This window comes from Sycon ciliatum, chromosome 1 (assembly GCF_964019385.1).
Source record: "Sycon ciliatum chromosome 1, ocSycCili1.1, whole genome shotgun sequence".
Lineage (NCBI taxonomy): Eukaryota > Metazoa > Porifera > Calcarea > Leucosolenida > Sycettidae > Sycon > Sycon ciliatum.
In genome coordinates this window covers 39734938-39801212 of record NC_088643.1, presented here as the reverse complement: position 1 = coordinate 39801212, position 66275 = coordinate 39734938, and the positions used below count along the sequence as shown (strand labels likewise).

At 46.6% G+C, this 66275-nt stretch overlaps 3 protein-coding genes and 1 long non-coding RNA gene across 5 annotated transcripts in view; 2 read left to right on the top strand and 2 right to left on the bottom strand.

Annotated features, from left to right (window-relative positions):
• Nucleotides 1–3304, bottom strand: part of LOC135825236 (uncharacterized) — an 18023-nt gene extending 14719 nt beyond the window's left edge. The window contains exons 1-2 of the mRNA XM_065337976.1: nucleotides 3115–3304; nucleotides 234–330 (exon numbers count right to left, since the gene is read on the bottom strand). Of these exons, the coding sequence (XP_065194048.1) occupies nucleotides 234–322 (89 nt within the window). The 5' untranslated portion in view covers nucleotides 323–330; nucleotides 3115–3304. The remainder of the gene's footprint in view (nucleotides 1–233; nucleotides 331–3114) is intronic.
• A 14362-nt stretch (nucleotides 3305–17666) lies between these two features.
• LOC135825220 (crossover junction endonuclease EME1-like) lies at nucleotides 17667–37677 on the top strand. Of its 2 annotated transcripts, XM_065337966.1 has the most exons (17): nucleotides 17667–17948; nucleotides 18751–18838; nucleotides 20469–20958; nucleotides 21521–22034; nucleotides 22259–22449; nucleotides 22730–22825; nucleotides 23664–23711; nucleotides 25422–25542; nucleotides 26268–26422; nucleotides 26908–26994; nucleotides 27604–27710; nucleotides 32245–32407; nucleotides 33250–33377; nucleotides 33919–33979; nucleotides 36106–36231; nucleotides 36553–36609; nucleotides 36858–37677. In XM_065337966.1, exons 3-17 carry the CDS (start codon nucleotides 20683–20685, stop codon nucleotides 36987–36989), a joined length of 2262 nt encoding a protein of 753 aa, XP_065194038.1. In that variant the 5' UTR covers nucleotides 17667–17948; nucleotides 18751–18838; nucleotides 20469–20682; the 3' UTR covers nucleotides 36990–37677. The 2 variants fall into 2 exon arrangements, with proteins under 2 accessions (XP_065194038.1, XP_065194034.1); XM_065337962.1 differs by lacking the exon at nucleotides 18751–18838.
• Nucleotides 37678–47917: 10240 nt separating this feature from the next.
• Nucleotides 47918–53921, bottom strand: LOC135825213 (testis-specific serine/threonine-protein kinase 1-like). Its single transcript, XM_065337951.1, has 7 exons — nucleotides 53479–53921; nucleotides 53153–53257; nucleotides 52686–52870; nucleotides 50464–50765; nucleotides 49880–50032; nucleotides 49402–49654; nucleotides 47918–49138 (listed from the first exon to the last, which is right to left on the bottom strand). The coding sequence occupies exons 1-7, from the start codon at nucleotides 53668–53670 to the stop codon at nucleotides 48766–48768; spliced, it is 1563 nt and encodes a 520-aa protein (XP_065194023.1). The 5' UTR covers nucleotides 53671–53921; the 3' UTR covers nucleotides 47918–48765.
• A 1670-nt stretch (nucleotides 53922–55591) lies between these two features.
• On the top strand, nucleotides 55592–58833 carry LOC135806992 (uncharacterized). Its single transcript, XR_010551405.1, has 2 exons — nucleotides 55592–56086; nucleotides 58108–58833. It is a non-coding gene; the product is annotated as an uncharacterized LOC135806992 (long non-coding RNA).
• The last annotated feature ends 7442 nt before the right edge of the window (nucleotides 58834–66275 follow it).

Here is a 66275-nt window from a genome sequence, read left to right as displayed (position 1 = left end):
GAGAGAGAGAGAGAGAGAGAGAGAGAGAGAGGTTTATAACTTTTTATAAGACACCAGCTGAATGTATCTTATTAGTGATTGTCAGATTCATACCAGTGTAGTTATAGTATGAGTACATGGACATGTAGGTACAATCCGAGTACATAACCCCCGGGGGGGGGGGGGGGGCTATTTACTCTTGGCACAATGTATGCGGAACAACAGCAAATGACAAAAGACCCTGAGTCACTTACGAGCTGGAGACCAGTTGGGTGACATTGGCTATGCCGCAACAGCACAGCATCAGCAGCAGTGAGCATTGTCTACCCATATTATTGGCCATGCCCGGGTCTACAGCGTGGAGAGCAACACACAATCAGTTCAACAACAACATAACCTGCACGCTTTAGAGGCACTAAAACATCGATTTTCGGCGAATTCAGTCGGCGCTATTATCGGCTATTTCTTCACAGCCATTGATTTCGTCGTCTTTTCCTGCTGGCCGATTTCGGAAATGCCTAAAGTCGCAGTCCCCTTTCGCAGTATAATGGCTACAGAGACTGTATTTGCATGCCGTTGAGGCACAAAACACATCGATTTTCGGCGAATTCAGTGCGAAAATTGCATATTCGGCGAAAAGATTGGTGATTTCGTCAAAACCACAGTTTTCGACGAATTTTCCGGCCGGCCGATTTGGGAAATGCCATGATTGTAGTGATATGAGGAGGGGGTACAGTGGTGGGGATTTGATCCAATGTGTCTTCAGTACGATGTACAACAACGCGAAAGATAACTGTTACTAAACAAGTTGTTTCACACGACGTACGTTTCGCCGTATGGTTCGTGACGGCTCATCAGGTGTGCAATTTGAAACTCGGATGTTGAGCCATAAATACTTTCTGACTGTATATAGTATCATGTTACAGTGATGGAGAGTTACTCTTAACTCGTATCCATATAACTGTTACTGTAAATCATATTTTAACGACCCGCAAACTTTTACGGTTAACGATTTTCTGATTTTCGAAGGTTAACGGTTTGAAAAGTCAACGATTTTCTCAGACAGATGCTCGTCAATGACATTCATTGTTGTCTATCACAGGAATAGTATACCTCGATGTCAGGAGAATAAAGGAAATGAAATTTATCCAGCGTAAGAGCGTAAAAAATTCAAATTATTCGATCTCCTGCCGCTTCGTCAAAATTCATCAGAGAGACTTCGGAGTTGTTCGAGCCGACTGCTGAGCGTCTCGGCTATCATCTAGATCTTTCGATTGTTGAATTCCGTTGAGAATTGACCGAGTTACGATGCGTTGAACACGCGCTGCATGCCATAATGTGAAATGATCGATTTCAATCGTGCGAGGCCCGAATCATACGACTTCTGCTAACGAATTTTAAAATAACGACAAATCTTTGCTCGTTAACTCGTTAGATTTAATTGTTCGTTACATATATTTATGATTTACAGTACTTTGAGTTTGACCGATGATTGTCGATTATTAATTTTTTGATTGACATTCTTTTGTCTCCAAAGCCTTGGCAAAGGCCAATGATTGCATGCCCTTGAACACGCACGACACATTTCACGTAAATGTACGGGTACATGTTACATACGTAACATGTACCAGAAAAAGTACCTTTTTGTTGAATTTTCTGAAGGCATTATCCGCCAAGCAGCAAGGGCTACGCTCAGTAGTCGACACTTCTCGTGATCGATAAGAAAATCAACTGACCAGATCAGAGTGACCGCCACTCGGCGCCAGTACGAGTACTGATCGGCCATATCCAGATGATCTCGGGGACAGATGGAAGAGGCGGCAAATGAATGCTTCAAAGTGCAATGTGCAACGGCACTGTACGGTGCATACACGTGTATCTCGTGCCCTCAGATCATGCACCCTCTTATTACCGTACTGGCAAATCTGTGTATCCCTGACCCAACCTTTCAACTTTCATCAAGAGTGCATGGACTCTTGCTTTTATCTATGCAATTATCAGATTTATGTTTAATACTACAAAAGTATTCGAAATGAGATGAACCAACTTCTTTTACTATCCATCATTGTCTGAGAGAATTGTGATGTGAATGGTCCGCACTTTGTGGTTTTGGCTGGTCCGGTAGTACAGGAAGCCCCTGACAGTCTTGGGTTTGCATCATTCTTGCACTCTATCGGTCTTTTTTCTGATGGTTCTATTTTCTTCTTTGGGGTTCCTGCGAAGCCTTGTGGGCCTAGCCAATTGGTACACTAGTGTAGGCAGCCTGCTTTACAAATACAGTATAGTACAATTTCCCATCCTTCAGGACTACCTATGAAGGGTACTGGGTACATGTTACATTACTTGGGTGTTCCGCATCAAACCAGCAATGTAGAGTGTCCTATTCAGGTCAAAACTCCCTTCAGTCTGTTCAGAGAAGGAACGAACCATGGAAGAATCTAGTGATTTCCCGGAGCCTGGCGTAGTTGTTATGCAAAATACAACATTGACCTTTGAAGTTTTGAGATTGGTTTGAATAACACGTACAACTTCCTTGGCCTACGTACACCACAACTCTGTTCTCTTTGTCACATCATCATAGTCACTTATAATAAAGGATTCTTGTGAGGAACACGTGCATCAGCGACATAACAATTATAGAGTAAGCTTCTCTAAGTGTTAGTCTTCCCGGCCTGGAGCATTCCAATTAGAGTACCGTTTTAATTACAGTGTATGCATGCACTCAGATCTCCAAACAGCTGGCTGTTTCGACCTTGTTACCGTTCCTCAGTTAGGTCTCATCAGAGTATGTACATGTATGTATTTACTTCCATCACCATTCTGGTCTTGGGGGCGCCTCCTGCATGCGTTACTAGACACCATACCAGTAGGCAGGGAGATACAAAACGAAGCTACATGTATATTAGAGGGGTAGACTCTAAATGACTTGTTGAATAGTAACGTGTCAGGTCTAGACTCAAGGAAGAGCCAGCAAATTAAAGCCTGCCCAAACATGGCACTGACTGTACTTTAATAGTCAGTTCCTAGTTATACGAGTGCACTCTCGCGTTTACGACTTCATGTGTGACACTAACTGACAGCGAATAGCGGTCGAAACTAATCCTGTTGATTGCCAACATGATGCAAAGTGCTCACCTTTCCGACCACAAAGGACGTGTGCTAAGCTCAATTGCGTGATCCGTCCAGCTGCGCATGCACATATGCCAGTTCCCGTCTCGCCAAGTCTAACACTATTCCAAGCATCCAATTAGAAATAGAGTTGCTTTACTTGACACAATTCTTTGCTTACAAATACCGATGTATGTTTCCGAAATGAAGTCTCTTTCCGTTCTGGTCTGTTTGCAGAGTGAGCTAAAATACTCCGAATGGGGTTGCATGCACCACATTCGTACCAAAAGAGTTCATGTTTGATTGTCTTGAGAGTACTAACTGGGTGGTGCATGTGGTTTGTACCGAAGAAACCCATCGTGCGCGTGCTGGTGTACAAAAGCTTGCAAGCTAGACCCACCTTGCACCTGTACGTGCACCGCGTGTGTTGTAGATCTACATGACTGGCGTGGTGTGATGTGTGCGCGCGCGCGATTTTATGTGCTAAAACTCAGCACTTGTCCGATTTACCGTATACTCTAATTTCAGAAATTTTCGGTGCTCAATATTTTCGGTATGAGGGCAACAGGCTAGGTTAGGTGAACAGAAATTTTCGGTACAGAGAAGCAGTTCCCTATTGGATTATGTGTGTTAGTGTTTGTTCGGTGTATTGAAATTTTAGGTATGAAACAGACGCACCGAAAGTACCGAAAATAAAAGTACACCGAAAATTTGTGAAATTACACTAAATGGAGTGTGCGATCAGGGATCAGGGATCTAGATCAGGGAGTCGTCAAATATTTGACGACTCCCTGGTCTAGATGCATGTCTACAGTCTGCAGATCTGCTGTGGTATTACCGTAAAGTACCACCAGAGCGCCCCGTCTCGCGAGAGCGCCCCGCCTTGATTTTACAGCCAGAGAAAGGAAAATAAAAAAGGCACGCATCCAGTGAACCTGCACAGTGCAGTGATCCTACTGAGTGACAGATTCTGTAAATACTGTATCTGATGATTCGTTTTATGTGTTGATTCTTCACAAAATGTGTTATTTTGCCCGTACAAGAGGCTCAAAGAGTGAAAAACAAAAAAAAACAAAAAAAAGAGAAAGGAAAATCGTATGGCAGAGTGCAACGAAGTGTGTACGATGTGAGAATCTTAGTGTACTAAGGTCACACTTGGCAGGTTTTTGGGTGGAGCTTGTAATTGTGTCCTCTTGAAGGTACGGATTGACTGCAAAACGTGCAATATGTGTACAAGGTTGTTGTTGTTGTTGTGTTTATTTTAATTCGCAAACCAAACGGGCAGATCTGCCCAATGAAAAGGTGGCGAATGCAGATAGAAAGCAGTAATAAATGAAATTGGGGACTGATGTAATTAGGATAGAGGTGGAGAAAAACTAAGCCAGCTGATCATCAAACAGGACGTTTGGTACTCTAGGTACTAAGGCCAGTAAGTGTGTGCGGGATCATGCTGGCGCGGAACTGGCGGAGCGTGGAGATGGCACGTACATGTATATCGCTGGGTAATGTGTTCCACAGCTGGGCGCCCCGGAACGCGAGGCAACCCTTGCCGAACCTGGTGGAAACTGGCGGTTGGCGCAGACCCATGGTGGAGTGCAACCTAGTTGGGCCAGCTGACGAAGGAACTAGGAGGGCTTGCAGTTCAGAACTTGCGTGCTCATTCCGAGACCTCCAGACCAGAACGATGAACTTCTGCCTGAATATCTCGGATACTCTGTAGGTGTCCAATTGCAGCAGGAGAGTACGCGCGGAGGTGTGATGCGAGAGTCCGAAAACCGCCCTTGCCGCCCGATTCTGCATGACTTGTAGCCGATCCAATTGGTTGGCAGTAAGAAGTAGGCCTTGACGGATTATGCTAGCATAATTTTTCGCATAATTCCTACCAAAATCGAATAAGCGCATAATTCGAGGCAAATTGCATACGAATCGCATAAATTGGAATAATCCGCTTGTTCGCATCAAATTCCATACAGTTGTACATGTTCTACAAGTACAGGTACAAGTAGACGCACCAGGAAGTTGTAGGTTTACGGCTGCCTTGATAATATGTCCAGTCCACTACAATCAGTGACGGTCGTAGCTACATGTAGGTCGGACGGTGCGTTGACCCCGTTGAACTTTTCCTACTACAGTGCAACGCCCTCTACAAAAAATTCCCCTGTTATTTTGCACAGAACCATCATATACATTAGCAGCATATGTGAGCACGATGCGGCATAATATGATAACTGTTAGCATAAAAATAGCATAATTCTGCCATTTTTTCAGCAATGCGAAAAGCATAATTTCACGAAAATATTAGCATATTAAATCCGTCAAGGCCTAGTAAGAAGCGGGGAAAACGCATTGGATCCGTACATCAGGTCAGACATGATGATCGCGGTTCATGTCGTATGACCTACAGACAGCAGACCACCTCCACAATACGACCACGAAAGGATGAGATGGTGGGGCGCTCTGGCGGTACTTTACGGTATGTACGGTAGTGTACTGATTGAGGCGGCCATTCACGCCATGCACGACACGTTCCATGAAGAAGACGTTGACGCTGTGCTTATGGCGGATGCATCCAATGCGTTCAATCGCCTTAACAGAGAAGCATGTATGCGCAACGTAGCGCACCTCTGTCCAGCCATCACACCCGCTATCGTAAACTGCTACCGTCAGCCGGCCCGCCTATTCGTGGACGGGGAGTGCCTCCTATCGCGAGAAGGCACAACGCAGGGAGATCCTCTTGCTATGCCGATGTACGCTTTGGGGGTACTCCCCCTGGTGCGCAGAGTGGCAACCCCAGGAACACGCCAGAGCTGGTATGCGGATGACTCGTCCGCGGGTGGCGGGCTCAACCCTCTCCGCCAGTGGTGGGACCGACTCGTCGGGGATGGGCCGGCGTTCGGGTATTTCATTAACCCCAGCAAGTCCGTCCTCGTCGTCAAGCCGGACAAGCTAGAGGCAGCCGAGACCATCTTCGCCGGCACGGGTGTGTCTATCACCACTGACGGGTGCCGTCACCTTGGATCAGCCATCGGAACTGATCAGTTTGTGCAGGAGTTTGTGGCTTCCAAGGTGGCCACCTGGTCGCAGGAGCTGTGCAAGCTGACAGATTTCGCCCGGTCACAGCCTCAAGCAGCTTACTCTGCACTGGTGAACAGCCTCCAACACCGGTGGTCCTTCCTGTGTCGGGTTCTCGATGGTGCTGCAGAACAGCTGGCACCCCTGGAGGACATCATCCACCGCCGCCTAATCCCTGCCATTAGTGGACGGACGGCGCCCAGTGAAGCTGAACGCATTTTGCTCACTTTCCCCTGCCGGCATGGAGGCCTCGGCGTGGCCAACCCTGCCACTTTTGGCTCACAGTACGGCACCTCCAGGCTAATCACCACTGCGCTGTACGACAAGATCATGGCGCAAGAAGAGCACCTCGATGATGCTCTTGCCTGTGTCCGCAGGGCCAAGAGTCAGGCTCGCTCTGAGGCCAGAAAGGCAATGAAGATAGCTGCCGATACGTTCCGCACCGAACACAGCGAACTCGATCTCGCTATCAGTCTGGCAGAGGAGAAGGGAGCATCAAGCTGGCTTACCTGCCGACCCATCGCTCGCCATGGCTTCGCTTTGTCGAAGGGGGAATTCCGGGATGGCCTCTGCCTCCGTTACGGTTGGACGCCTTCTCGCCTGCCCACCACCTGTGTTTGCGAGAAGGCATTCACCACTGCTCACGCCTTGTCCTGTCCTTTCGGTGGGTTCCCCTCGATCCGCCACAACGAGGTGCGCGACATACTGGCAAGCTCATTGAAGGGTGTCGCCCACAACGTCGCAGTGGAGCCACATCTCCAACCCCTGACTGGGGAGCAGTTTCAGCTCCGGTCAGCATCAACCGAGGATCAAGCTCGTTTGGATGTGGTGGCCAGTGGAGTTTGGGGGGGGGGTCGGTTCGAACGCACTTTTATTGATGTACGGGTGTTCAACCCTTATGCGTCTTCGAACCGCACCTCCTCTCTCTCTGGCTGCTACCGGCACCATGAGCAAGAGAAACGGCGTCGATATGATCGGAGAGTCCGAGAAGTGGAGCGATCCACTTTTCTCCCCTTTGTGCTCTCTTCCACCGGAGGATGCGGCAAGGGTGCCGCTGCACTGGTGAGCCGGATTGCACATCTCCAGTCGCTACGTGGGAGGGAGGCGTATTCTGTGCTAATTGCCCACCTCCGCTGCAGGCTGTCTTTCGCCCTGCTGCGTTCGAGTGTCATGTGTCTGCGTGGGGCTCGCCGAGTTTGGCAGCCTCCAATGGATGGCTGTGCCTCCCTGGCTGTCGTGGAGGCTAGGGTGTCCCGTTGAGCCTTGCCCCGTGATTGTGCGAACTATGCTATGCTTCTCTTGCTGTCTGATCACATGCGACGTCATCATTATGATTGTGATTTGTTTTCAATCCTCCGCCATGGCAAATTGTGTTTTGTTCGCCCGTAAAAGAGGCTTTTACTACTGATGACGATTTGGAGCAGTTGGTTGAGACTTTCGTAACCATGGTAACTCTGAGAGCCTCAGACCCAGCGACTTTCGCACTGTACTTGAGCCTTGACTCGAGTCGAGAGAGTTGAGGTAAAGATTTTTTAAGTGGTCCACTTTACACTGGTTTGCTGTGAAATACCCGGCCTTGATTGAAATGTATGGATCCAGAATAAGCGGTGCCAAGCAGGGAGTCGTAAAATATTTTACGACTCCCTGGTGCCAAGCCTCAAGGACCTTCGACTTCGTCCCGAGAAAGAGCGTTTTTTGGTTTTTTTTAATGAAAGTGCACATATGCCTACATAGAATGGAAGAGAAAAACAACAACAACAACATCAAGAGAAAATAGACTACAAAGGGCGTGTAGGTGCTATTGAGCTGTGCCGGTGAGATGAAGTGCGCTCCCCGACCAATGGTCTTGGGATCAAGGCGCACATCACGAACCATGGGGGAAAGGGAGAGAAGAAAGACTGTGTGTGAAGAGCGAGAACCTGAGAGCCAGACAATGATGGAGAGAGAGAGAGAGAGAGAGAGAGAGAGATGGGGGGGGGGGCGGGGGCGGGTGAGTGAGTGCCAGATTAGTTCAGGAAGCTATGGCAATGGACCAACAGCTGCGTTGCTTTTAGTGGGGGGGGGGGTGGCAATACGGAGAAGTTAGATCGGAGCTGCTGCCAGGCAGAGTAGTGTGCAGGCACTGGATCAGCGAGAAAGGGGCCACAAAAAGCAGCAAAAAGGAAAGAAGAGAAGAAATAAACATTAACGCAAAACATTCAGCACTAAGGTGATTCGAGAGCTCTAAGGAGCAAGGTACAGTTCAGTGGGGTGAAGACAAGGTGATCGTTGTGGGACTAGAGAATGGAACCTCGTCAAATTTAGCCATGGAATGCTGTCGCCCACAACCAATCCTGGCGCATCAGGTGCTGACAAATGCGAGACTTGAAGGCCTGCATTCCCTGCGATGCCGGAGGTTCCGGGATGACTTGCTCAGGAATGTCGTTCCATGCCGCAATGAGGGTGTAGGGGAATGACCTCAGTAGGTAGTTCGGTGCTGTCCCGGGCAAGTGGCCATTTCAACTGGAAAGGGTGGCGAGAAGTTAGTTGTCGCCGGGTTCTAGGAGTATAGTAGGTGCAGGCGCCGACGGTGGCGGGAGGAGGGCTGTCAGCTGGGGTGAACGTTGGCGTGTTCAACGGTTCTTACTCCAACGGTCTGCTTGACCAACAGTGCAGTTCCTGTTGCGAAAGTGTTCGCCAATGCCCTCGAAATGTTCAAGCAGAGTGACCGTTATTGGACTGACGGTACCAGGGAGTAGTACAATACCGGTATTGACTGCTTGACTCATCAGAGCCGAGTTCTCTACTTTAAAGCGATCATCATGTCTGACCTGATGTACGGATCCAATGCGTTTTCCCCGCTTCTTACTGCCAACCAATTGGATCGGCTACAAATCATGCAGAATCGGGCGGCAAGGGCGGTTTTCGGACTCTCGCATCACACCTCCGCGCGTACCCTCCTGCTGCAATTGGACACCTACAGAGTATCCGAGATATTCAGGCAGAAGTTCATCGTTCTGGTCTGGAGGTCTCGGAATGGGCACGCAAGTTCTGATCTGCAAGCCCTCCTAGTTCCTTCGTCAGCTGGCCCAACTAGGTTGCATTCCACCATGGGTCTGCGCCAACCGCCAGTTTCCACCAGGTTCGGCAAGGGTTGCCTCGCGTTCCGGGGCGCCCAGCTGTGGAACACTTTACCCAGCGATATACGTGCCATCTCCACGCTCCGCCAGTTCCGCGCCAGCATGATCCCGCACACACTTACTGGCCTTAGTACCTAGAGTACCAAACGTCCTGTTTGATGATCAGCTGGCTTAGTTTTTCTCCACCTCTATCCTAATATTACATCAGTCCCCAATTTCATTTATTACTGCTTTCTATGTGCATTCGCCACCTTTTCATTGGGCAGATCTGCCCGTTTGGTTTGCGAATTAAAATAAACACAACAACAACAACAACAACAACATTGTACTACTCCCTGGACCGACCATGGACGGTACCGTCGAAATGAAATAAATATTTTTGTACTTGTTTTTTTTTCTTCTTCTACAAAATCCACATATTATATATCTCCAGACACTGGGCCTGGGGTGAATAATGGAGTGTGGTGGTGGGGCCCATTAAGCTTGTACTCGTAGATCAGTGTTTTTTTGGTCTGGCACATTCGGGCTCAGTCTCCGCCTTCTCCGTGAAATAATATAAAAAAGGTTCTGCGTTCCGGCTCTCCACCTCCTCCGCGAACAAAAGAAAACTAGAGGGAAACAAACACAAGAAGCAAGAATGACAAGAAAAGCAGAAAATATGAGAACATGTCTTCAACTTCAACATGATGTAAATGAGCACGGCGATCGACGTCAACAGCCGCCTCGGCAACAACAAGAGCAGCTGAGGCCGCGGCAAAGACAGGTGCATAGAGCCGCCTAGCACCCATCAGGAACATCACACTGGATCGGACCAAGGCAAAGCTGATCTGATAGTGACACCGTGGGCCGGATTGAAGCCATCACGGCACCGTATGCCTCTCCAGTCTTGTCGGCGATGAGGGACGAATCCTCTTGCTCGTACAGAGAGGTGGCAGATTTCCCCAATCCTCCCGTGGTGGAGAACAAGGCGGGAACAAAGCTGGAGTGTTCCACTTCCCGGATTCGCTGCTCATAGGCACGGCGCTTGGCTTTTTCGTGACGGGTGTAGCTAGCAGCAAGTGAGTTGAGGCGATTCGAGGACGCAAAAGGGTTAATCACCCGGCCATCAATGTACTTCAAGTAGATGCGCTCGAACCGCCCTCCCCAAATTAGTACCACTACAAGCCACCACGTCAAGGCGGGCTTGGTCGTCGCCTACAGCCGTGCGGTAGCGGAGCTGCTCTCCAGTGAGCAGCTGCAGATGTGGCTCAATAGCCACCTGGTGACCAACACGCCTCACAAGGTCGCGTCCCTCGTTGTGGCGGAGGGTTGGGAAACCGCCTAACGGGCAGGCGTTCGGGGTGCCAGCCATACCGGAGGTGCACGGCATCAAGGAGCTCAGCCTTCGTGAGGGTGAAACTGTGAGTCTTTAGGGGCCGGCAGGTGAGCAAGTTGGAGGAGGAGAGGTTCAGCATTTGGACGAGCAAATCAAGAACCAGCCAGCGCACAACATCCTGAGTAGCACGCACCTGCACTGAACAAGCTTCCATTGCAAGTCAAGTTAAGACAGTCTTCCCAAGTCTTTCACCGAACCCTCCATAGCCAGTGAAGTTTGCCTCATTAACACGAGGGAAAGGTCACAACTTCTCAAGGCAGCATTGCACACGCATGGTGCGGCAGATCCTTCAAGTTGATGGTTACTGCTGGCAGGGTGAGGGGGGTATCATTCAGACACTTGGATTGTGTGACGGTATTGTCTCTGGTGAACAATGGATGGCTAGTTGCTACCATCTATATTGATCCTGCGTCTCTGCATGCATATGACACATGTTTCCACTTTCCAGGATACACAGCTGGGTGTGCGACCCATCGACCTTGGAGAAGCTCTATACCGCATCATGGGGCGGCTCATGGCCGTAGGCTTTCCCCAGATCGACCCGTTTTTCGCCTATTGGGCTTTTCCGAGCCTTTTGGTGTCCCGACATATCACCGAACGACAGTTCACCGACCGACAGCTCACCGAACGACAGCTCACCGAATACCCAGTTCACAGAATGCCCATTTCACCGAATGCACACCTCACAGAATGACAGTTCACCGAGCGGCCAATTCGCCGAACAGACATTTCACCGAAAGAAAGAAAATACAAAGAAGGACGGAGAGAATTTTGGATTTTTAAATATATTTCAAGGATTCCCCAGAGGCCACTAAGCCTATCGAGGCGGTCTCCATTTTGTGTACAGAGGTGAGCAGATCAATGAAGAACAATAGACAAGCAGCGAAAATGTTGCAATCACTCCACAACGTTGAAGAATTTTGAATTTTTGACAATAGAAGGCTGGTTGATATACAGTCAGACCTCGCTACTAGCCCTTTCCCAAAGGTGCTCTTTTAATTCGCACGTAGTGCTTTTCGCGTCCCTCAAAATATGCTGAAAAAGTGCTCTTTTTTCAGTGAAAACAGGCAAAAGTGCTCGTTTTTCAGTGAAGCATAGCCATGTGTCGTGTCCGTGTGTTTCTATCTGTATTGTATTCCGTCTGCTCCTACATACAGAAGCAATACACAGAAGCAATCCCTGCAGGCTGACCAATAGCTTGTTCGAGCGTAGTTGTAACGGCATAACCTATTTTTCTAACACTGCTGTGGCTGAGAGTCTGTGCAAGACTGGCGCATTATGTTTTCTTTGGTTCTTGGGTCGGAAGAGGTTGGTTCCTTCCTTTTGTAGTATCCCTGCCCGACCAATACGGAAGCAGTACGGAACTAATACGGAGCTTTGCCTGATGTATATTTAGTGTATCTCCGTATGTAAGCGTACGGCGTCTGCTGCATAAAAGCGGCTGCGCATTTCTGTTTTGAAGAAGATGAGATTTTGATAATAACGAGCTATTCAACCTCCAGGTGGTCACCGGAGAGAAAGTCAGTTATTTTGCCGTTCCTTCTTTCACTAACGATTATATCTCAGGTGTGTACCTGAAAGTAGAATAAAAGTAATTGTTGTTGAATTCAACCACGCCTACCACCTATTACATTGGTGGCAGCGGTGTAGGTTTAAATAAAACAACGTGATTCGACCCCAGACTCCGATGGCTCAACCCGCTACAGCTCCGTGCGACGAATCAAGATGAGAATCATGTTTCTTGCCTTCCTCGGCCTGGCACTGCTTATTAGCCTGCAGCTCAGTCAGGGTGCTAGCGTGGATCACCCTTCCCTCCGCATGGCGTCCACTGGAGACTCCAATGGCGATTCCAAGCGACCCGCTACCTACATGTTAACTACTGGTGGTGATGGCGAAGCTGATGAGGACGACAACAGGCAGGCTGCTGCCCAAGACAAGGAGGGTATTCCCCAAGACCAGCAGCGTTTGATTTTCGCCAGCACGCAGTCGGAAGCAGGAGTCCACTCTTCACTTGGTACTTCGCCTCCGTGGTTTGATGCAGATTTTCGTCAACACTCTTCCTGGCTAGACCATCACTCTTTACGTCACGCAAAATGATGAGACCAACGCATATGGCCGATTGGTTTGCAGGCTTGCCTGCGAATCATGAGGTCCCGAGTTCGAGACCCGCGCTGGTAGCAGGGAGCGTGTAAAGACTTTTTACGTGAGTAAAGACTTTTTATGTGTGGTGAACTGCGCCGACACCCACGGTCAACTGGGTACTCACAGCTCGGAGTGAGGGTAACAAGGATGCAGTTTACAGGGTTATGGGCCGTTACACGCCCGATTGGTTGAGAGACTCACCTACTCTCCCCTGACTCACTTGTGAGGTCTGCATTCGCCACTAAGGTGTGCAAGGCATAGGCATAGTGGTGGCCTGCGGAAGCGAAGGCTAGTTTGTGTGTTTCTGAACATTCAAGCGATGCCAACGCGAATCCCGCGAATTATTATTATTTAAAGTGATGCTATCGACAATGTGAAGACCACGATTCAAGACGAGGAGCGGGTTGTTGTTGTTGCTGAGCCATACTAATGATACACGAGAACTACGTAATGGATGAGAGGTCAGGAAACAAAGGAAAGGACGGGGACTACGGAATACAGAGAATATAACAAAGCACGTAAGGTACGAAACACTTCTGACACCAATGTAGTGTCTGCCAGCCTGCTCGTGTCTGAGGCACTTTGGGCTTACAACAGAAAGTGATACAGGCTGACAGCACTAGCGGGAGGAAAACAAGCTCTTGGGCTTAGACTCTTCACTTCATAATTCCACACAGAACTGAGAAGAATCAGCGGGTTATATAGGCCAGAGGGACAGAGCAGCTGGGAGTGAGGGCAAAAGATTACTAGGAAGACAACTGTTGAAAGTTCTAAGGAAAAGCCATTTGAATGTGTGTGAGCTAGGGCTGAACAATAACATGGATTCGGGGAAGAAAGCTGTTGGATGCCTAGAATCTCGCAAGGGATCAAGAGGGTCAGTGATGGGGAACAGACTACACAGGAATCAATGTAATGTATTAGTACAGCATGAACGCAATAGGTCATGCGGCCGTACCGGTCTTGCAAGCAGGGCTATCTAGTCCTAAGTGGTTGCGCGTGAGAAGCACTTAGCTAGAATGTTCCTGTAACTACTGGTAGAGACTTGGCTGTGTGATCACTGACAGTCCGGGATACTACACTAGGTACAGTACATGTGTCATCAATATTTTATTCCGTAAAAAGTAGGGGGGTGGGTGGTGGGTACCCCGGGTCCTGGTTACTTTGTAAAATTCACGGATTGAAAAAACTATCGATATTTACGGATGGCCCCTAGAGGAATCAATGTAATGTATTAGTACAGCATGAACGCAATAGGTCATGCCGTACCGGTCTTGCAAGCAGGGCAATCTAGTCCTACATTGTGGTTGCGCGTGAGAAGCACTTACATGTAGATAGAATGTACCTGTGAACTACAATCTAACTACTGGTAGAGATGTGGCTGTGTGATTACTGACAGTTAGGGATACTACACCAGCATTTCAGCCCTGCGAAACTCAGCGCCGGTGAAGTTAGCCTGACTACGAACCAGTCATTACAATTTAGTGAATTTACAGTAGAATTTCGGTGAGCTGTCTTGTCGGTGATATAGCCATTCGGTGAAATGTCTTTCTGTGAAGGGTCTTTCGGTGAATTGTCCAGTCGGTGGATTGTCCATTCGATGATTTGTCTTTCGGTGAAGTGTCTTTCGGTGAATTGTCATTTGGTGAATGGTCGGTAAACCTTTCGCTTAGCTCAAAAATACATCAGATTCGGCTGCAAAATCAGCCGTGATTGTTCGAAAATCGGCTGCAAAATTGGAATGTATTGGAAAGTCGGCTAAAAGATTGTTGGCATATTGGCTTCAACATTGGTGAGATATTGGAAATGCAGCTCTGGTAGATGGAACTGGCCACAACTGTACGTTGTAGTGTAGTATTTTACCAGTAGCGGTCTTCATATTGGCTAGTGTTTGTTTGAGAGGAGGTCAAGGGAAGACGAGTCACACGACCTCAACGCACTAGCACTACAAGCACTGAAGTAGAGAGGTCGAGCGATCATGCTTGCACTTGCAGCAACAATCATTCGTTCCTCACTTCGTAAACGCACTTCAGGGGCGTGCTCGGCCCCCCAACTAGGGGGGTGCACGGGAGCCGAGGGGAGCCCCCCCCGGCAATTTTCTGCAGTTTGTTTGCAACCTTTCTTGAATTTTAGAGCATATTTGCATACATTACAATTGCAATTACCCGGATTGACAATTTTGGGGGGTGCACGTGCCCCCCCCCCCCGTGCCCATCGCCGAGCACGCGCCTGGCACTTTGCAACAACATTTGGTAGATTTTCGGCGAACCCTCCATAATCGGCGAAAAGCTTAGAGATTTTCAGTAAGTCTCATTCTCGGCGAATTTTTCGGCTGGCCGATTTTGGGAAAGCCTACTCGTGCTCATGGGTGATCAGGACCAAAATGCTGCTGGCTGTCTCCAGTTACGTGCTGGACCGGAGAGCGTGGTCGAAGCTGTGATCCATCCTATGCGACAGATGTTCAACAGCAGTGAGTATGAGTGTGTCCTTCCTACCTATGCAACACCAGTCTTCAATAGCATCAACAGGGAGGTGTGTCTCCGCAATGTGCAGCATATCTGCGCAGCGTTAGCCCCAATAGCATCAACAGGGAGGTGTGTCTCCGCAATGTGCAGCATCTCTACGCAGCGTTAGCCCCAATCGCAACCAACGGTTATCTTCACTAGGCCACAGAGTCTATTCGTTGGCGGCGGTGTATCCAGCCGCTCTCCAGCAAGGGTACGACTCAGGGCAATCCATTAGCAATGCCACGCTGTGTGTGTTGCCATACTTCCATGCCGGCAGTGCAAAAGGTCTTGTGAGGGTGCAGACACACAATCATGGTATTATATATGCCAAGTGAGGAATCCGGGCCACTGCACTTTGATCTGATTCACTGTTACATTGCACAATGTCTGGTCATACAGGATCTTAGCTATGCAACAGTTACTGTCAATCATTTCCTCCACATGATTGGGCCAGGGCCAGCCACGGGGAGCATCATTAAATTTTTACTCCACACAGTGACCATGGTGACACAGGCCGCCGCTCTACGAACACTTGAGTCGAAAACGCAACACTCGGCAGCAGAGAACTGAGAAAGTGAGACCCGTCACCGTACACCATGGTACACGTAACACGTCTCATCATAGCTGATAGACCGCAGCTTACCAATACGCCCACGCCGCATTGTGATGTGAAGGGCTCGAAGACGCACGCCCCTTTGGTAAGGCAGGGAGCGGCCCTGTGTAGATGAGCCCTCTAACTGTTACTTGCGTCATTGGCATTCGCTACTCAGAACGTCCTCTTGGCGTCTTGCAGAATACGGACACATCATCCCAAGTGATGTCCTTTATCCAACGATCGTTTCACATTTTCACACTACAGTGGTACACGCATAATCACCTATCAATGTCAGCTTTGCAACCATTCGGCGATCATCAGTGACTAGTGATTCAGTGATTCAACTACCGTACTGTTCCAAGAAGCCCTGTTCCCGTATGTCACGTGATTGTCGCCTTGGAGTTGACCAATGACAGATCAAACAGCGCGGGCTGGAAAGCGCGGTCCTGCCTGCTCAAAGGTGATGGAACTGGATCCACTGCCCGTCGTCAAGTGACGACGGGCAGGAACGGATTCCACTGCCCGTCGTCAAGTGACGACGGGCAGGAACGGATTCCACTGCCCGTCGTCAAGTGACGACGGGCAGGAACGGATTCCACTGCCCGTCGTCACTTGACGACGGACAGGAACGGATTCAACTGGCCGTCGGGCAGTAGCCACTGGCCTGACTCTACTTCAACTTCAAGGTCTTTCATTGGTTACTAATAAAATAACTAAAGCAGAAGAGCGACTGTTTGCAACCACAACTGTCATCATGGCGCTCCAACATTTGATCTGGAACTGGGAGAAAAGAAGCCCCTTTGTTGAACGATATTGATGCGAATGAGCTCCTCCGAAAAGTTGAGGAAGAGACTGAAACTTTTATTGCGGACAATGCGGAGTCGCTCGCGAAGGAGATCTTGGACGAGCCGGATGAGCCTCAACCAAAGCGCGCAATGCTCAGCAACCCGTGCAGGATCCGCGCAATTTGCCGAGGTTTCCGATCAAGACGTGGGAAAAATCCGTAGGAACAGAACAGACAGAATGCCCGATGCCCAGTCGACAATGTCAATGGCACCGCGAGAAAAAAGCACTATGGACTACTACAAAAAAACTGTACCAGAAAACAATCACAAAACACAATGCAGGTGTGTCTGTCATGTATCTCTTTATTTGGCTTGGGTGCACACGGGAAACACGTTCCAGTCACTCATACTCGGCCAGTACCGCTGTTCATCCAGCCCTTGCCGCTATCGCGGCGCGGGCTGGATTCCGCGGTACTGCCCTCATACTCGTGCAGGAACCTGTACATACTTCAACCTCGCGAAAAACAAGGCCCATGCCATGGGCCAATCCAAGGTCGTTATTCGCAAAACTGCCTGCAAAAGTAGTCGCGATTGCGCAGTATAGTCGTACCAAACATTATGAAGAATGGGAGGATCAACACCACGCACGTACCACCCCTTTAGGCTTTATGCAGGTCAACCTGGTCAAGTAATAATAATTAGTTGTCAACGGCCGGCTCCCAGAATAGTAGATCGCTGGGCCTCAGACCGCCCATGCTATGCGCACATGTTCTCCGAACAGCTACATGTAAACGGAATCCGGATTGAGAAAACGAACGCATAATCCACTGCATGATTGTACAGATTTTGTACCATTTTCTCACAATTTTTTTCCCTGGGCGCGGGAATTGGGGAAATGATGAAAACACGAGGGACTCTCAAACAAAACTTCAAAAGACGTACACCATTGAATTATTTGTACACTGGTAGACCTACCTGTGGATTGGTACATGTCGGTGTTATGTTTGGGACAAGTCTGACACTCATTAGCATTGCAGACCAGTATATCGCTATTTGTAATACTATTGGACCACACTTTAGCAGGGTTGGTTAGTACATGTAGTTACTGGTGTAGTGCGCGCAGCTGGTCGCCGGAGAAAGCATCGCAGTGGAAGAGGATTCTGCCGATGTCCACAGGTCTACGCCATCGTCTCCTGGCAAACTGAGCAAACTTGACACCCACTGAGTGTCGTGATCGGTTTCAGCTGGACTAACTTGAGAGATTCGAGAGTACGTCTGTTTCTGTTACCTTATTGCCTGCGAGTATCTACTAGCCAGTGAAAGCATCGTAATTTGTAGATGTGCGTCTTGCTACAACGACGTCATTACAAGAGAACATAAGTACTTTACATGTACCTACTCTGAGCACTCACATAATTATGTCTCATTGCTGCGAAAATCTCTCCATATTGATTCACTAAATTGGCCAATCCTCAGGGTGAGAAACGAAAACAGATTAATATGACGAACAACAAAGAAATCGAGTTGATATGCTGTGCAGTGCAGTAGAAAAGTGATAAGATAAGGGAGTGTGAGAAATGCCAAGTCAAGTGTGAAGATAAATATCTGCTACTTACGACATTGGCACAACCAGCTAGCAGCACACACATACAGGTACATCAAACTTTACTTTGCCATTCTGGCGTGCAACATGCGAAACATCACCGTCAAAGCCCGTTACCACACTAACATGCTGATTGCTCAAGTAGGAAGTGTGTTGTTAGTGTGGTGGTGGACTTTGGCTGTGATGTTGCACATAGTAGCACAATAATGTTTGATTTTTGTGTGTGTGGGCGTGCGTGCTATGCCTAAACGTAGCTCAAGCTCCACAGCATATCTGTTCTATTTCGCACTATTATATTCACACAGACATAACTTCTCTCCCTTCCTTTCTTCGGGCACCTTGTCATCAGTGCTCCTACTCTCCACATATGCACACCAAAGCTAACACATTTCTCACATGCATCGTCAACACTTTTCTACTGCGCACCTCATTGCATGTAAACTTCGTTTCTTTGTTATTCGTCTTTAGTTTTATCGTTTCGCCCTGAGAGTGGGCTATGCCGGGAAATTTGGTGAATCGATGTGGAGAGACTTTTGCAGCAAAGAGACCATCTGATGTGAGTGTTCAGACTAGTAAATTGTTAATGTGTAGATGGCAGCTGCTATGATGTTTACATAATGTAGATCTACATCAAGTATTATTACTCGTTCATGGGACATCTTTGTTTCAGGCATTGTGCAGAATAAAGAATCAGCTTACTAGATTTGTGTAAGCGATGATTAGAGACTATCAGCCATACACAAGTGCAAGAGCGTGAATTCAGTGGATCCTGATGGTGACTAGTGAGGCTGCTATATCTCTACACCATTGTATGGTATCAGGTTTTCTTCAAACAAGAAATTGAAAACAATTTTCAACTCGGCAGTCTCTCCCTGTGAAACTTTCCCGGAAGTTTGACTGCCTCGCTGACTCTCGAACCCAGTCGTTGAAAAGTGGTCCGAAATTCAGAATGCAGAGATCCTTTCTTTTGTTCGAATAGTATTGAAATGGATATGATGTCGTGTTTTGCACCCGAGATCTTCATGATTACACTTGGACACCTCTTATCCGGGCACCTTGGGACCGGGCACTGCCCATATCTCAGATTTGCCCGTATCGCAGGATAACTTATCTACTATGTATCATATCATTCGTTGAAGAAGTTTATTTGGCAACCATTGCACATGTTAAGGATACCAAAATGATCGATCGATAACGACGTGTGGATTACACAGGTTGATAGTGACAAAATAAGCACTTGTCCATACGAAAAAAATTCAAACCCCCAAATTCGAAGCATTTTGCCATAGGAACTCAAGCTGAAGGTGCCCGGTAGAGAGACGTGCCCGTATCTGAGGCGTCCGGATAAGAGACGTTTGAGTGTATGTGTAAGTATTGGGGAGGGGGGATCGGGAATGGAAATGTGTTAGGGCTGAAACGATCATTCAATAACTCCTAACGATCAACCAATATCACTGACGATTGATATAATATTGGTTTTATCGATTCTTGTTGGCTCTACCCGTGTACATGTACGTCGAACACCAGTTTATGAAGAAATTCCACGATACCTTTGCTACGTTAACAATTTGTGCCTCCGCACTGTTGACATCTGGCGGGTTTTATCAACATGACCTAGAAAATGTCATGTTGTTTCTAGAGCGAAGAATCTTGTCATCACCCTCTGGCAACTGCTCTTATCTCCGACCTCTCCTGGAAATGAACCGAAAAGACAAAGTCTTCACTCCCGATCTCTTTCAAAGCCACAACTCTATTTTACTGCACTTGAAAGTACATGATTGTACTTAAGTACTGGTATTAACTACCGGATGGAGTGCAAGGGCTAGAATACTGTCACTGATATGCATGCATGAAAAATCGTTAGCACTCGTTTTGAACACTGACGATTATCGATTGCACTCTTAGAGATCGATATGCGAGTTATCGGTATAATTGTTTCAGCCCTAGTTTAATGTATATAATTATCATAATATGGCATGGCAATTCTGTAAGGAAGTGTGGTGCGACACTCGTAATTGGGGATTTACTGGTGGGCGTTGAGCACGTCAGCCTGTCACATGAGACTCAATTTGTCCAGAATATCTATTGTATTGTTTTTTGTTTTTTTTACTTGGGAATTCCCTCTGAGTCTCTTATCCATATCCTGCCCTGTAAGCATGTCTGTATGTGCGTATTTGTGGCTGCAGGTGATTGCTGCTGCTGCTGTTTCTTTGCAGACACAGCCACGCAACCGCACACCTGTGCGTGCACTGCCGAAACATCTGCTCACACACACACACACACACACACACACACACACACACACACACACACACACACACACATGCACACTAAAGAGAAACCACATTCATAAGAGACTGTTGCTTCCGCCGTGGACCAATCGTGTTCAAGTGTGGCAGCATGATTTCTGATGATGACGATGACGACGATCTACCTGGCGTTCTACCTGATTTCCAACGTCCTCGCAGTAATGTCCGTGTTGCTGCGGTGCGTGCGAAAGCCGATTCAACTGCATCAGCAGAGGCCCTGCCTGCCAGATTAGATGTCAATGTCAAAGATAGCGATGTTGATGCTGTGCTGGCTTTCTGTCCGGAACTGAGTCGAGCCGACATCCGCCGTGACTTGCTTGTGTCTGGCAGCGCACAGTCAACCATTAACCGCTTCCTCGATGGCCAAGTAGGTTGTTGAGATTGTCTGTGGTCTTCTGTGCATATTGTTTTGTTATTTACTGAAAACTGCCAAAGTTTAGAATTTCAGTCATGGCTATTCTAGTCTTTTGACTGCCATGACTGAAATCATATACACATATACACGCATATCTTTCTTTCTCTTTCTGTCAGGTGAAAACCTCAAAAGGTACATGGGCAGTGACGAGAAACAACAAATTTGCTGCTGTGACCCGAACTCTTGTAGTCACTGTGCAGTAATTGGCTGATGATAAGTTTACTACAAGACTAGACATGCTCTTCGATCTCTATCTGTTGTCTTGGCGACCGCTATCTGTTGTCTTGACGACCTTCCTTGTTCTACTGTTCATTTGTAGAGTCCCAGTAGGTACATTTAGAAAAGCGATCCTGTCAGCTTTTCTATTATTGTGTTCACATACTAGTAGAAGCGAGAGGATCAGGAGCTGTGGGGACGGGTTTGATGGTACAATTCAGTTCGAAAATATCAGTAATACCAATGTACACTGATCTCGTTTTGTCGTGATTTTTCTCCTTCCACGTGTGTTTTGCAGTTTCTCGACGGAGTACCGGAACCTACGTCCAATGTCTTGCCAGTGGCAACGAAGCATTCTGGGTACACGAGCACCTTATCGCGAAATCAGTCACACTCTGGATCTGCCTCTCCCTTTCGACATGATTCTCCCTCTCCTGTCCGTGCTTATTCTCCTTCTCCTGTGCGGGCTGATTCTCCTCCTCCCATTCGAACACGTGCATTCCCCACTTCGGCTATATTCGGCGATGAGTCTGATATCTCAATTAGCGATGGCGATGATAATGACGACGACCTGAAGATGTTGTCACGACAGCCTGTAGCGACTGCACCCAGTAGGTTCACTGCTACTGCAGCAGGAAAGGGTGAACCCGCACGGCGGGACAGCATCGACTCTAGAAGCTTCTCCCTTATCGACTATGCTGAAACACATGACATAGACGAGCTGGATGACACTGGTATTCTGGCTGCTGCTGCGGGCCGTGCTACGACGTATAGCTGTGCCGATGGCAATACTGGCAGTGAATGCTCTAGTGGTATGTACATTGTGCAGTCCTATGCAAGCACACACACACACAGTACAATTGCCTGCCTGTGCACAGTCATGCACCATCCTGATGTCCATGCACATGTTCATGTGCTCGAAGTAATCGAATACTCGGTCGAATGTTATGAATGAGTGATCGATCGGTCAAAGTAGATACTCGTTTTACCCCTAATTTCCAGGTCAACTAGGGTGTTTGCCTCTTTGTCGGTGCAGGGTCTTCGGTGAGGTTGATTGGCGTGGGCGGTGTTGCTAGCGGTAGTGGTACACGCTTGACAGCTTGGAAGGAGAAGGAGCAGTGCTTACCATCAGATGGAAGTGACAGCGATACCGTCCGCCTTGACCCTCTGCCTGTGTCCACCAAGAGGAAAAGACTCACGGCTGAAGAGCATGCAGAACAGAAGAGAGTAAGCACGTGAGAGCTGACAGCTCTGTCTGGATGGTGTACTTTTACAATGCAAGGAGTAATAAAATACCAGTATTTTATTACTCCCTGGTACAATGTATTGTATACATGTGCCCGACTGACAAGTTGGGGCGCGAATTGACATGCGTGTTCCCCTGCCACTGCACGCTAACACTTCCTATCTGATATTTCCTCTTACAACTATCGAGTTAGGCATTGTGTATGAGTGGATTGTTTACCTGCTGGAGAGTAGCCTTTCTGTTCTTTGTTGCCTTTGGTAGAAAAAGGATCGTGAACGAGAGGCCAAGAAATCTCAGAAAGCTGCTGAGAAGCAACAGAAGCAATTGGATAAGGCTAGGGAGAAGGCAGCCAAGAAGGTACGACATTGACTTTGAGATGTTATTGTTCTGATTTGTTGTTTGTGATGCGTTGTGTCTTTGGCATGGTATCCGCCCTCGGAGGCGTAATGTGGTACTCCCATAGGTGCTTGTTGGCTGTCTGGTCCAGGGTATCTGTGTGTAGTGTTGGGTGACGCATTTGTATTGTTGTGTGTACATGTGTGTGTGTGTGTATGTATGTGTGTGTGTGTGTGTGCGTGTGTGTGTGTGAGTGTGTGAGTCTGTCTGTCCGTCTTTGTTACTATCACTTTGTGGTTTCATGCCCCAGTTTTTGCTCCTAACAGTTACAGTCGTCCCTCTCTAATCCAGCACTTTATAATCCAGCACTTTATAATCCAGCACTTTATAATCCAGCACTTTATAATCCAGCACTTTATAATCCAGCACTTTATAATCCAGCACTTTATAATCCAGCACTTTATAATCCAGCACTTTATAATCCAGCACTTTATAATCCAGCACCCTCGATAAACTAGCACAATTTTCAGTAGGCAAAATGTCCTCTTCATGCACATTCCTAGCAGAAAATCAGATTTGTTAATCCAGCACCCTCCCTAATCCAGCAGATTTCCGTGACACAAATGGTGCCGGATTATAGACGGACCACTGTAGTAGTATTTTATCACATTGCTATTCGCTCATTCCTCTTCCCTGTCCTTGTCATTCAACATCATTTCTGAGGAAAACATCGATGTGTTCAACTATTATCAGTATCCGTCTTCACTCTTGACTCTTGTTCCTGTTGTGTACTTTGGCTATTTGTTCAAGTCATGATGCTGTCTCTGTCTGTGTATTTGCACTTTTTTTCATCTTATAGATCTCTGCAGAGTCAAGACAAGCTAACAACCGTGAACAGTCTCTGAAGGTATGTTGTACATGTGTAGCATTGGGTGCAATGATTCCCTTACCTGGTATGCAAGGTGATCTGGTTGTCGGTTAGGGTACTCTCGCACAGTGCTCGTTACAGGAAAATTGTGGGCAAGTGCTAACTTTTTAACTCGGACACTGAGCCAGTAATAAATGTAAAAAAGAGAGAGAAGAAAACACATGAGAAGTTATGCAGCAACTATCCACGACTGTAACAAGATGATAAACAGTCAGAAAGTGCGATAACAGGGCACAAAACTGACAGGCTACTAAGACATTCAACGACCTGACACCTACAGTCCATTCAGAAAAAGATGGACTTCTAGCTTTTGGCCATAAATGGGTCAAACATTGAGTTTTTTTAGAATTTTTTCTGCAATCTTTGGAATCCTTTTCCAATTATGTTTCTGAAGTCTATTTCTCCAAAAAGCAAGCCATAGTAAGAATAGGATTTCGGCCAGGTTTTGCCCCAAGAGCACTGAATTGGGAAAATCCAGGCTGTTTGACCCTGCCTGCAACAGTGCATTGTACGGCTCGAACCCCAGTTCAGGTACCCTTTTTGGACCCTTTTTCAAATTTCACAGCACTGCACTGTGTACGATAAAATCTTGAAAAATCACCTAATACGGGAGCTCGCCAGAGCCAGGGCCAGGGCCCATCTTTTTGTGAATGAACTGTAGCTCTAAGACATCTCCAGTGCGCAAACCAACAGCCTTCCAACTTGGAAGGTTCTTGGTTATGTAGGACCGAAGAGGGGAAGGTGAGCGTAACGAAAATGTGCACAAGCTAAGTCCCACGGCAACAAAGAATGCCGACTGTTAAGCGGGATTCACAGAAGCATTTTTGTGATGCGACAGCCGCGAAACCGGGAAATCCCCAAGTCGCAGCCATCTCGCAGCCCACGCAACTCCTGCAACTGCGATGCGACAAGCGATTTGGCGTACGATGTTGACCTTTTCTACAGCAAAGTTGTGCAAAGGTTCAAGAGTTGCCTGTAAATTTGTGCAAGTTGTACCAAACCGCGCGAATACCATGGTGACGTACCCACCTGCATTGAACTTAGCGCCAAATCAGCAATCAAGAGTACATAACCCCCCAGAGTGTGCAACTCCACTATGGGTGCTGTCCCGACAGAATTTCAAGTTGACGTCATTTTGATGATGCAATGCGCACTGTACACGGATTATCAGACGAATCCGGAACCTGTGTGGGCTGTGGTTGACCGAAGCCGATCGATCCTGTACAAATTATTGCAAAGAAAAACGTGTGATGCGTTGACACCCGTACACATGTTGTAAATCACTGGTGCAAGGAGCATTGCGTCATTAATAATGACGTCAACTTGAAATTCTGTCGGGACAGCAGGGTATGTGGGAGTTGCACACTCTGGGGGGGGGGGGGGGTTATGTACTCTTGCAGCAATGCATTATCGCATCGCTGACTTCTGTGAATGGTATTTCGCGAGTTCGCATCGCACGCCTCCATCGCAAATCGCGTCGCATCGCCCATCGCATCGCAAAAAATGCTTCTGTGAATCCCGCTTTACAGGACGATGACGATGAGTGGTATACATGTACAACCGAATATTTCACGAGTGCGTTAGCACGAGGGAAAATATGAGGGATACAGTATACACAGAGTGGGAATGGTATACGGTAATCCATGTTATGTACTCTGTGTAACTACATTGTATTACTTGTGCTCTTAGATGATGCGCTTGCTGGCTGACTCACGACTCTGGGACTTTCCCCACTGGGCCGCCATCTTTGACATGCTCACTGGGTGTCCGGAGAGTGGTGGCTTCGCAGCGGATTCAAGAAGCGCGGCTGGTGAGTGTTGTCCTTTTACTAGCAGTGTCTGCACGTGTGCCTTGGCTATTACATGTACAGTAAGTTACCTGCTGCACCTGCCCTCTGGACATGTTCAAGTGTGTAAGACCTTGCTCTTGGGTGTAGCTTAGTTACTAGAAGGGGCCTGGGCTGTGCACTGCTGGCCGGGTATCCATGATGCTGCTAGCCATGTGCATCTCACACATGTAACCTGGTAAGAAACATCTCCAAAAGAAGCCTGAGAGAGGGCTCATTGGAGAGAGGATTGCAAATTTACAATGAGCGAAGCTCATCAAGCTCGTGGCCTGGCACGAGGAAAACATGGATGCAGTGAATGGGATTTTCGGTCTTTGACCACTTTGCTGGTGGACTGATCTACTCACCTGCCACCGCTTTAGGAGCTGCATCTGTGCCTTAGATTTTTGCAGGGTGGTGGTGTTCCTACGGACGCTGAAAACTCGGTTTCCAGCCGAGTCGCACGCGAGCCGTGAATTTTTTTAAGCTCATCAACATAATACAATGACACATGGTGTCCATCATAACTCTACCGCTACAAGGAAAAAATTGAACAATTTCTGTTGCCTAATCTTGAATTTTTTTTACATTGGATCTGTTCTGTCGGTTTCTCTTTGTAAAGTGTGGCAAGTGTGAACATTTTGCCGACACTGTCTTGTCTTTTGTTGCTGCTGCTGCTGCTGCTGCTGCTGCTGCTGCTGCTGCGGCAGATAAAGGTAGCAGCAACAGTAATGCCAAAGCTGCTTCTGCTGCTGTAGCAGGAGCTTCGTTTGGTGTGGTTGTCGAAGAGGAGCGGCTGCCCGTTGCCAATTCAGTGCGTTGGAGACGACAAGTTGTCCATGGAGCATTTGATGAGGACTCGCAGGTACTGTACGCCCGTTGTGCTGATGCGGATGATGAAGAGTAAAAATAGCAATCTTCCATTTCTCTGTCTGTGCTTGAGCATGACACTCTTTATCACAGGGCAGTGTGTTCGAGCCCCCGGTGCCAATGTCACCAAGCTATAATGTGTAAGCAAAGCATATAATTATTTGTTTGTTTGTAACCTGCCGTTGGTACCGGAATATTATGGAAGAGTAGCTGTTTGGACAAATCTACATCACAGACCATCTAGTCATTGTGTCCGATGTATGTTGTGAATGGAAAAAATCGAAATCCAACTTTGATACTGACAGAAAATCAGAATGTGTCTGTTTTGCCAAGATGACAGTGCCTGTTTCCAAGTTATTCATCGTGTGTGTGTACATGGGTGTGTGCGCGTGTGTGTGTGTGTCTGTGTGTGTCTGTGTGTGTGCCTGTGTGTCTGTGTGTCTGTGTTTGTATTATTATCGTGTATCGTATCTGTGACAGGATATTGTTCGTGAGACCCAATCAATAGATGAAGGCCATGCAGCTGTCTTGTGGACAGCAGAGGAGTTTGCACAGTGTATTCTGCAGGTGAGAGCTTTGCAATGACCACTTGTGGGTGTGGACGGGTAGAAGTGACAAAGGAAAGCCAAAAAGTAGGGATTCACTGCCCAGAAATGCATCTTCTGCCAGCTGTGTGATGTTACATGTATGCATACTGCACTTATAAGATGGTGATGATCAATGCCTGGCGTTGCAAGCTGCTCAATGGTGCACTGGATACTCAGTCCTGGCATAGTATTGCTATTAGTTTGTTCTAAACACCTTTGCCCATGGTCTCTTTTAGGTCTCAGGTGCGTGCACAGTAAGTGCTTATAGGGTTTTAGCCCACTTACGTATTTCAACCATCTCGTCTTGGACGAATATGGCGGGAAATAATTTTAGTGTGACGTGTGAATAAAATGTCTCTTGATTTAACCGTGTGTGTTTGTAAAATGTCTCTTGATTTAACCGTGTGTGTTTGTGATTGCTGATTGTTTTTCGCTTTGTCAGTCGTGTATTGATACTGTGTGGCAATGAGAAACCAAGCCTGTGCACGACCTGCAGTGGGCCTTCTTTTTTTGTACTACATGGTGTGTGTGCGTGCGTGCGTGTGCGTGCGTGCGTGGCATGCATGTGGGTTTGTTTGTGTGTGCACAGTGCGAGGGAGACGACAGCTCCATTCAGCTCTCCGGCAGATCCTTGCAGGATGCGTTTGATGAAATGGAGGTCACGCTGGTCCTTGTCGGCGTGAAGTCTTATCTTGGGTGAGAGAGAGTGAGTGTGTGTGGTGTCACTGTAAACGGAAGAGCTTCTCCTCCACCCCCCCCCCCCCCCCTTCCCTGTCGTGCTCGTGAGAAATGTAGAAGAGACTAGTACCTTATGGCTGTACACATTTAGAACTTCTTCATCTCCCAAATGGTCTCTTTGCTGCAAATCCTAACCAGGGAGTAGTAAGTAGTAAAATACCAAGGTTACCGTATTTTCCGGGTTGGGTATCGGGCTATCGGTGCATACAGTACACATTACCAATGGTTTTAAAAAAAAGCTGAGAAGCACGCCTAAAATCTCTACAGACGTTAGCTGTGTAGTTTGTCCTTCACTGCAAACTGACAACACATAGGATCTTCGCACTAGTACAATGATGGATTGCAGTACTGTACACGAAAAGTAGTCTAATGACATCATAATATGGTGCACCATAATAATTATGGTGTCATTAGGCCAAGTAAAAATAATTGATTGTTAATCGTCAGCGCCCGCCCCGATTTTTCAGTCCGTCCCGGGATTTATTTTATTTTTTATTTTCGTGATCAACGGTAGAAAACTCGTGTGTTTAGCGAAACGCGAACTTTTTTTAGCAGTACATTTTGAAGTCGTGATATGGCGTTGTTGTGCGTGACAATGGCACACTGAGTGATGTTTTCGCTGAGTTTAGCGCTGGGAAGCTGGACGGTGAGAGCCCTATCTCCGACGACATTCGCTCTTCACCAGTGAACTGTTCCGGTGGACGAAATAAATCGAACCTGGTGAAAGTCAGTATCACAGAGTCATCTGCACATGTTCAAAGTGTTTGGAGTGTGCCCAGGCAGACTGGTAGCAGTCACAACCAACAATGGTAGTACAGCCATAACCTCATAGATGTAGTACATGCTAAGATTTCAAGATGTCCGGTCGATGCAGATATAAAAAAAGTTATAAAATGAAAATAAAACCCTCCCGTCCGCCCTGATTTTTCGGAAATTTCTGACGATCAACGATCTTTTTTAAAAACTTGGCCTTAGACTACTCAGCGCTGGCTGATTCATATCCAGCATTCGGGGGGGGGGGGGGGTGAAATGTTGGCAAAAAGCGACAGTCTTTTGCTGTGTTTTTCCGAAGAAACACATGGCCATCGACTCGAACTCCCTTAGACAATTGGTAGAAACACATCTGCGTCAGCTTCGTATCTATACTGTTGTCTCCATTGACGCAGTGCACACGGAGAACGACAGCGATTTGCTCGAGTGAACAACGTTTGTTGGTGTTGGTAACGCGAGTGCACCAATTTCAAAGTCGGGATTTAGCGCGAGTACCCCACTTGATTAACACCTTTTTCTCTTGATTTGTGATCAAGCCGTGCTTTTCTACCTGCCTTGTATTGATCAACATTTCATAATACTATTGGACAGTGGAGATTTGGCAGCTCACATTTTGGAAAGAAATGTCATGTCCATCATGGATTAAAATGTGCCTGCGTTGTCGTAAAAAGAGAGTCTATTTTAGCATAAATGAATGTGTGAGTAGATTTGAGTAAGCCCTGTGTCAACATCATGTGACTGTGCACTGGGCTTTGAAGCTAGCTGCCCAGAAAAAAGGTCCATTAAATCTTGTGCTCGAAGAGACATGTCATGGCAAAAAGGACAAACGAGCAAAGGGTACAATTTACGTAGCAAACTAACTTAACCTAAACACCAAAATCAAAGGATGCCATGGGTGAACTAACGCTAATCGTCAAGAAATTCACAGAGCCTTTTATGAGCGACTCATAAGAATACTGCTGTCGCTGTTCACGGGCACCAAGAGTACATGAAACCACCAGACGATGGAGTGCCACCACTTGCGGCTGCGGATTCGGCATGAATAGTAGCCATGGAGTTGGCCAGCTGTATCGACGCCACTCATGTACTGATTGTAGTCAGCAATGACATTCAGTTTCTCTTCCTCAACGTCCATCATAGCCCGTGAGCCACCTTCCTGCCATTGACTGTGCTTCCGGACAGCAGGGGGTCAGGCGTACATCGCTGTGTCCGGTTGTGATCATGTAAACTGGCTTCTTGTCGTAGAAGCTGCTGACAATCACAGCACCTCTGAATGCTGTCTTAATGGTTCCCTGGACCTGACGGAGCCGGGACTTTGCCACTACTTCCTGTTTGACTTCCTTCAGCACACGGTTGAAGCGCACTGTCCCAGTGTAGACTACACTATTGCCAATTAGACCCACTCCACAAGGTCGCTGCTGAGCACAGGTTATCCGCAAATATGTGATGATATTTGCCAGGATGTCTATCCGTGCGGAGAGCTACAGCATTGTAAACTTTCTCCCATCTCGGGTTAGGCAGTGCAAGCCTGTTGTCAAAGGAGAAATGGAATGAGAACAGGAAGCCGTTGGAAGAATCACATATCGCATAGACAAGAACCCCGTCACCCGCACGCTTGTAGGTGATCTGTGACTTGTATGGACTGCGTCTCTTGAAGGAGATGCCCATTTCATCAACAGCCACCTCGGGTGGTACACACGTCGACAGTTTCCCTCCTATTTGTCAAGCAATGGCCTGACTTTAAACAACCGACCAGTAGACAATGCCTCATGCGAGTTGTCATTGATGTGGAGGTATCGTTTTATTTGTTCCAATCGGTTTAGCGACATGATTGCCGCAAGTTTCGGACAGGCACAGGCAAACTCATTACTCCATATCAGCTGAGTTCGGTTGACTGGGTGACATCCATTGGCGACTGCAATACTGAGCCAAGCGTCCAACACAATGTCCGTTACCGCTGTGAAAGCACGAGCGGTGGTACCTGGATTGGCTGCCAGCTAACTGCTGGGACCAGAACAGATTGATCTGGGTTGCAATGTGCTGGATCGCCTTCCGAGGGATAAACATTCCAAATAAATGAGACGGACATGCCAGGTCTGCGTCTGTAGCGTTAATGTGGAAGTTCACCCTAAAAATGAAAACTTCAAACTGGTAGCGAAAAATGCACTGAATTGTCGAATACCTTCTGACGTGAGGGGTCGTCCCCCGGGAAAATTTTGGGGAAATTAGGCCCAAATAGCCCATATATTATTGCTTCAAGTTCAAAATACTCAAGATGAAAAAATAATTGGTGCGTCTTTGGGCGCACCGGTTCCGACGCCCCTGAACTTGTCCATCATAGGCCATCTGGGTGACGTCAGAGAGATAGGCTTTGTATGAGAGTAGATGGGGAATAACCAATTTCTTCTTTCTCTGCAACAACAAATTTCTTGCGAGAATTTTTTTCCAGTTGGGATACCAGTAGGCTGCCATTTGTCCCGTACAGAAGTTTGAAAAACAAACGACTTCTTTGGGACAGTGGAGTGCTATTTCCCCATCTACTCCCAATAACATGGGTACCTTCGTCCAAATTCGCACACAACCAAATGTGCCTCTGTCCAAGGACAACACGATAAAAATGGATACAAAATGTCTTTTGGGGACCCGATGAAACCTTTTTGGTTAGTGTAAAAAGCGAAAGAAAAAAAACATCCCTTATACAAGCCTAATTAGGAAATACCAAAGTCCAAAAATCCCAAATCATATCATAGGATTCGAAAACCAAGGTACAGGCCTTCCAAAAATTGCACAGGGAGATGAGCCTGTTTGTACTCGAAAAAACATCCAATGCTATCCTAGATATCTATTGAGACCAAATAAGGAAGAATTGGCCACCTACCTTTTACCATTTTTATACCACACCCATTTAGGGGCCATCCGTAATTATCGATCTTCTTCACGAAGAGAAGAAGTTTCGTTCATGGGTGGGTGGGTTGAGGAGAGTTTCATCATGAAAAAATATTGATAGTTGAAACATCAGTACATTCTAGCTGTCAAGTAAATACATTTTTCGTTCATGAGGGTGGGTGGGTGGGGGAGGGTCATAACTAAACTTTTTCGTTTCGTGAAAATTATCGATAATTTGTACTACTCAATCTGCGGACAGCATGCTGTTTCGTTCTTTTTGAACTCATCAGCGCAGCACAGAGGAAATGAGGCCGAACCTGATAGCAATGGAAATAAAAATTTCCAATCAGGCCCGAACGTAATTTGTACTATTAATTTGTATAGGATTTAGCGAATTAAGGGATCATACGTGTACTCTTGGTGACACCCACCACTCAAAATATAGGGTTATAGTTGCCACTACATCCTGCATCGCTGGACCCCGAAATTCTACTCTTATTTGGGTTACATCAAACAACACTATAAGCATTGGCGTGTGCATGTCTGGTGGTGAGAAAGAGGGGAGGGGAGGGACATGTAAGCTGCCTTCCACGTTTCCAACGGAGGTTTCTTGTGGCCTGGCACAAGGATGTCATGGATCCAGCGAGTGGGGTTTCCGATCTCTGATTGCTTTGTGGCAGGTCTGATCTACTCATCTCCCACCGCTTGAGAAGCTGCATCTGCGCCTTGATCTTAAGGGGTGGTGGTGTTCCTGCTGATGTGCAAAACCCAGTCTGATTGAATCTCACCTGAGCCATGAAATATTTTTTCTCTCAATTCTATTTCCTCCTCCCAGGCAATGCAAAAACGCCGGCAACCGTGACTTCCGCTCTGCAGTTCGCCGTCTTGGTGACACAGAAGATGACCCTACTGTAGGCGGCGATGGTGGTGGCGGTGGTGGTGTTCGACGTAAAGCTACAAAGAAACAACAGCCAACAGCAAGTGTAACGCAAGTGCAGGTTGGTCAGAGTTGGTATCACGCTTCTTTTTTTAAATTCATTTCTGAAGCTGTGCCAGGGTCAACATCACTTTATGTGTGTGTGTATATGTGCACGTGTGTGTGTGGGGGGGGGGGGGTATGTGTGGGTGTGGATATGTTTGCATATCACATGACATCATCACGTGTCAGGAGCACAAAGGGCCGGCGGTGCGCCAGGCATGGCCGTTCACCCATGACACGTGACTGAGCACCAGCTTAGCGAGCTCGGCAAAATGATCATGATGAGGACATCAATGTTGATATTACATGCATAGGCAAAGAACAAGCATAGTGAGGGTCCTGAGCTGGGCTCTCTCGCTTCAACATTCCAAGATGTTGACAGTGAGGCTTGATCAGCTGTTTGCTACTACGTATTCCGTTGTACTTACCGTGGTTACTTTCTCCCAAGTCTGTTGCATACTTCTCTCTTTCTATTCAAAGTCGTATAGTCTTGATCTTGCTTCTTGGTACCTTTTTGGTACCTGTCCCTGTACTGCATCTAATGGGGTCGTTCTCGGCACTTGTGCCAGTGGTTGTGAGACTTATCCACTCACCCCCACCGTTAGGCGCTGCATCTGCCGCTAGGATTTACCGGGTGGTAGCGGCCGTCGTGAGTTCCCTTCGGGAAGGCACGATAATTTACTTTTTTTATTTTTTTACCTGTACTGCAGGAGCAATGACCTATGCTCTGTGTGTGTGTGTGTGTGTGTGTGTGTGTGTGTGTGCACGTGTGTGTGTGTGCATGTGTGCATGTGTGCGTGCGCGCGCTTGCATATGTGTGTCGATATGCATGGACTTGTTTATTCATGCCTGTATTGTCAGGTGGATGACATGCTTGTCGCCTTGCAGCTTTTATGTCCAAAGCTGCGTGTACGTCAAACAGAAACACCTTTTGAAACTGCCCGTCTCCTCTTCCAAATGACCAAATCTGTTGCACATGATCCAGCCAGGTAATGACAAGAATACCTCTGCCTGCATGAGTGCTGGCAAGCTCTCTGTGTCTCTCTATCTCCATCTCTCTGTCTCTCTCTATCTCCATCTCTATCTCCATCTCTCTCTCTCTCTCTCTCTCTCTCTCTCTCTCTCTCTGTGTCTCGCTCTCTCTCTCTCTCTCGCTCTCTCTCTCTCTCTGTCTGTCTCGCTCTCTCTCTCTCTCTCTCTCTCTCTCTCTCTCTCTCTCTCTCTCTCTATCTCTCTCTATCTCTCTCTCTCTCTCTCTCTCTCTCTCTCTATCTCTCTCTCTCTATCTCTCTCTCTCTGTCTGTCTGTCTGTCTGTCTGTCTGTCTGTCTCTCTCTCTCTCTCTGTCTCTCTCTCTCTGTCTCTCTCTCTCTCTCTCTCTCTCTCTCTCTCTCTCTCTCTCTCTCTCTCTCTCTCCCAATGAGTTCTGTTAGTGGTCATCGAATGATAGCTTGAGTACATGTATTTGGAAGTATGTCAAAGTGGAGGTTCTCTTGATGTCTATTCTTGCCATTTTACCTTTTGTCACCAGGAAAGCTGATACAACGCCGTTCAGCTTTTATGCCGAGGGTCAGAGCTTGAAACCAGTCAAGGTAAGAAGGCTTGTGAAATACAGTCAACTTCGCTAATAACGACTGCGGATATAACGACAATTCGCGAATAGCGACAGAATTTCCATGCCCAGAGCAAAGTCCTGTCCCATTGTAATACATATAATGAGACTTCAGGTATAACGACACTTCGCGAATAAGGACACCTTTTTGATGCCCCGCCGAGTGTTGTTATAAGCGAAGTTGACTGTACGTTAGCCGATGATGCATGTACAGAATTAGAGTACAGTCGGTCCTCGTTTATCCGGATCTCTCGCCATCCGCAAGAAAATCTTTGGTTACCGATTTACAGCATATGCCATGCACACATACAGTATGTGTGTTCGATTATCCGGTTCCCTCGCCTATCGATTTTTTTCTGGAAAGCGGATGTGTGCGGTTAAAGGGGAAGTTAAGGCAAAAATTAAAATTTCACCAGTTGTAGTCTTCGGGGTGCTGAGTCGAATGGTCTTGGTCCGAGAAAGCTGAGACGCTCCCTTCCTACTTGAATCCCAATCGAACTCGCGCACTTCCACCGAAACTGGGTGACTGCGCCCTACTAGATGGGGATTTGTATGCAAAATGTCACTAAAAGCGCCATTTCGTTCTTATAAAAGCACGGATGACCGCGATTGGCCCATATGTTGTAGTCTTTTGGACGCTGAGTCGACTGGTTTTGGTCCGAAAAGGCTGCGATGCAGCGTTCCTCCTTTATTCCCAATCGAACATAGTTGAACAAGTGGTCACGTGCTCCTGGCTGCCCAAATCACCTGGTCACCACGCAAGCAGGCGACAACTTTCACACCAAGGTTCAACTCGAGTTCAACTCGAGTGACAGGACTGCACCCAAAAAAGGTCAAATAGGCTAGTAAGTTGTACCCTGCAGGCACGGTGACCAGCTGACTGGTGTACGCAGGAGCACGTGACCGCTTGTTCAACCATGTTCGATTGGGAATAAAGGAGGAACGCTGCATCGCAGCCTTTTCGGACCAAAACCAGTCGACTCAGCGTCCAAAAGACTACAACATATGGGCCCATCGCGGTCATCTGTGCTTTTATAAGAACGAAATGGCGCTTTTAGTGACATTTTGCATACAAATCCCCATCTAATAGGGCGCAGTCACCCAGTTTCGGTGGAAGTGCGCGAGTTCGATTGGGATTCAAGTCGGAAGGGAGCGTCTCAGCTTTCTCGGATCAAGACCATTCGACTAAGCACCCCGAAGACTACAACTGGTGAAATTTTAATTTTTGCCTTAACTTCCCCTTTAAGCGAGGTCTGACTGTACTACCGGCAACTGTCTGGTTACCAGGGTTACCAGCACCAAGTGTGTGCACACTGTCAAATCCCATTGCAAAGAGAGTTGGAGAGTACATGGCATGCGTCAGAGTGCACGTGCAGAAAGCGCATGCATCATTCAAGCAGCCTTGACATTCTTCCCTGAGCGGCTGAAGCATGTGCAGGTAGAAGTCCCCTCTTCCCCCCCCCCCCATTCTTTGTTTCCTTTTCTCTTTTTGCTATGGCTGCATGTGAGCCATAACGTTGGCACATTTCAAGCATGGAACTTAGAATATTCGTTCATTCGTTCACTTGGTAAACATTCGTAAGAATGTTTGTTCGTAGAAAATGACATTCATCCCAGTGCGTTGCTAATTTCTCCAGCAGCTTCAATACATGAGGGAGCATGGCCCATTCATAAAAAGATGATATTCTTGCTTTTGGCCATAAATGGATCAAACTTTGAGTTTTTTAAAGAATTTTTGCAACCCCCTATGGAATACTCTTCCAATTATGTTTCTGAAGTCTGTTTCTCCGAAAAGCGAGCCATAGTAGCCAGAATAGGATTTCGGCCAGGTTTTGCCGCAAAAGCACTGAATTGGGAAAACCCTGTAAATCCAGGCCGTTTGACTCCACTTGTAACAGTGCAGTGTGCGGTTCAACCCCAGTTGAAGTACCTTTTTGGGACCTTTTCCAATTTTTGTGTCACTGCGCCGTGTACGATAAGATCACGAAAGTCACCAAATACCGGAGCTCACCAGAGCCAGCGCCCATCGTTTTAATAATGAATGGACTGTAGTCAAAGTGACTGGCAACTTTCTTGACAACAGTGTAACTCTTGTCTTGTTTGCAGATTGACAACAACGGGGTAGGTTGTGGTCGCGCTTGGCAGCAGCAGTTGCGTCAAATCCATGGTGTTGGACATGATAAGGCCGCCGCCATTTCTCAGACATTTCCTTCGCCGAGGCATCTTCTTCAGGTTAGAATGTTTGATTGGTTTTTAGCACTGGATCAAGTTGAGACATCTTGCAATGGCTTGGAGTTGGAATGTATTGAAAATTATGTATACATGTACCCTGAGCCTGGGCATGGATTTCAGGTAGGCGTGAAGCCAGACAAGACTAGTCTCCGTAGCACCTTCATGCGATGGGACCATTACAGTATGCTCATGCCTGTGCTGGTTGTGTGTGTGTGTGTGTGTGTGTGTGTACGTGTGCGTGCGCACATGTGTGCGCACATTTGTGGGTGTTCTGTGTGTTCCTTGGTTGTGCGTGGGTGCATCGGTGTTCTTTCCCCATAGGAATGTCTGAAGTGTGAGAATGGCAAGCAAATTGATCAGCTCATGACTGGAATAGAGGTATGTTGCTTTGTCAACACATGCACTATTGAATATATTGTTCTTTTTTGTCAAGGTTGCCTGCGAGGAGCTGTCCGTAGAATTAACATTGCAATTTGTTCATGGAGAATTAATTTAGTTTCAGCACAGTTGACATAGCAAGCGATCTCTGCATTTCTTTGCGTGCATGGGATGCGATCTCTGCATTTCTTTGTGTGCATGGCATGTGTGTGTGTGTGTGTGTGTTGGCTGGACGTGTTGGTGCAAAGGTTCGGCGTGGAATGGGTGTGATGGGCCGGACAACGCACGTAGGCAAAGACTTTGGCCGTCAGTTGCATCGCTACATAACTTCGCGTGATGGTGATGAGCTGATCGACGGATCCGGAAGAAGCACAGACTAGCAAGATAGAACTACTTGTATCATGAGTTTTCTTCTTTGTTTTAGCAATCATTTTCAGGGCTTTGGACGCTGCCCGCCACCTATTTAGCTTGGCCAATAGCAACGTTAGTATGGAGGTGGCTGTAGCAGGTGCCAGCCAGTACTTCACTCACTGGACTCTCTGGCTGTAATAGGTGCCAGTAGTTCACTCACTGGACTCTCTGTGGAGGTGGCTGTAACTAAATGCCAGTAGTTCACTCACTGGACACTCTACTCTATGCTGCCTTGCCGGGGTTGACACCAAGACATCTTGGTGGCAATCCTTACTATATTTTGGAGACGTCTCTCCGAGTCGATTCCTAGATGGAAAAGAGTCCTTAGCTTTGTGTTACATGTACTTTGGTTATAGTTTTTTAAGTTCCCACAGAGATTCACGAGACGATCTTATTTTAAATGGTTATTGTTGATTTCAGTAATTATCATGGAAATGGCCAATCAGTGTACCCGTGCCTGTACCTGTTGTAACGTTTACACATCACCCGAATTATACTCCTATCATTCTAGTTTGTCTTCTTTTCATTGCTCTTTGTATTCTGCTACAGCAGCGTGCGTGTTTCTGTGCGCCTAGCATACATGTACATGTGCTCTTTGCCACACAATGTCAGATCCGGCATGCTGCCGGTGGCTAGTTAACTCGCATCTCGCAAGTACTTGTGGTTGCGACGGTGTCGTCTTGGATTCGGTGCAGCACACGGGGATTAGCATGACATGTGCAAGGTATGCTGTGGCCATGGTCTACATCGTCACTGGTATGTGTGGCCTTTGCTTTGGTTCAAATCCCACTTCTGCACACATTCAGCATTAATACGAACATGGCTATGGCTCACTAAGATGAATAATACAGGTGCTCAGCAGCATCCATAAACCACATCGCGAGCAGCCGGTGTGGCGGGTACTTGTCAATGCTCTGCTCACGATTGTCAGTCGCGAAACCATCTTCATATTTACATAGAAGAACGCAGCATTGCGCCATCATCAACCTGCAAACCTACTTCAAAGTAACAAACAGTAGGCCATTTGCTGCAGGTAAGAGACAAGGTGTTGTGATGTTACATGTGGATGGATTGTACTGAGAAGCAGAACATGTACATCACCTGCAGTAGCGTTGCCATCACTCAAGGATCATGACTCTACTGGTCTTTGTTGCAGGCTTTGAAGTGCACTTACAAACATGTACAATAAGATCTGCGTGCCCGTTCGATATCGATGGAAAATAAACAAAAGATTGATACAAACACAGTGACAGTGACAGTGAGCTGAGCTATGTGCGTGTACGAGTCGTACCGCTATGTGTGCCTCTACTCTGTCACCATTGTGTTACAGCCCTGACAAACAGCATGGCAAGAGCATGTTGGCCAAGGATAGTAGTACCATCCCGGGCATCGTGTAAGACGACGAGCGGATGTCATTGATCAAGGCCAGGCGTATCAGCTGCAGCAGGGTGGCGTGTGGGTGAGCCCCTCGCAGTCCTTCACACGACACCACAACGGGACCGGTGGCGGAGCGACGAACTCTTGCCGTCTCATTGAAACGAGTGAACAATGGCTCAAAATATCTATCATACATCAATTGCTCATTATCTCGGTAGATTAGCTTCAAATGCTCTAAGATCGGGCGTATGACACCGCGACGATTGCTCAAGTAAATCTTCGTGTACATGTTGGTCACAGCACACTTGACAGCACGGGCGGCCACAGAGCGAACTGTAGCAATGCACATGTCATCCACATCCCATTTTCCCAACAAGTTATACTGGCGTCTGGCCGCTTCCAGGATAGGTTCCCAACAAGCCACGGACTGGTTGATTTGGGTGATCACACTCCCACGCATGTGACGTAGCGGTGCAAACGACTCAGACAGGGCTAGCAGAGACACCTTGGCCAGCCATTGCCACGAACAAGACTCTCTCCGAAAAGGCAAGGAACATCCCCCTTTGGGTGCTGCGCAGGCATCATATTGCGGGTCTTGCAATTTGCAGTCGCTCACAACTCGCTGGCCCAGCTGCAGGAGGTGATTCCAGCCGAGACATTTGACTGGTCTCAGTTTCCATTGTTTGCTCCAGATGAACTGAGATCGTTCCAAGCTAAACATAGCAGGAATCAGTAAGGTGCAATAGATCGAAGGCTGACCAGATCCACCTTCCTTCATCTTCGCGGTGCATCTTGCCACATCTCTCTCTCCGACATACCTCAGCGAGCAGTACAATAGCTCGGCATAATCACCACGCGTGCACGTATTGACCTCTCTGCTCGAATCTTCTTGACCTTGGTCCTGGGTTGCTGACCTAGTGCTCTTGACCTGGCCGCGTGTAGAATGCGACTGCGAAGTCGATTTCGGCTTGTGGCAGACGTAGTCGACAATCTCGGCGCTAGTGTTCACCGCGTACTTCCATGGCGTGTTGATAACTGCAACTGGTGCCCTGCGCTGTAGCGCCAGGTGCGAAGAATAGCTAGTTTGATGCGAGCCCGACCGTTGGGTTCCACGCCTCGTCTGAAGTGAAGACTGGCCCAAATAATTGGCGGTAGCCGTTCGCAGCAGCAGCAGGACAAGAAGCTGCCGGACAACAGCGAAACTGCGAATCATGATGTTGTTTGGGCTTGCCACCAGGAAATCGTTTCTTCGCCCTGCTTGCAATGATGATTCCGGCCTCCTCCTAGCTCCTTCTTTTTCTCTCTTTTTTTCAGAGCCAACCGTAGATCATGATCTACAGCCTCGTCCGCGCTAGTGCTGGAATGAAAACGTTCACTCCGGCAGTTCAAGCTTTGTACTGGGTCCCCACGAGCTCCGGCTTCAGAACCGCACTCAAAGCTTTGTGGACTCACACTTTGCATGCGTGCTAGCTTGCGGGCACTAAGTAGTCAGCTACAAAGCGATACCTCTGTCTCTGGCCAAAGCTCTGCCATGCCGGCTAGCTAGTTACTCGTAGTTACTCTACCGGTGCAACAATTGTAATTTTATCGTGATGCGTATCTGCTGAGCTCTGACGACACTCGGTAGTGGGAGGATCGAGGAGCAGCTGGAACACAACCCTCGTCCGCATGACAGGATACTAGCAGAAGGGTGACATGATCCCACGAGTGCTCTGCATATGCGGATAATGAAGAGGAGATCGAGATGGTGATTGGTGAACAGCACAAAGGAAGGAAGGAAGCTCGGCGCCGACCCACACTGACTGTAAAAGCTAGGCACGGCAGGGCTACAGAGCGGGCTACACTCCTGCACTGCTACAGCTGAACATTTTCAAAGGTAAGTACAGTCCTGCCTTGTGACTGTGTCGTGTGTATGTGTGACGGGGTAACTGCGTGCATGCCGGACCTGGTGACTGTGTACTAGTAGACCTACTACAGCTCAGTACCACGGTCAGGATGCGTCCTCGTCTTGGCATGGGGTATATTGCATGGAGAGTGGAATGCTACTCCATGCAAAGTTGCAGGGAGTACATCCATACTATGTACATGTAGCAACAACTACAGCACTGCTCAATGAAATCCGAGCGGGCAAGTGAATGGGGCGGCGAGTGCTAGCGTAGCCCTAGACCTGCGTACACCGGTATGGTGCTGCACCTGAAATGTCTGAATAGACCAGTAGGAAATGTAGCCGGCTGTGCCTGCATGCACGCAAGGCTTCCATGATCGGAGGGGGGGGGGGGGGGGCATTGCATGCAATTGACTAATCTGTCCCTGGTTTTCTAGTCTTCTATATCCGGGGTGGGGAAGGCCTTAGGGTGTCTGTTAGGCATTCATACGGTGCAGACCAGGAGTTGTACGGGGTTAGGAGAATCCAGCACCTATCGGCACTAATTAGATACTAATTTGTGTATCTTTGTAAGCAGCTGTTGAACACACAGCAGGTTGGCTTGCACAGCTCTGTCTTGACTTAATTAAGAGGTGAGTCATGAACCGGCTTGCAGCTAGGAGCGGGCACATGCTACCGCGAACCCATGCCGTCCATGACCCACCGTAGTCTCGATCAGAATGCAACAAATGATGTTTTCTTCGAACGATATTCCCTGGAATGTTGCTTTGGCGAACAAATGAGTATTCTATAGTCTTCTGAAGTGGCTCAATCACTTCGCATGGATAGTAAATATCTGCTGATGAAAGAGGAAATTTGACCAATGACCAAGCTTCATAGTTCTCAAAACATAATCAGTTCTTCCCTCTCATCCTCAGCAGTCAACACTACAGAGGAGATCATGGTGAGAGCTGCATAACACAGCAACAGAGCACGAATTCTCGAGTAATAGAATATTCTTGGGTTGAGAGCCAAGGATTAATTTATAAGAAGAAAAGAGATTATAGCTGCAACTTGTGGCTCTTTGGTCCTCTTTTCTTCTTATAAATAGGATATTGGAATGTTACTGCCTGCATTCGAATACCGTACTCGCGCGATTCGTGCCCCTGGGGCCTATTCAAGTTTTCAATGTCCATCACAGATGGGGCACTAATCAAGAGAGGGCACTATTCTTTCAACGCCGGTACATTTGCATCATCCAGTATAAACAGAAAGCAAAACAGAGCCTAAAGTTTACTGTAAACTATCACGACTCAACAGAAACGCCGGGCAACAAGAACGGCGATTTTGATCCTAAAACTACCAGTGCAATAGCATGGACAAGAACATTAACAAAAGAACGCTAACTTGCACGTGAGCTTGGTTTCAAGCTGAGGGGGGGGGGGGGCACTATTCAAGAGAGGGCTTTATTTTTCACTGGCTCTTAGTAGTGGTGAAACGAATGTCAAAACCTACTAGCCGAATATTCTTCGGCTTAACGAACGAATGAACGAATATTCTTTTGGTAACAGAGATGACATCACATGCCCTCCTCCCAGTCATTTGATGGATACTGTCATTACGTAGGTATGACAAACGGTAGTGCCACATAAAACGTACTGCCACATAAGGCTACTTCGAAGTTCATACATGTTATGTGCACCATTGGCAGTCCAGTATGCACATACATATGCATGCATACAGTACAAAGTCACAGGCAGGCTGTACGCACTGCACTGTACTGTGTTCGGCGTCCATGTATGTACAGGCACTGCATTCGAAGTGACGTAACGAATACTCGAATGTGACTTAACGAATATTCGAATGTGACAAACCGAACGAATGTTCGAATATTCGAATATTCGTTTCACCACTGGCTCTTAGAGACTGGGGCACTATTCGAGACAGGGCTCTAACCGCGCAAGTACGGTATTCTTTCTGGTGTCGGCATTCTAGAATATTCCTTTGCATCACTGGTTATTATCTCCCGGTCGACTATTTACTAAAATGGTTATTATCTCCCCGTCGACTATTTACTTTTAAAAACTTATAAGGCCACACGTTTTTATTTCTATGTTTCTCGTCACCCGTGCGCATACGATTCAGGAGTCTGGAAGAAAAAAAGAAAAAAATGTGCTACACTGACTGTGCATGTGGGGACCAGCACACTCATGCACATGTACATAATGTGGCCTGGCATCCGCGACACATGATGCAAGGTGGCATTTTTGTGCGCAATTTAGCAGCACATGCTCAGATTGTGACAGAAGCTCCTACCACATACTAGTTGCTAACTATGGATGCTATTTTGCATGGTGTATTGGTGGATTTTAGTGTGAACAAAGGTCTAATAAACTTTTTTTATTTTTCGGTCATTTTTTATTTTTTTCCACCTCTCGCATACGTTTTTAGATTTTCAGGTGACGAGAAACATAGAAATAAAAACGTGTGGCCTAATCTCCCTGTCGACTATTCACTAACTGAATGGTTATTATCTCTCCGTCGACTATTTACTAAAATATTGTACCACTCCCTGGATTTCTTGCATATCGTCGCTGTGTTGCTACCAAGGAATTTGTTGAGAAGGACAACAACCCAGTGCCCTTGAAGTAAAAGCAACCCGTAGTACAGTCATGTAGATAAGCAGGGAATAATTTACTTTCAATCTTTTGCATAGCAATTTTGCTACACAAAATCAAACTTGAAGTGCAATTCGAAAATGTTGCATAGCAATTTTCTGCAACACTTCACAATATTGTCATTCTGGAGAGTGCAAGCTCAGACCACAAGTACACTGTAACACCTTGGTTGCAAACCTAGCTTGGTGCCAGGATGCATAGCTTAGCTCAGCGTGACTTTGTTTGTTTGTCTGTACACTTTCTTTGAATTTGCAAATCCAAATGAGCACAAATGCTCAATGCCAAGGCAGCGAATATGTTATTGTGTTACAAGGAAGGAGGGCCGGGGGCAAATAATGATAAAGAAGAGCAATTTCAAAGCTCCGTGCATCTATTTCATCCCTAAGACACACCCGGCATGCACACTGTGCTTCATAGGGTACGGTGAAAAATCAACGTGCATCACAGTTTCCTGCAACACATATCTGAAGTTGCTTCGCACCTCAGAAGAATTGCGTAGCAAACTGCGATGCGATACCGGTTAAATTATCCCCTGATAACTGATGCTTATGATCTCCTTTTCTTCTGTTTGTGTTTAGTGTTTGACCGGTCATCATTTTCTTTTCCGTTTAAAGGGGAAGTTAAGGCAAAAATTAAAATTTCACCACGGTTGTAGTCTTCGGGGTGCTGAGTCGAATGGTCTTGGTCCGAGAAAGCTGAGACGCTCCCTTTCTACTTGAATCCCAATCGAACTCGCGCACTTCCACCGAAACTGGGTGACTGCGCCCTACGAGATGGGGATTTGTATGCAAAATGTCACTAAAAGCGCCATTTCGTTCTTATAAAAGCACGGATGACCGCGGTTGGCCCATATGTTGTAGTCTTTTGGACGCTGAGTCGACTGGTTTTGGTCCGAAAAGGCTGCGATGCAGCGTTCCTCCTTTATTCCCAATCGAACATGGTTGAACAAGCGGTCACGTGCTCCTGGGTGCCAAAACCACCTGGTCACCACGCCAGCAGGCGACAACTTTCACACCAAGGTTCAACTCGAGTTCAACTCGAGTGACATAACTGCACCCAAAAAAGGTCAAACAGGCTAGTAAGTTGTACCCTGCAGGCACGGTGACCAGGTGACTGGTGTACGCAGGAGCACGTGACCACTTGTTCAACCATGTTCGATTGGGAATAAAGGAGGAACGCTGCATCGCAGCCTTTTCGGACCAAAACCAATCGACTCAGCGTCCAAAAGACTACAACATATGGGCCAATCGCGATCATCCGTGCTTTTATAAGAACGAAATGGCGCTTTTAGTGACATCAAGTTTTGCATACAAATCCCCATCTAGTAGGGCGCAGTCACCCAGTTTCGGTGGAAGTGCGCGAGTTCGATTGGGATTCAAGTAGGAAGGGAGCGTCTCAGCTTTCTCGGACCAAGACCATTCGACTCAGCACCCCGAAGACTACAACTGGTGAAATTTTAATTTTTGCCTTCACTTCCCCTTTAAGTTTATTTCGCACTGCATATTACACGTACAGTAGAGTCGCGCGCTGAAGAACGTGGAGCCCAAGAACGTCCAGCCTGAAATACTAAGAACGCCACAGCCTAAAGCTAAGAACGGCGGTGTTGGTCTTCTGGCAGCTTGTGGGATACATATGATCCAGTACGCACTGTTTCTAAGAACGCAGCCAGATTGCTGAAAAAATAAGAACGTCCCAGGCTAACCCCTTCGAAACAACGTTCTTGGGCGCGCGACTCTGTATTATTTTGTTGACTCATTTCTTCGCAGATTTTATCGCTCCACAGGTACCCACGATCTCAGTTACTCTCGTCTTGTGCAATTGTTAATTTTGCTCCTGAAATGTCCTCCCTGCTTGCAGCCCGTGTGTACATGTACCGGTACTTGCAAATTCGAATAAAATTATACATGCTTACATATGCCCAATAATGGCTTGCCTTGGAGAAGTGATGGATATGCCTGACCCGCAAGAGTAGATACTCTTGGCCTGAGAAAGAGTTACCGAGGTTACAGATACTGAGTGTTTGATAACGTTTCTTTGAATGATGTGTTTGTGCCAGTGGCTTTGCAGTCTGCGAACGATTCCGGGAGCTTCTTTTCAAACTATACAGTGGAATAGTGGAATAGTGTGGAATAGTGGAAAATGTCGTTTTGAAAACAGTCATAGTGGGCCATTCACACATGTCCACAATGTGGCGTACGCTACGTTTTCGTCCGAATAGCCATGGCAACATGGAACGCGGCGGGAAAATCGAACGCCTGCTACGAAACGTAGACGATGTTGCCAGACCATGTACAGGTCAGACCTCGCTATAACGACCCCCGCTATAACATAAACCTCACTATAACGTACAAATGTGAATGTCCCTGCCGAAACCGCATCACTTCTGTACAAAATTTCCTCGCTATAACATAATCCGCTATAGCGTAATGTTCGCTATAACGCACTGTTTGCTGGGTCCCGGGCGCACGGAGACCTCAGCATAACGTAAAAACTCGTATAAAAATGACTATGTACACGGCATGCATGCCTTCTCGCGACGAATTCGAGACTGAGCCGTCCACCTCGGAAGCAGGGAGTAGTAAAATACCGGTATTTTACCACTCCCATTACTTTTTATAGGCTCTAATCCTGTCACATCACGACTCACATGTACAAGTACACGCACTACAATAGGGAGGTTTAGTCCCACGTAATCCGTGGGTACTTTACGTGGGTGTACCACGTGATACTCAGTGACCCACGTACAGACGTTTTCTGATTCACGACATACCGTGTATGGAGGCTCACCCACGTTCCGCCAGAACGTGGGTGAAAATCAGAATGGAGCGCATTGTGCGAGCTGTGAGGGTGCTCAGCTGAAGAAGTTTCCGAAGCACGAAATCAAAATATTGGATGAGCTTCTTAGGCCGGGGTAGCTTCGTCTTTGACCAGGTTTTGGCCTTTAGCTTCATGCTTTTGTTTGTTCCGTGTGACTAAACACAACATTGCAACGTGGGTGCCCTTCATCCACTTTACGTGGATCACCCACGTACGCGTTTCCGTTACGTGGGAACTAAACCTCCCTAGTGGCTCTTGTCGCCCCTTTGCTGGCAAGCCTGTACACATGTGCACATCTTTGCTAGTCATCATCATACTTGTATGTAAAACAGTACAGTTGTAAGTGAAGAGTGTCATTTTGACATACATATTGCATATTGGTGTGCCCAACTCACTATAACATAAACCTCGCTATAACATAATTTCTCCCATCCCCCAGAGATTACGTTATAGCGAGGTCTGACCTGTACCAGGATTTGTTCTGTCGCTCCCGCATATGCGCGCAGTTTGTGTCCCCAAAAAGCTCTACGCACAGCTGAAAAGCGTGCCTGTGTGAAAAGTTCAAAACAACGTCTGCCAGACCCAGTGGGTGGAATATAGGCTTTCCCCAATTGGCCTATTTGGCTTTTCGCTCGGCTCAAAATACATTAGATTCGGCTGCAAAATCAGCTGATTGTTCGAAAATTGGCTGCAAAATTGGAATACAGTCGTCCCTCTCTAATCCGGCACTTGTTTATCCAGCACCCTTGCAAACCAGCACACTTTCTGGCAAAACGGATTTTTTCTGTTCATTTTCTGCGCTTTAATCCGGCACTTGAATTCCGCCTCCAGCAGCGATTTTCTGCAACAAATCACTCAAACTGCACATAATTCGATTTTCTAATCCAGCAGTTGTACATCGCTATCAGGGAGCATTGTAACATACACAACACATGTAACCAAGAGTACATAACCCCCCAGAGTGTGCAACGCCGATCCAGCTCTGTGTAGGGTCTTGGTCGAGCGGAATCGGATCTTCTGATGTCATGCGTACACTTCACACCAGCGCAAGGCCGGTCTCGAGGCAGGGCACCATTGTTTTTGATCCAAGAGTACCCGCGACTTCCCGGGTTCCCCTCGGATGTGTACGGTATTATGACGCAAAGATCCGATTCCGCTCGACCAAGACCCTATGCAGAGCTGGATCAGGCGTTGCACACTCTGGGGGGTTATGTACTCTTGATGTAACATACACTTGGGAGTATCCTATGCCAGTGCATAGGATATTATTCCCAAGTGTATGCTATAGACATGGCATGATAGACACAAAGTACTTGGATTGAGACAGAAAATCCTTACATTTTGACTTACGACAAAAACATGTGCAGTCATGTATGTTAATAGGTGGGCTGGGTTGGAGGGCAGGATTTGATAATCCAGCACCCTTGTTTATCCAGCAGAAAATGCCGTTGCAAAAGGTGCCGGATTAGAGAGGGACGACTGTATATTGGAAAATCAGCTAAGTTGTTGGCATATTGGCTTCAAAGTTGGTGAGATCGACTACAAATTGTAGGGGCCAGATTTACTGGCCACATCTGTATGTTGAAGTGTAGTATTTTACTACATGTAGTAACGATCTTATCTTCGATAAGAGTATATAACCCCTAGGGCGGTTATATACTCTTGGTAGTACTACAAGTACTGAAGTAGAGAGCTCGACCGGTCATGTGTGCAGCAACATCATTCATTCGTAAATGCACTTTGCAATAATATTTTGGTAGATTTTCGGGGGGATAAAGGAACCCTCCAAAATAGGCGAAAAGGTTAGCGATTTTCGATAAGTCTCGTTTTCGGCCGGCCGATTTGGGGAAAGCCTAGTGGTATACCAAAACGCGACGCGTATTGTAACGTAGTCAAGAGTAAAATATTATACTCTTGGTAGTATGAATAGCCTAGTATAAGCCACAGTGGAATGTTACACAGATGGGTATGTGGGGATCGGGATGGCTGATATCTAGATCCATGCATCATTCCCTGATACATGTAATCAAAAGTAACATGGTTATGTACTCTTGATGTAATCAAGAGTTATGAACTCTTGATGTGTACTCCCTGATCAAGTAAAGCACATTCACCTCTCCCACAAACGCACACGCACCTGTCAATGCCCAAAAAGGAGACGTCAAGTACAAGAGCACAATCTACTCAATGTGAACATATGAAATTTAATTAGACAGAATGATACACTGCACATGAAGAGCAGGAGACAAAATAAACTAGCATTACTCTATTACACTGGGCTGATTGCCGGCACCTAGCAAGCAAAAAAATTATAGCGACACGCAAGCCTGTGCCTCGATGCATTATCAAAGAAGCCACCAATTGTATATTCAAGGTTTGTTTGGGCATCTGGCCAGGCATGGCATAATTACTAAGGAGAATCCGAAAAATGTCTAGTGTGGTAACGCTGGCAAAAGTGTGGGGACAGAATAAGCAAGAAGCCGATGGAAAGAAAAATAACTAAACTAACTGACTGATTGCTGGCAAGCTTTCTCCAAGGATGGATGTTGGCCAAGAACGAGCCTAGGGAGAGTAGACAGTTCGATAAACGTGTTAAAATAGATCAATACAATGGGTGACAGCAAGACAATAATAAACTAACCCGACGAACAAACTCCCTGATCCTGATGAGATGAACTACAAACTGTAGGCTTCCAAATGAAGAGCGCACCAGGAGTAACTTCCCGTATTTCCCCGCAGTTCTTTTTTGCAACATCACTCAATCCAGAAGATGGACACACCAATGCATGGAGAATGGAGACCGACCTCAAGAAACACATTTGCACAGGGAAACTCTCAACAGACTAATTGCTCAGGTGTAGATGAAAGTATAGGAAACTCCACGTCCACATCAATTGCTTACAGGCACTCAGTTGCAGACTAGATGTCCGACAACCACGATCCAAGAAAGGTGAAAATATAACCAAATTCGTTGTGTCATTTTGTGATACCCTTCGTTGACGAAGTGCTTCATGGCTTGGGCGAGCTGGGAGCTGACGAATCTCCACTCTTTTCGCTTTTTCTGCCAGCCTTCCAGGGCAAGCGTAGCCGCTGCTTCCAGGACACTCGGCGCTTGAGTGGATCGCCATCACGAGCACTTGGTCCGGACATAGTAGAAGAACGTTCACGATGTTGGTAGAAGTCCTCATCGTCAAAGTTGATGGCATTCTGACGCATCGGACTCTTTCCGGCGTCTTCCTCTTTGATTTCCACCTTGACCCGACGAGGTGCCGACTGCTCTTTCTGCAGCTCAGCAGCAGCAGCAGCGGCAGCTGCAGCAGCCCTAGCCTCTTCTTCACGAGCTACTGAGTCCTTCTTTGCTGCAGCAGCAGCTTCGGCTTGACTGTGAACATAGACACAAGCAAAAAGAGGTACAGATTATTAGATAATTATGTGTAGTGTAAATAGATGTACATGTACTAGTACTACAAGAAACCAGAAGCCAGTCTGCAAAGGACTGAACACCAGTAACAAGCAACCTAGTACATGACTGTGTAGGCTGCAGCAATGAGCGGCAGCAATACCAGGTACTTGTTCAACTTATCACAAAGGCAGTATTTGCCTAGAGGGGGATATGTCAAAATACTGTTTCAAACTTCAACTTACTCTGCCATGTTTGCATCAGCAACAGCCTGGGCCCTCTTATCATGTGCCTTGCCCTTTGCACGGTTCCTTGCTGAATCCGACTTGCCACCCTTGGTCAATTCAGACGGATCAATGGTGGCACGACGAGTCTTCTGGTCGGATGGCTTGTCAACGTTGCGAGAAGGTTTGACTTCCAGCGCCATGTTCATCATGTCACCTAACAAAGATGGCAGCTGTGACTCGTACTTCTTACCACCATTCTCCATGCGAGCATCTGAGATAGAATTATTAGAATAGAAACACTAGTATATTCAGTACAAGATAGACGTACACTTTGTTGTCATCCAATGGGAGAAGTCAGCTGTACAACAATGTCATTGAAAGCAAGCTTGGAAAATCCAAAAAGTTTTGATTGTGAAGAACCCCATCTAGTGTGTGCGCGCGTGCATGCATGTGTAAAATATCAGGAAAGCGCATGGATACTAAAAGATCCCCTTACCGATTCCAGTGGCCTTTGGCATCGGAGGCCAAGGAGCCAGAGTCAAGCTTGATCGTCGCTGAGACTGACACCAGACATGATCCCTGACATCATCCATGGTTATTCTCTCTCCAAGGTTCACAGCCAGAATTCGACGGATCAGATCACGACAGTCTGTCAACGAGGAAAGAAAGATGCAGTCAACCAGAAGATCACAGATAAGTTCACAAGAATCTTGCACTGGCTCAATCTCTTGGCCAATACCTGTTACTGCATGGTAGCTAGTCTTACAGCAGAGCTTTGAGCGACTGTCACTGGAAAACCTTGAAGTGTTACCATGGCAAAGTGACATGACAAATTTCCACATACTGCGCTGTATTTTTTTCTGAGAAACAATCACAAACTAGCAACATGATCCTAAAGACAAACTTCGACTATCCGGATTGCTCCCTGTGCTTCATTGACTTGAGGGCGTGCAAATAGCGAACTCACGAAAAATCAATATGCTGCATATAGCATTCACCCGGGACACAAATGGCATTGGTTCTAGATGAGAAGACCTTCTAACATCAAACCCATACATTGGTATTAAAAGGAGTTCTCACCTCTGCTGACCCTCTTCGGGAAGCTAATTCTGCTGTTAATCTGGAGAATCAGTGTTTTCATGTCAGCATCATTGAATGGTAACTTGCCGCAGACCATAGCATAGAGCACAACACCAATGCTCCACATGTCTGATTTGCGACCGTCGTAAGGCTGCCCGTATAGGATTTCTGGGCTTGCGTAGGCGCATGATCCGCAGAATGTTTTCAGCAGCTGATCCTTGTTGAACTGCGTGGCAAAGCCAAAGTCAGACACCTTGATGTTGAATTCAGTGTCGAGCAGCAGATTCTCGCATTTCAGATCTCTGTATAGAAGATACACCCGAAGATAGAGAAAGCCACAAAAAGCTCTTTCCAATTTTTCATACAACTCAAGAAACACTTCTTCAACATAAAGATTAATTTTATGTCAACGTACTTTTCGTTCAGTGTTTTGACAAAATGAACATGCTTGGAGTTGCACATGACCAATGTTGTGCAGCCATGAATAAAAGGTGCAAATATAATCAGCATGCGACTTCAAGCATTCTGACATATCAGGGCATGTGTTTGCAGTTGGAAAATTAGAAGATGGCGCCTGGAAATTTGAGGTTTGAATTAAAGCAAGTCCACCTGTACCAAAATGGCTGCGCAAGAAAACCACACAGCTTTACATACACCGCACTGTGTGAATGCGCCAGGTTACAGGTTTTCTGAGTTGCGAGCACTGCCTTAACCAGGCTGTCCGGATAAGATCGTTTACTCATCAACCAGGGGCAGCACAAGCTGCACCAGATTGTTCTGACTTGTGTGCTCACTACTGCTTGTGCTGATTACCAACTTCAACATGACTATCATACTCTCAGGCTGCATTTCCACGAGTTATATTCGCCCAGGTCATGTTCAATCCAGGATGCAGGGAGTTTACCACAGTTTTTAAAGTTGGGGAAGAGGGTTGACCTGAGGATAATATCAACTACAGTATGCTGACGGAAGACAATTTGTGGAGTCTTGAATGGCCGTCTGCCTACTTTGGCTGTAATTATTTGGGCGTGCCATGCAGTATAGTCCTGCTATCAAGTACGTACATGCATACAACAGTATGTTTGGATTTCAGCCTGGGTCAAGCATAAGCGCTCCAGTCAATCGGTGTACATGGAAGGTTGAAAACTCTCATGTAAACACAGCCTCTGACGGGTGTTGCTTTGATCTGCTGGCTTCAGTAGATGTGTTCCTTTTTTCCTACCCAGATTCTACTTTCTTCTACCAGCTACACCAGAGTTGAGGCTGATAGAAGTCGGTGGAGATACGGGATTTCTGTATATCCATGGTGATGGGAGCTGTTTTACACAAAATGTTGTGCATTGTAGGATAAATGTGGCATATTTGGTGGGTGATATACGGACTTGTTTCGACGATCCACCGGATAGATCTATGTGCGTGCACTAAGGTTTCTCAGCGAACACACTGCGCAGACATTTTATTCATGAATCACGTATTGTGAAAATTAGTGACGTGCTTGGTCAACTCGGGTCAAAAGCAAACCGGTTACTGATAACGTCAAGAGTAGATAAACAAGAGTGTGCAACTCCGGATCTCTCCTGCACAATCTGCAGATACCCCGCGCCCACGGCGGAATTTTTTGTTTACGTCACCTTTTTTCAGAGAAACGCGGCTTTGCCGCAGAGCAGTGTGAGAGCATGTGCTGGGCACCGACCTTGTAGTGTAAAGCCCAGCCAAGTGCACGAGGGAAAACTCTCCAAAAGGCTCGCAGCGCGTGCGTCGTCGAAAAGATTACGTCAACAAAAAATTCCGCCGTGGGCCAACCCATCCGCGAGTTGCACACTCTTGTTTATCTACTCTTGATAACGTTTATCGTCATTTTCAAAATTCATGAATCGATCGCTTGCCCATCCAGTCGACCGCTGCCGATGTGCAAAGTGTCTGCCCAGTATGTTCTCTGAGATCCCTACATCTACCCTCTCCTCTTTTTTTCCAAATCTGTTCTATTCTACTCTACCAAGTAGACAAAACGAACGCAACCTCAGTCTTCTGTGTGGTAATTACAGCACAAATTCAGGGACTTGCCTGAGTGTCCTCCTGTCCCACTCTACAACGGTTTTACTTCACGAATTACAAATGCTGCATGTGCATATACGGAAGCTGCAACAAGGCCCACACTGCCACAGGGCCAGATACAACATGCACAACTGCACTGCGGACACCATGAGAAGAGGCAGACTTACCTGTGTGCAATGCCAAGTGTATGACAATACTCCAGAGCGTCCAGCAGCTGGATAAGAAGCCGTCGAGCCTCCTCCTCAGGAATGTAGCCACGAGAGTTGATATACTCCAGCAGATCTCCATTCTCGGCCAGTTCCATAAAGAAATAGACCTTTTCATCGTGCTCGAAAATCTCATAAACCTTGACCTGGAGACACGAACGAAACCGCAAAAAAACAACGCAAGCACACATGACACAAGAAGCAGAGAAAGAGGTGGCACGGTGATTGACCGATACACCGGCGAGTAAGAGCAATGATGCAAAGGCGTTGTGAAGACACTGATCATGCAGGCTGTTCTACAGACACATTCAAGACGATAAGTAAACTGGATGCTAAAGTTAGTTCCGACAAAAACAATCTCAGCCTTCCACACAAAAAAACATACCGGCCTCGCGGACCCGCTATATTCTGTCAAGATGTTTACTCACGCAATTCGGATGGTGTAACTTCTGCAACACCTCGATCTCGCGTGGCAGGAACTTCTTCAGGTAGTCCTTCGGTGCTTTCCGTCTGTTCACAACTTTCACAGCAACCTGATGTGAGCCAATCGAGACCATAAAGTCCAGAAATCAGCACTAAGTAACTAGTTACATACTCCACGGAAAAATCAGCATAAGGACAAAAGCACTACAAAGTAAGCCAGCATTCAGAAACCTATCCACGATCACACATTTGTACGTGTGTGAATGTTTGTGTGTGTGTGTGGATGCCTGTGCTTGTGCAAGTAAGTTGTGGTTTTCAAGGTCACACCTACCTTTCCACCTGTACTGCGGACCTTGGCAAGCAAGACCTTGGCGTAAGCTCCCGTTCCCAGAGCGTCACCAAACACATAATTACTCATGTCACCTGCGACATGCTCGTAGTCAACAGGGATGGTATCATCCTGAGGTTCGCCTTCACCAGGCCTCTGCTTCTTGAAGATCGGAACAACTCCGGGACTGCACATTTTGTCCTCTCCCGTGAGCACGTCTTTGTCTTGAACTCCGCAGCTTCCTTTCACCGTTTTCTACCTACACGTCTACGAACAAACTATCTCCAGAGATTGAGTTAACTTGGAAGCCTGCTTGGTAACACGCAGGGTGCGACCAAGCATAAAGCAAGGCCAACAAACGGAGGAAGATAAGAAAAGACGAAGAGTCTACGAACGACTTGACCCAGCATGCAAAGCCTGTAGTCAACGGGATCTGGATCTGCGCGTTTCCAACTCAGAACACTGTGAGAACATGTATGTGCTTGCGACGCTCACAAACCGCTGAGTACATGAGTGACATGAAGGGTACAGAACAACACATGGTTCCACAGCGAAGGATATCTAGGATCCACGTGACGCGGTGGGGTGCGTACGATTTCCGTACCGGTACAAACTCGTCGCAAACCACATCCCATATCCCGCGCGCGCGCGCTCCATATATGACAGTCATCGATGCGTCATATTTGGAGAACTTGTCCGTAAACACCTAGAGTACCAGTATAGCAAGAGTACTTACCGTATATTCTCTATTATAAGCGCCGTGCTTCTATTTTTTCAACACCCCTCTACCCCGTGCTTATATTGGAGACCGCGCTTATATTTTTTCAACCAATACATCTATACAGAGCAAGAAGAAATACATGCATGCAGCATTGATTCCCACCAGGACCGTGCTAATAATAGAGACTGTGCTTATAATGTTTCGAAAGGTGCTCACAGTGTGCTAGTATTAGAGACTGTGCTAGTAATGGAGACCTGTGCTTATAATGGAGAATATACGGTATGTACTCTTGCTATATACGTATACACAAGAGTCAGGCGTACAGCTATAGCATACATATACAGCTGTACAGGCTGTAGCAAAATCGACATAGCTTGGCGCAGTGGCCTTATATTACTGCCCTCGCCCTTGGCTTGCAAGCTTGGGCCTTTCGCGAAGTTTCGGAATCAACTGAAACCGTGACTCCTCACGTCACACTGTACCTACAGCAGGCCCGTCGCACCGACTTTGGAGGCGGGTCCTCCCCCGGGAAAATTTTCAAAAATTGAAGCCAATTGCAAGCATTTCCGGGCATTTGGTGCCATTTCAGTGTAACTACAATGGAAGACTTTTTGATTCTGCAACAAACCAAGAAGACGCTACGATTGGGGACATGGGTTCTTCATTATCTTCCCACGAGAAAAATTTCAAAAATTGAAGCCAATTTGCAAGCATTTCCAGGCATTTGGTGCCATTTCAGTGTGTTGTGTGCAATGAAAGACTGTTTTTGATTCTGCAATAATATAAACCACGATCGGGGACAAGGATTCTTCATTATTTGCCAAGTTTGGGCTGAGCTGCGATCATGGAGTGTGCTCCAAAAAAACAACAAGAAAAACTGCCGAAAAAGTGGGGCGGCCTCAGCCGCCCCAGCTGTGACCATGGTGTCGGCCTTGACCTGATTCAACAAGCAACAGGCTACAAAACAAATGTAGGATATCTTTTCTGCATGTAGCCACTACTACTGCATGCTAACGATCGTAGGAGTAGACTTCTGTGCTGGTTCATTGCTGTCAATAGGGAGGTTTCGCTCTACGGAATTACGTATGAAAATAACGTAGGAACTGCACGTAATTTTCATACGTAAAAATCAGAGCTGTTGGGTTTCGCTCTACGTGATTTCTCCACGACTGCTAAACATGCCTTGTTGCTTTGGAGACGCGTTGGCTGCATGCGCCCACCGCATGCACCACGAACCGAAACCGCGTTTTCCATCGTATTTTGCACGTGGTGTACGGTGTGTGTACCTTGTATTTCGCGCGGCTTGAACTTTGCCATGGATAAACCTTGAAAATGTGAAAAATATTTCAAAAAGTCCTACGGAGACCCCAACGTGAGGTATATTAATATGCTCGGCAGGCCGCGAAAGAGAGCCCGTTACCTGGACCCCTACTCGCGCGGGTAGAGCGAAACTGAGCACCCTGGGATGCGAGCAGCTTTTTAGTACTCCCGGGTCCAAAATCTCACCACCAGGCCGGGATGATCAAAACGTCTGCCGGGTCTGCAGCCTACAAACGTGGATCTGCCGACACTGTGCTGTCGACGACATGTCCGGCAAGGCACCTCCTTGCGTGAAAGCAAGGAACGCTTTTTTTTTAGAAAGGAAGCTTCTTCTCCAAAATTTAAAATTTTTGAAAATTATTCCTTCTGAAAATATCATCGCGTTCTTGACCTCGAAGCTGACTGCTGAATGCGATTAGGAAAGAAGATTCCTGAAGATACACCAGACTGATTCTGGCAAGCCGTCTGTCGTCTAGATATGCAGTTATTCGTCATGCATGGTCAGCAATCTTCCTCGTTCGTCCTTTCGTTTTCCTGACCACGATGATGACAAGCAGCTCTCATGCTCAGGTTAGTGCTGTACTTGTATGTCTGGGCACACAACACATCTGAGATTCACCCACTGACGTTATCGAACTGAAGAATGCAGCAAGGGTTCCTCGGATTCTCTTGATTTCGGAACAAATTTCCTTCACTTTCACCCTCTCAGTCTCTTCCCCATGCCCTCCATGCATGCACAATGCAGCTTGCATTTCAATTGCTGTTTTTTATACTTTGGCAGTGCCTCTGCTACACTTTCATATAGAGTGAGGTCCTGTAAATAGGATCGAACATTGTTGGTGGTGGTGTGTGTGTGTGGGGGGGGGGGGGGGGTACGTTTGCAGCCAGGATGTAGGAATGACACTTCTGCACAGCAGGTGGCAATAGTCAAAACTGGTCACTCTACAAATCCCATACCTGCCAACCTTTGCAAACCTGAGATCCAATGACATAGCTAGGCATGAAAATGTATACAAAAGAAGCTCGCGGTGAGGCATGGAACTAGTGCACTTTTGGGTGCCTATCACCGCCCTCGATATCGGGACGGTCCCGGCCAAATCGGGATGGTTGTCAGGTATGAAATCCCAACCGAGAAAACCATTTAATTAAAAGATAAACTCGGCCAGGACATAGCGACTTTCTGTTTGCCGGGGGGGGGAGGGTCATCGTCCGCAATATTGGTAGAGTTACGGTTACATTGGATATGTAGATACATGTGCATCAGGGATTCATAGCACCTGGGGAGACGACATGAGACCTAAGTACCCAAAACGTTGTGAGTTGTGACCCCGGATGGGGTAGTTCTACGTGATCTGTGTTTCTATAGACCTTATTCGATAACGTGATTTTTGGACTCGCCTCCAGGGATTTGTTGTAAGCTGGGGCACGCGTACGTGAAACGAGTGGCAAGAAAGGCCCAGTTCGTACAAGGGAGTAGTAAAATACCGGTATTTTTCTACTCCTATGTTCCCACGCCGAGTCCACTGTGCACTGAGTGCAGGTCTCTTGCCGCTCCCTGGTTCCCGGGACCCTGGTTCACGTGATTGTGACGTTTATTGAATAAGGTCTACATGTATATGCGGGCATGCATAAATCAACCCTTCCACACGGACGGCTCAAACAGGCAGCCAAGGAGTGAAAATTTCGCTCCTGGGGCTAGGAGTGAAACGAAGGCCTCAATTTGCCAGATGAACCTTCTCCATCGAAACGAACGAAGGTGTCGAATAATTCTTTTACCAGTTCACAGTTGCCGTTCATGCGCACTCCCCGGGGTGGGGGGGGGGGGGGCTACTATGCACTTGTAGTGATACTTACCGTAAGCCAAGTGGAACACGACTAGTTGACTGCACAGACTACAGTACAGTATACATGCACATGTATACAGTGAAGATCAGTGCGTGCATGCCTGCCATAATCGTATGTTGACCTTCGTTCGAATTGAAAAGAGAGGGTCGTTTCGAAAAAGAAAAAAAGCTCGATGGAAGTATGATGCTGCTGACAATTCAAGACTCACTGAAGTCGCCTTTCTGGAATGGATCATGCACTCTAGGTTCATCCAATTGGATATGGACTCAAATCATTGTTACACCATTATTGTTTGGTTAGTTATTGTACATCCCATAGCATGTACAATCAACCTTGTGAATAATCTACCTCGGGTTTACAAAGCAACTCGCAAATAACGACACAATCTTCAGATCTAGTGAACATTTGATTGCATACTTCCAACCTCACGAGTAACAACAATGCGAATAGCGACACTTTTCTCATTCACAATCGAGGGTCAGTATTCCCCAGGTTGACTGCAATTGCCAATCAAACAGGAGGGGCGAAAGTCGACCACGGCTGAAAAGGCATAAAGAAAAATTAATGTATATCATGAGCTAGATGGCTGAAGGAGGAAGTAGGTTTTCTGAGAAAGCAAGAAACAGAGGTGAATGAAGCACCAGGTCTGTCCATGCAGTGGATAGAATTATTGCATTGAAAGACAGGCTCTTTACATCAGCTTGCTACTATTATACCTACATTTGCTTTCTGCCTTTTTCATGCAGGATTCTGAAAGCTGGAGCAGCTCTGCTTACCTCGACCACTGAACTTACAACTAACTTCCAACCAAGTACAAGGCAATATTATGATGAATCAAGCACGCTTGCCATCATGTCATCATTGCAAAGTACATCGACAACATAGATTTGGTGCCGACTATGTATGATGTAGAGTGTGCTCTATGTATCTATACTACTGATTGGCCTACATTGTACTTATGTGGGCTGAGAGTAATCGATTGTGCTATATGGCAGTTTACTTGTATGTCATAGATGTTAACATTGCACACAGCTTCTGAAATGCTTTCTGTTGCACTGGCCTACTGCGGCCCACTGCAAATAGATTGTAGTGGCATGGGCCATGCCATAATTATAGTAGTATACCGGTACTACACCAACAATTTCACTGGTGCACTGTACTTACTGGTACGAGTAGATCTACATCATGCACAGCCTTGTCACTGCTTTTCTCATTTTTTATTAATTTACTGTACTGTACACATTTTGGCACAGCTCTTCCACAAAGAGTTACTAGTATTTTCTTCTGCATACCTACTGTATACAGTGACCTGACTGGTAACATCTATGGCTGTGAAATCACAAATTTCTGGGTTGACAGCCTCGAACCTATACGATTTGTTTCTAAGAACGTGCTATAAGAAATTTTCTATTGAAGTATTCTACTGTAGCTCGCAGGACATGGAGTGCAATTACGTAAAGTTTGGAACACCACTCTTCTGTGATTTGGATGTCAAATTATGAAATTCAGTGTGTGAGGTAAACCCATGCATGGCATACACTGCTATAGTATGACTCGGGGTAAAGTGTTCCAACGCATACTCATTATAGTGAATAGTTGTGTGACCAACGTTGTTGCTGCTGGATAAATAGTACATATTCTGAGATAACTGAAGCTACACAGCCATCTAATGTTCAGACATGCATCGAAGGGGCCGTAACGAGATCTGCAAGGCATGATTCTATACCTGTATTTGATGCTCTCTAGCCTAGGACATTCACCTGCCTCATTTTCTCTGTGCTGCATTGATGAGTCCATTAGTAACTAAAGGACGAAACAGCATGCTGTCTGCAGATTGGTAATTGTGTAAAGACAGACGTGTATGTAGTGGTAAAGCTCAGATACATGTGCAACATAACAATCCCGGTGTTTGACAACAGCACAAACCTACACCGCAATTCTTAATTTTGGGCTGTGGTGTTCTTAGTATTCCAGGTTGGATGTTCTGTAGGCTTCCACGTTCTTGGGCGCACGGCTTTACTGTGCCGAAGAATATTTTCAGCCAATGAACCCAGAGCTTGGTGGCAGATGAGTGCCATGGAACAGCCTTTTGCATGTGGCTTTCACTACATGCACATGTATAACGTTCAATTGATGCGGAAAAATCAGACGAGGACTTTTGCAGTTATGAGCAAGGTCCCCACGAATGGTCATGTCACTTCACAGAATACATGAACTGATAGAGTAGACCTCGGTCCCCTCAGAGAACGCTTGGGGAAGTCGGGTTCAACCATAGATTTATACTTAACAGAGAACGCTTGGGGAAGTAGGTTTCAACCATAGATTTATACTTAATATTCTTTACAACAAGGATCGATGTGTTCCTTCGGATGCCCTTTATTGACTTTCACACACTTCTCCTCTCTCCTTTCGTCATAAGCACCATCTCTGTACACTGGTTCATAAAATATTTCTTCATAAAACCCCTTCACACATAATGAAGTACAATTGGTTTTCGACAAGCTCAACCCGTAACGCGCTTATCCTGCCTCTTGTTAAGTCAGCCCGGTATCTAAAGCCCCCCTTGTTTTCCGGTTATTCTCATTGGTTAACTGGGGACATGTCCAAAACCATACTAAGTACTTTGAGCTGCTCATGAGCCCCACAATTATCAGGCCCGCCGGTCTGGTTGGTCAGGTTATCACCAGACCAACTTGTTGGCCACCAACAAACGTTTCCCACCGTGGAGGACGTGTGTACCCGCCATGAAACTACCGGACCAATCAAAAACTGCTTCCGGCGGTACTGATTATAGTACAGGTTTAAGTTAAAAAGCGGCTCCATTTTGTCATACATTAAACCAACTCTGTCATTGCTATGCTACTCAAAAAGAGTAGTGATGTTTATTCACAAATGAATCACAATGCTATCAGAGAAATTCGATATTCTCCAATTTTAGGGGCACTGCAATACTATCCAAAATTAATGCTGCATGGTCATTGTTATGAAGCAGTCACCTCAAAACAGCAATTAAACAGGCTGATTATGTGAACGAGATTCACGGCAAATCTTCTTCCATCAGTGCTGTTCAGTCTTGAGTGGTCCACTGAGACAGGAAAACAACCTGTTCGGTCCTTCCATACGAGAAACAGAAATTGAACATGTTCCAGGGTGGAGGTGGCGAGTATCGGCAATGTAATGCACCTTTAGGCCAACATGACCATCATTCCGACATGGATTTTCAAACACCTTCGCTCGTGAGAGTGCCTCAGAGTGGTATTCATCAACAGATGGCAATCCTGTAAAACACATGAAAAGACATAGCAGCAACAGAAAGAAACCTAATGTTATAGAAACGAATTCGAAAAACAAAGTCTACTATTATTCTAATACAGTGAACCAAGGTACAACCACACTCCAGGAGGCAAGCAAAAGAGCATATAATCCGAAGGTTGCGATGCCTGTATGTATTGTATTTATGTATTTACGGATTCTCCACAGGGTAAATCGAGGGAGTCTTTGTCATGCCACACTGGATACAACATGCTACCAGAATCACTTTCCCCAGAATTGATGATCTTTTCTTAGGGTGTTATATAAGACACATCTGTAGCCACTTCATCTTGCTCACGAAATCATACACCACCACACAAACGGGTCCTTCGGCTATTATACTTTGGGTGGTACATGGTGATGTATGATATTGATAATCTATTGATACCATATTCAAGTCTGACTCTCACCGTGAGATCCTGGCAACAATATTACCTGGTACACGACATATTCAGACACTGACATAAGCATCTTTTTGGAACAACAGGTGTGCCTATCTGCTAGTGTAATGTGACACACATGCAGAACACATGCAGAATCAGTCATAGCTAATTTTACCCCCTCACTGTTGTATGCGCAGACTCCACTTCGCGGTGTCAAGTACTCTTCTTTCGGTGGGCTACTCCACTAAGGCGCTTGTCTAAAAGGACTCACATTCATCCTGCAAACCAACACGACTTGCATAGTTTTCACTGTCGGCCAAAGTGCGTGCATTGCACACATTGAGATTCACTCCCTCCGTACAGGCCAGTACAGAGCTGCCCACCAATTGAGTCTGTTTTGCGTACTCAGACTTCTGATTTTCCGTATCTTGCAGTGTTTTGCGTACTGCCGTGTACATTGCATGCATACTTGCACTGTAATGTTTTTTGACACGCACATGCATGTCGGTGGCTGCATTTGGTAGTGTAAAACATGTGTGACTTGCACTCACGACATTATTATTTTTGTGCTACATGTACATGTTGTTGTGGTACGGCATGCACTCGCTTTGGTACAAGACTATTCATCACTCAGCTTACACTTGCAATGCTTCTACACAGCTGATTGATCCTCTCCGATTTTCTATACCATTTGCTCAATTTCTGTAGTGCGCACAAGGAGTGATTTTCCGTACAAATACAGAAAATATGGAGGGCTGGTACTTGGTAGCACTGCTAGTATGGTAGTACCAGGCTAAGCTGGCTAGAAGATCAAATACTTCTTTGGTTCTTTCAGTCATTTTCATGACATATGTTTTCTTTATCATGATCCCCGGGGTGTGACATTCTTATGAATGCAGAAACTCAGTCTTTCTAACCGAGTCTCACGTGCAATGTGAATTTGTTCTTCTTTTCTTCACAATGCCATGTATCGATTCATCGCTTCTTCCCACCCGAGATCTTATGCAACAGCGATTTAAAGATTGGCTTTATCAAATAGTTAATTCAGAGAGAGAGGATCAGTTGTGGATGCTGTGACAGCATAGAGTGTAGATTGGTGTAAACATCATTGCCCAGCAGAACCGCACAGGGATCTGCGTTTAGCATATGGAAGCTATTTTTTAGAATTTGTACACGTCCAATAAGCCTGAAGAGAAGAACACCTAACTTAGACTGTCCTAACGTTATCGAACGCACTGCCAAAGTAAAAACAACATTTGAAATGCAAACTCGATTGTGCATGCATGGAGGGCATGGGGAAGAGACTGAGAGGGTGAAAGTGAAGGAAATTTGTTCCGAAATCAAGAGAATCCGAGGAACCCTTGCTGCATTCTTCAGTTCGATAACGTCAGTGGGTGAATCTCAGATGTGTTGTGTGCCCAGACATACAAGTACAGCACTAACCTGAGCATGAGAGCTGCTTGTCATCATCGTGGTCAGGAAAACGAAAGGACGAACGAGGAAGATTGCTGACCATGCATGACGAATAACTGCATATCTAGACGACAGACGGCTTGCCAGAATCAGTCTGGTGTATCTTCAGGAATCTTCTTTCCTAATCGCATTCAGCAGTCAGCTTCGAGGTCAAGAACGCGATGATATTTTCAGAAGGAATAATTTTCAAAAATTTTAAATTTTGGAGAAGAAGCTTCCTTTCTAAAAAAAAAGCGTTCCTTGCTTTCACGCAAGGAGGTGCCTTGCCGGACATGTCGTCGACAGCACAGTGTCGGCAGATCCACGTTTGTAGGCTGCAGACCCGGCAGACGTTTTGATCATCCCGGCCTGGTGGTGAGATTTTGGACCCGGGAGTACTAAAAAGCTGCTCGCATCCCAGGGTGCTCAGTTTCGCTCTACCCGCGCGAGTAGGGGTCCAGATAACGGGCTCTCTTTCGCGGCCTGCCGAGCATAATATACCTCCCAACGTAGGAAACAGCTTTCCTAGGATCCTACGGATATCCGTAGAGAGTTTTACGTATGAAAGTTGCCCTCGCTCCCCGGCGTGTACGACATACGGATTTTCATACGTAATTACGTAGAGCGAAACCTCCCTAATGTCAGTTGTGTAAAAGAAATGGCAAGAGGGCCAGCTATTATTAGTAAGGTGTACTCCATGTTTGGAGCAATGCAGATTTTCACAACATGCAAAACAAACTCAGTCCCTTCAAGCTTGCTACCACTCTCAGGCATATGCCATGGTGAGATCAAAAATGGTCGACGATGCTTTTATTATCGTATTTGGGATATACGCAAACTGCCCAAAGCCCAAGTACGTATGCACATTACTCTGATCAAGAGGGGTAAGCAGCAGCATTCGGCCTTGTCCAGATTCTTATCAACCACCACACCACACCGTTGCGCTCTCCGGAGGTATATTATGCTCGGCAGGCCGCGAAAGAGGGGCCGTTAGGCCACCCTTTGTTAATTCATTGTTTAACGTCCTTTTTTTCGCGAAAAGGTACGCGGGAGGGCGGAAAAAAAACAAAAGCCCATTCCAAAAACTGGAAACCCCAATCAAACATTTTGACCAGTGAAGCATGTGATATATACAATATTTCTTGGTCTAATGGCACTTGCAGGCATAGAACAACACTCTTTGATGGTACATTGGAGCACATGCCTGATGAATCCAACAAAACAGGTACATAGCATGGAGTTAGGGTGCGTTCTTAAATCCTCTCGGAAAAGTTGGAGACTCTCCGAAAAGTTCGAGAGCTGTTCTTATATCCTCTCCGACTTTTAGGAGGCTCTCCAAAGCTCTCCAAGCTCTCCAAGCTTCAGAGGTGGTTGAAACTTGGAGATTCCCGCGGTTTGGGATCAGCGCATGCGAACTACGACTAAAAGCCACGTGTTCATCATGAGTGTACGCATTTCCCTTTTCGCATACGCACATACATTTATCACTCAAGATCACGGCCCCTTTGACGCTTCATTTTGTTTGACATGTGCAAAATATCTCCGAATTCTTCGAGACCCGTTCTTGAGTAATCCCAGTTTCTTCGACTTCTCTTTTCTTCTTCTTCTAGAAGCTAGAGAATATAAGAACGCACCCTTAGCATGTCATGAATTCATTACATCTGGATTTTTACTAGGACACACACCGTACGATATTTAAAAGCCAACAAAAAAAGAAAAAGAACACAAGACAAAGGCATGCCCGGGAGGCAAGATTATAAGTTTAAGGTCATGATCGGCACACTGTGAAACTACACAATCATGTATTTACAACTTCGCATATTATTGGTACTCGTACTACTACTTTTTTTTTTTCCGGTCGGAGGCAAAAAGGTACGCGGGCGTGGACGTTAAACAACGAAAATAGTCCATCAGCCAGTGGTGCCAAAGTGAGTCCCCTGTTGCACTTACAAATCGAACACCTGGAACTGACATCAATCGACAGCAAAAGCATCACTGAATCCGACCTGCCTACTTTCCCTGGCGAAACTCTTGCACTCCTTTTGCAGTGCGCCGTGGAAGTTCGACAAATTTCTTCTTCTTCGTCAGCCATTACGAGGTTTTCCATCCGTTTTATTAGGACATCCAATGCGTCTTCAGTGAAAAACGTGGAGTTTTGTCAACGTGTGGTGTGGTTTTCCGTGGCGATCGACCTAAAATCGCGAAATAAATCGCCGTCGATTTGAGCAGAGGTGAGTTGGCTTGGAGCACGTACAGATTCAAATAATATGTGTACATGCGCACCGGGAAGAAGATGAAGATGCTCACCATTTTCAAATAACTCATTCAAAAAACTACATGACTATTGTACTGCAATTGTTGTAGTTACTTGTTTGCAACTACAATGGTATCAAGTAGATAATCAAGCGAGGTACAGAGGGATTGATGGCTGATCAAAGCCCAAGGGACCAGCCCGAGGGCTTTGATCAGTCATCAAGCCCGACTGTACCTCGCTTGAATATGCTTCAGACGATCCCCAACAATTTTTTGGATTTTGAATTCAATCGCTTTATTCTTTGGATGATCTCGAGTGTGGTAGATAGTAGTACAACTGTAACTGTACTACTCGTGACCTGGTTACAACATGCTCAAAACAGCCTTGCCTTTATTTCAACTGTTTGCTGTCAGCATCCAGAGCCATGGCGTTTGCTAGTTGGTCGTAATGGAGAAGAGCGGAACTGCAGGGCATTCACTCGATGTACATAACATCCATCGCCGCAGATTCCTTACTTTTAGCTCTCCACGTTCCTTATTTTTCCAGGGATCAGGACCTTCCCGAGGTGATTCCATTCAGGGTGGAAGCGTAGATCGCTTTTGCCAAACAGTAAAAACTACGCTTCAAACCTGCTTGACATGACTCGGGGTGCATACTTCGGAAACCCGAAGGTGGATGATGTTCAATACTAGCTCATTGTAATCTTCCTGAAGGTATGTATTCGGATGCTCAATTAAATAGAACAGTGAAAGAGATGCGTAATGGAACAACACTCTACAAGTAGGCGAACAACAATTTTATTGTAATTTGAATCCAGGCACATAACACGTGTAATACGGAAACTGCAATGGCTTACACTGCAAATCTTCTCGATTTGCAAGATTTTTCCCGTAATTCACAAAAATCTGAAAGTTCATTCCTGAAACCCGCATGGCACTGATTGGAGATTGGGTTTAGGCCACAACAATGGCTGTCGATGAAATGCCAAAAATGGTCACTTTGTCGGCTTCCCCCTGCAGAGCGTGCAAGTCGTGTACTCTTTTTATTTGCGGATTCGGTGTACAGGGTACCTAAACTCCCCATTGAGGCCAAAATCAAGTATTCGATTTCTAAGTGCAACAGGGTGCTTGAATTTGACGACTTCTGAGTTCTTGGCTGATGGACTAAAATAAAAAAAAAGAAAGGGTGGCCTTACCTGGAAAAATCGCGCGGGTAGAGCTAGAGCGAAACTGAGCACCCTGGGATGCGAGCAGCTTTTTAGTACTCCCGGGTCCAAAATCTCACCACCAGGCCGGGATGATCAAAACGTCTGCCGGGTCTGCAGCCTACAAACGTGGATCTGCCGACACTGTGCTGTCGACGACATGTCCGGCAAGGCACCTCCTTGCGTGAAAGCAAGGAACGCTTTTTTTTTAGAAAGGTAGCTTCTTCTCCAAAATTTAAAATTTTTGAAAATTATTCCTTCTGAAAATATCATCGCGTTCTTGACCTCGAAGCTGACTGCTGAATGCGA

Coding starts and splice junctions, on each gene's coding strand:
- LOC135825220 (XM_065337962.1), top strand. CDS start 20,683: ATGATTTCTGATGATGACGATGACGACGATCTACCTGGCGTTCTACCT. Junction 20,959..21,520: donor ACCGCTTCCTCGATGGCCAA/GTAGGTTGTTGA, acceptor TGTGTTTTGCAG/TTTCTCGACGGAGTACCGGA. Junction 26,423..26,907: donor CATTTGATGAGGACTCGCAG/GTACTGTACGCC, acceptor TATCTGTGACAG/GATATTGTTCGTGAGACCCA.
- LOC135825213 (XM_065337951.1), bottom strand. CDS start 53,670: ATGTGCAGTCCCGGAGTTGTTCCGATCTTCAAGAAGCAGAGGCCTGGT. Junction 53,258..53,478: donor TCCGCAGTACAGGTGGAAAG/GTAGGTGTGACC, acceptor GGCTCACATCAG/GTTGCTGTGAAAGTTGTGAA. Junction 52,871..53,152: donor AGTTACACCATCCGAATTGC/GTGAGTAAACAT, acceptor TCGTGTCTCCAG/GTCAAGGTTTATGAGATTTT.